Source organism: Amblyomma americanum, chromosome 9, assembly GCF_052857255.1.
Source record: "Amblyomma americanum isolate KBUSLIRL-KWMA chromosome 9, ASM5285725v1, whole genome shotgun sequence".
NCBI lineage: Eukaryota > Metazoa > Arthropoda > Arachnida > Ixodida > Ixodidae > Amblyomma > Amblyomma americanum.
The window spans coordinates 56,294,338-56,366,426 of record NC_135505.1 but is presented as its reverse complement, the minus strand read 5'-3'; the positions used below and the strand labels follow the sequence as shown (position 1 = coordinate 56,366,426).

At 46.8% G+C, this 72,089-nt stretch overlaps 1 protein-coding gene across 2 annotated transcripts; it reads left to right on the top strand.

Annotated features, from left to right (window-relative positions):
- Positions 1-34,958: 34,958 nt before the first annotated feature.
- LOC144105427 (uncharacterized) lies at positions 34,959-63,095 on the top strand. 2 transcript variants are annotated; one of them, XM_077638542.1, is made up of 4 exons: positions 34,959-35,098; positions 52,157-52,437; positions 62,131-62,513; positions 62,594-63,095. In XM_077638542.1, the coding sequence occupies exons 1-3, from the start codon at positions 35,047-35,049 to the stop codon at positions 62,491-62,493; spliced, it is 696 nt and encodes a 231-aa protein (XP_077494668.1). In that variant the 5' UTR covers positions 34,959-35,046; the 3' UTR covers positions 62,494-62,513; positions 62,594-63,095. The 2 variants fall into 2 exon arrangements, with proteins under 2 accessions (XP_077494668.1, XP_077494667.1); XM_077638541.1 differs by lacking the exon at positions 62,594-63,095 and having other exon boundaries at positions 62,131-62,560.
- The last annotated feature ends 8,994 nt before the right edge of the window (positions 63,096-72,089 follow it).

Below are 72,089 nucleotides of genomic sequence, written 5' to 3'. Positions count from 1 at the left end.
ATATGCGAGACAGATACTGCGCCATTTCCTTTCCCCAAAACACCAAAGCGTGCTTGTGGCCTCGAGCGCGTTTGGTTCGCAACCTAGTGGTTGTCTCGAATTCTGCCTAAGCCTCTTATCTTCTTTAATCGAAACGATGACCCCACACTGAATTTCCGTGACAATCCTTCCACACAAACCAAATCCACAGTGATTGCACACGCATGTAAGCTCTACGCTTGTCATGCTGTAGGAATTAAAAAAAAGTTACCAACAAGCTCTACAGACCGCCCTGAATTGTGTAATCAGGACATGCAAACAAACACAAAACGTAACATGGACCGAGGTGCTTAAAGAAATGGCTTGGGAAGGTTGTTACTTACCGTTTTGGCAATGACTCTCTCGACCAGGTGGTACATCAAAACTTCAGCAGAAGAAAGTCAATGGACGCAGGGAACTGGCTAACCAGATGCAGCTGATGACAGACAGTAGCGAGACAGCCAGGTCCTGAGGATCTTAAAGGATGCGGGAGACGAGGGCAAGGTGTATGGGGGGCGATGGCGGTTACATGGAACTGGCTAAGGGAAAATCTTCCTTCATTGGCTCCGCCGAAGATGCAAGGGATCTAAATCTAGCTCAGAACGATCTCCCATGGCTCCGGACCCTGGTTTTAAAGACCTAGAAACCCGGCCCACCTCTTGCATCGCCCAATCAACAGCAAACTAACCCATCATTGATTTACAAACTTCATGGCACGCCCTCCAATTTCGGCAAGGTTCAAACCCTCTCCCTGAAATACACAGCACATCTAAATTGCTATAAGAAAATGTAATTCCGGGAATGAACCTCGAAATGCTTGGGCCAACAGGTTTACGTGCCACGCCCCATTCTTCCACAGTATTACTCAATCTCTCTCCCTTAAAAAGTAAAAAGAAAAACATATGAAAATACATCAAAACATTCCCATGCGGCTCCCAGCTTTACGCCAATTACCGATATTCAACCGATCGCTACCGCTGCGAGTAGTAGACTACTCGTCTTCGGGACGACTGTTGACAGGCGTCCCCGCAAAATCTGGAAAGAGGCGCCAGCCTGTCGTTGCTGCCTCTGAACACGCTTCAGCGTTTCGTTAAGCAGGCCCGCTTCTCGGGACCCGTTGGTATGCCCCATCCTCTGACTTCGACGCCGTCGCGGCTTAGACGCGGCGTCTGCTTGCCGCGTCCGCGCTGACCATGCGCTATGCTACGCTATCACTGCGGTGGTTTCCTTAGACGGGCGAAGGGGGGCGGGCGGTTTCGGGAAAACGTCTTGGCTCCTTTCCTCTGGCTCGGTCTTTGCCTTCGCCGGTCTACGCCCGCTTGCCTCGCCATGCACGCTTCCTGCTGACGGGGATTAACAGGGAAATCGCCGCATCTCGGCGCCGGGCTGTCGACAAACCCTCGGATGGTTCGAACCTCGGCTTTTTAAGCCCTCGTGTTGAAGACATCCGGGTCAGTGGCTGCAAACCATGGATGTAAGAAGCTGGAAGTGTCCCCAGGGAGCGATTAACATTCTTCCCTGTCTGTTGGATGTGCCACGACTCAAGTAGAAGCCTCCTGTGCGGGTTAGCTTCGGTTTCCAGTACATTAGTGCCGTCAACGTCCATTCGGTGGTCGCATGCCTCGCAGTGTTCGGCCGCAGCACTGCGGTCACGGTTCATTTGTCGGACGTCCGCTTTGTGTTGCCTCATTATTTCAGCGAAGTTCTTCGTTTCCCCTATGTACGATTCCGGGAAGACCGAGCAGGACATTTGGTATACAACCTCTTGGGCCCTTTCTTTTGGGTGACGGCCGTTTGGGGGGGGGGGGGGGGGCGACTATGTCGTGCAGCTCGTGCTTCGCACCATAGGGAACAGAAACATAGCGCATCCAAAAAGCAACCATGGACTGCGCTCCACGATTCGAGGAAAAGTAAAAGGAGAAAAAACAAGAAAGGCAGGCAAAGGCACAGCAGGAGACCCCTCCCCACTGTCCTTTTCTTCCTCCCTCTTACCACCCTGCTACCGGCTGCCCGTGTAGCTCTTGAAAAAGAATTTCTCCGTACCTATGCACCTTCTCAAATCATCCTTGGCCCTTTCCGTTACCGCCTCTCCACGTTCTTCATCCGTTTGATGCTGCGTGTTGTGCGTCTTGTTCCCGTAGCCTTTTTGGGAGGAACAGTGCTGAAAATTGTGCCCTAAGGGTAGGGTGGAATTCAAGCAAGTTTTGGTTAAGACGATTCCCAATTCTTGCATATTTGTTTTAAAATCAGCGACAACAGCAATGACACATCGATTTGAGCATGCGGCTCGAGGACGGTGTGTGATTCGTTCCGCAGTGTCGCCGTGTACCCACTGATTTCCAATGGGTAGAAGTTTTCTCGAAGCCTGGCGCTTGGTTTCTTTGAGTTGAAGTGCTCGGAAAATGGTCTTCCACCTAACATTGTGTGGAAGAAAACACTTCAACCCATTGCGCTTGGTGCGAGGTTGCCAGTGCGCCATTAAAACTCATCATCAGCAAAAGAAAACATTTCTAGGCAATGGATACCCAAGATTCTTCACTCGATGTATCATCTAAAACTGAAAAGGATGCAACGAAAACAACTCGATATGCTTATGCTAAGGACACGCTGGTGGCAAAAACGCGTATGCAGTTAGTACGTAAAGGGTGTCTGCGAAACCTTGGCCAGTGTTCTCAGAAAGGAAGGGATGCAAACTACACACAAGCCGGACATCATTATCGGAGGCCTCCTGTGCCACTTCAAAGACAGTCATCCCGCCCTAAAAAAGGCCTAGAGGCGCCAACTCGAATGGCCCTTCCTGGGCGTACGCGCTCAGCGTCCGCGCTCTTAGCGTAAACCGAAACCGGTCTGCGCATGCGCACTGCAGGAGACGTGCTAGATGTCGGCATCAGCGCGCGGGCGCTCGTGTACGCGTTGGAAGGGGGGTCCGGTTTATAACAATGGAAGGATCGCCGGGCTCTCGGTGGCTCTTTTCTTCATGGCTTGAAGCTATTTCAGGTTCCCCGAACTTTTCTTCGCGGTTTAAGTTGTTCTTTCATCGCCCCCCAACCCCTTCTCTCCATGGCTTGAAATTCTCTCCGTCCGCTCGACAGGGGAAGGGAGCCAGCACCAGGAACATGGAGATGCATGGCACATTTAAAAGTCGCTGGATCGTTCCGTGGAAACGGCTCCCTCTTCTGACTCCCGCGGTTTGTGCGCTTAAAAAGCCGCGCTAACTCCCCGGGAGTCACACATCCAAGAAGTAGTAGTTTGCCAACAGCTTCAGAGGCAACAACAACTGACGAGAATACAAAAAGGAAGCTAAAAATGTTGCCGGCCCAGCGATTGCTATCTAATCCCTCAAGCACTGGAACTGCAACCGGTGGAATTAAAAGCAAAGAGAGAGGATAGCGAAAAGTAGATAGGAGAGCGGCAGAAAAAAAAGCGAGGGTAGGTTGGAACTTAGGCAAAAAAAAAATATGTTCGCGCCACTCGTATTAGCATTATGGGTATTGTTGCACATATTCGCAACACGGTAAATTCACTGCATATTCAGGGCCGCGAGCATGTAGCGTCCTGTCGCTAATGAATCGCGCTAGCGGCGCATTGCACAAACGGGTTGGGTGGAGCGCCGAGTCGCCGTACAGGAGAAAACCAGTAATCTTTTAAACATCGTGTTATCCGACAATAACTTCTGTTCATTTCTTAGCAGATTTAAATTATAATCAAGAACATTTAGCTAGAGTTTGACTCTTGATTGCTGCTCTGGGTAACGGCGTAGTTACTGGCTTGCCGAACTGATGGCACACTCTTCAGAATAGTTCCCAGCATGCCACTCTATGAAGTCTTCGTTAGCGGTTCATCCTTCACGTACATCTTTGACAGAATTGCCGAAACTAGCATCGATTACACCAATGGTAAACCCCTTCTCGACGGCGAACGATCGAATCGTGAGAAGCACTTTACCAACCTAGACAAAAATGTGAACTACCACACTACTAATTGTTACATTGGACAAATAACCTATTGGCATAAAACGCAGCATCAGGTTTGCCGCCTCTTATGTGCAACACATGCAACATTCACTTCAACGCATCCTTGCTGCACTTGCACCACATCGACAAAAGATTGGAAGAGCTTTCTGCTATTGAGGCTAATAACATGAGTGTTGAAATGTAGACATTAAGACACGATTTTACAATTTTAAATGCACAGTGAAAGAACCATATACAAGTATCGGTGAGTAAGCTCTAAGTATGAGCGTCCGGGAATTACAAATTTCACTGCTTGAACGAAAGTACCTAGAAGCTTCATTGCTTTGCACTGTTATTGCGTACGCAATTCCACTATCGCCTATGCCGATGTGGTCACTGTACGCGCTTAATGAAAAATGTACCTGTCAAGCAAAAGCCTTCTTATAATTTCCTCTATATACCTCATAGAAGGCACACGCTTTCTTGTAGCATTTTATGTAGCAGCCCATGGCCATAGCCTCCCTCCGATGGGGGCACTTTTGATAAAACTGCGCATTCGTACGGCAGGCTCAACCTCCCAAAGCAACCTACCAAAGCAGGGACACGGTAGCAGGGTACGGCCGGAATCGAGCCGCCTCCGCTACTCGAGCCCGGCCGCGAGCAGGGACGTGTGCCTTTCCAACGCACCGAGAGAGGGCGCCACACGTTTCATGAAAAAGCTGATGATGCATGATCAATCGTGAAATAGCGCAGGAAGACTTTACGCCATTGAAATGTAAAATACCTTATACTTCCTTAAATGTAGGACATTACCCTACGTGAACCTGCTAGAGCTTGTCGATATATTTTAAAATAGGGCTGTAGTGAGCGATAAATTGAAGTCAAGTGGGGTATTTTTCAGGACCTCGCCATAGGCTCCATGCTGTCATAGATCATTGCTCATGGCAAACGCAATATGTAAGCTACATCGATGAAACTCGACTAAATGAAACTTTAAGATGCATTTAACATCTAGGCGAGAGAGCTAATTTCTAACTGTTATGCGCGACGAAATATCAATTTTTATTTTTCGTCGCCATTGAGTTACGCGCCGCCGCGCCGCCGGCTGTCGCGAGATGGCGCGACCGGTTTTTCGAGGCGCATGGTCCAGAATCCTGGGGATGTTCATGCAGATCTGCGGAAAAGGCCTTGTAGGGGGTTCAGGGAGGTTCAGGAATCCTGCTGGTCGGGTGGGAAGGGTCTTTCGTCGCTGACAATCTCGGCAGGTTTTTATTTAATGTGCAACATCGGCGGACAATCGGGGCGAGTAACACTTATCTTGAATGCGGCGTAGGGTGCGAGTAAACCCGAGATGTCCAGCTGTGGGTCTCGTCGTGTGAATCGTGTAGAACTTCTTCGCGGACATAAGCCGGTACAACAAGGAGGTAGGCTATTTTGCACGCTGCGAAGTTTTTCACGAGGAAATCTTTCTGTACAATGAAGAAAGACAGTCCTCGCTTGAATAAAGCGGGGGGTAAAGAAACCTTGCGTTGCAAATATTCGATGAGGCGGTTTAGGTAGGGGTCCGAGCGTTGCTGCTGCGCAAGAACCTGGGGGTGATGGATCCCAGGAAGGCGTCCTCATCGTTGTCCGGCGGTGTTGCACCTACAGGGGCTCGTCCGAATGCGTGCACCAGGACTTGTAAACGACGGTGACGTCAAACTCGTGGATGCGCCGAGTCCATCGAGCGAGTCAGCCAGAGGGGTCCTTCAAACTGGCAAGTCACCACAGCGCATGGTGATCGCTGACCACCCTGAACGGTCGTGCGTACAGTACGGGCGGAATTTCGACGTAGCCCAGATGATGTCAAGGCACTCCTGCTCAGTTGTCGAACAGTTAACATCGGCCTTGGAAAGGAATGGCTTGAGCATGCGATGACTTTCTCCATCCAGCCCGTCGATTTTTTGAACGAGGACGGCGCCTAGGCCCATGCCGCTTGCGTCGATGTGAACTTGAGTATCGGCGTATTCATCAAAATGCGTCTGGATCGGTGGGGACTGTAAACGACGCTGAAGTTCTTTGAAGGCTTCTGCTTGCGGCGCTTCCCATTTAAATGGCACGTATGCCTTCGGTAGTTGGGTCAGGGGCTCGGCGATGCGCGAAACGTTGTTTACAAATCGTCGGTAATATGCGCACAGTGCAGGAATCTGCGCACTGCAGTCTTATCGGCCGGCGGTGGAAACTGTTCAATAGCAGCTGTTTTCTGCGGGTCTGGGCGTACTTCTTTGCTAAAGATGTGGCCTAGAAACAGCAGCTTTTCATAGGCAAAGTGGCACTGCTCTGCTTTCATGGTTAAGCCAAACGAATGGATGGCGTTTAGTTTAGTACTGTTCGAAGTCTTTAGAGGTGTTCTTCAATGTCCGAAGCGAAGACAACGACCTCACCTAAGTATACCAGACAAAGTTGCAACTTCAGGCATCCAGAACTGTATCCATTACTCGCTCAAATGTCGCTGGTGCGGAACAGACACCAAATGGCATCACCTTGAACTCAAAGAGCCCACCAGGAGTGATGAATGCGGTCTTGCGATCTCTTTCGTCGACCTCAATTTGCCAGTAGCCGCTCTTTATGTCCATCGATGAGGAATACTTGGCGTCCTTCTTTGTTATGTTGTTCAAGCGGCGGTAATCAACGCAGAATCGAAGTGCGCCGTCTTTCTCACTAGAACAACCGGTGCCGTCCACGGGCTGTTTGAAAACTGCATGACGTCGTCGCGAAGCATTTCTTCCACTTGGTCCTCGATGGCTTGTCGTTCTCGCGGCGACAAATGGTAGGGGCTTTGGCGGAGAGGTTGGGCGTGCTAGTCGGTTATATTGCGATGCTTGGCAATCGGCGTTTGTTGGAGCTTTGGGGATGACGAAAAACACTCGCTCTAGCTTCGAAGAAGATTCCAGATGTGGTATTGTCTGTTCCGGGGCAGGGTTGTGTGAATGTCGAAAGTGGGCGAGTTCTCTTGGTCAGGCGGTGCTTCTGCGGATGGGTAGGAGAATGCGAAGAAGTCTCGTACGTCGGATTTTTCGTCAAAGAAAGCAATCGTCATTCCGCTCTTAATGTTTCGGTTTTTCGCTGAACTTAGTGAGCACTACTTCGGCCTGGCCATTGCGGGAATGTGCGATTCCTCGAGCGATGCTGATTCCTCGGTCTAGAAAAAACTGCATGTCTCCTCGATGAATGCTTCAGAGTTAATGGCTTTTGTGGCGCCCACGGCCACGATAGCGCTTGAACGGGGTGGGACACTCACTTGTTTTTCCAGGACACTCAGGGCACATGATTTTCCAGAGTTTTCATCGAAGGGATGGCCTCGTCTGTTGAATAAGTGATCAGCTTGGATCGCAGGTCAATGTTCGCCACATATTCGTTAAGGAAATCAATTCCCAAATCCACTCCACGGAAGCATTGCGGTAGCACAAAAGAGGTCGCAGGATAGGTATTTGCTTTGACAGTCACTCGCGCTGGGTATCGTCCTGAAGGCGGAATGACCTGGCCCCCTGCAGTGCGAATTTTTGGGCCATCCCAAGCGGTCGTGACTTTCCTCAGCCGCGGAGCGAATGTTCCATTCATCACCGAGTAATCGGCACCTGTGTCGACTAGAATGGTAACTTTCCGGCCGCCGATAACTACTTCTAAGTAGGACGTCCTGGATCTTGCGTTGCACGCCATGCTGGACATCGGGTCAGTGCGTCCTCGGGTATAGAAATTGTGGGTAGAACGTGTCGTCGAAGTTTTTCTTGGCACCGGCGTCGTTTTGAAGGTGGTTCGTGTCGTGGTCGACGTTGTCATTGTATGCGGCGTCGGCGGGTCCGGGGCGGCGTCTTTGTGCGGCATGGTCGTCGCAGGACCTTCTATGTTTCGCTCGGGATCAACCTCACCTCCAGAGGTTGCTGTCTTTAGTTTCCCCTACGTGGGCTGGGAGACCTTCCTCGTACCGCGGCTGCGTAGCTGCGGCGTGGCGGCGAATAGCGGGAGGCTGACGGCTATGGTGAGCGCGAAAACAGTTCGGTGTGTACTCCTCTCGACGCATGTACACGTGGATTTCCTGCGAACGTTGGCCGAAGTTTGGTCGTAGGCGTCAATGGCAAATCCTGGAAGACCGATACGTCGGTACGGGCAGTGACGAAGAATGTGGCCGGCCTCACCACAACGGAAGAACAACGGCCGGTTGTCGGAAGTCCTCCAGGCGTCGCACTTCCTGGGGCTTGAGCATCACTCATAGACTGGGCGGGCGGGGGCAGGGAGGAGGCGTTTGGGAACCAGTTGTTCATGTCGGAGAGGACGTAGGGGTTGTCGTTGGGGCTGAGGAGTGCGTACTGCAGCGGCTTAGGTCGTGGCCTGGGGTTCTGTGGCAGTCGGGGTGCCAAGTGCCTGTTGCACTTCTTTCCGTACCACATTCATGAGAGTAGCTGCTTGGGGCTGTGGGGATGACGGCAGTCATCGGCGTAGTTCTTCGCGGATAACTTCCCGCAAGTTATCGCTGGTGGTGGCCGTCGCTGGTGGTGGCGTCAGGACAGATTGCACAGATAGAAGGGTAGTTATACTGCCAATCCCGGGCGTCGAGGGTCTTCTCGATCGTGCAGGCTTCTTGCGTGAATTCTTCGATTCTTTTTGGCGGCTGGCGGACGGGGCTGGCAAAGAGTTGTTCTTTTACGCCGCGCGTAAAACTTTCTTTTCCTAGCGACGTCTGGCGACTATATTAGTTCGATAGCAGGATTGCTTAGAGAAGACGAGGACGTTTAATACATAACGCTAGACTAATTTGCAGTCTAACATGCGGCTTGAACGGCTGCGGTGATAGCCTACTACTCTCGTGCAGTGGTCAGCAAAGCTGATCTCTTCGCGCCGCTACGGTATTGAATGCCATGAGCAGCGGTATTTATTTTATTTAAGTATTTATGGTTTGACCAAGGTTGCCCTCACGGTCAAGCTTCACACAAACATTTTGAGCCGGTTGAACCTTGTGTAGTGCTTTCGCAAAAAAAACACGTACAAAAATCCTGTTGAAAGCCTCTGAAATTATAGCTCTGTCTTCGGCAAGCCCCTCTCCGGGTTCAGTTTAGTTAATTATGTCTCAGTCATCACCTGGTGTCTCCAAAACTCGCTGGGAGATTAAAAACGATGAACGATGCAGCCTGCCATTAAAAAAAATAGGTGTAAGTTGAGAGACAGGAAGAGAGCAGAATGAATCAAGGAGCGACCGCGAGTTAAGTTTTAGCTGAATCATACAGAATTAATTGTCATGGACACGACATGCGATGCGAAAGACAAAAAACCGATGATGCTTAAAGATAATTGGGAGGGCTTTAACAGCCAGTGAACAAAGCATTGGGTGACAGAGATGCAGTTGGGCGGATAAGGTTAGAAAGTCTGCCGGCATATATGGTCGCCGCAGCTGCAGCAGGATCGAGTAAATTCAAATTGAATGCAAGAAAAACGAAGAACTAGCAGTTTTCCTGCAGTTGGTGCAGCTGAGTTTACGGTGCTCTGACTGTGATGATAAATGCCTCCATTTAGGCCCGAAACTAGACTCCGGCTACGGTTGCAAGCGAATTCCAGGTCTTGTATCTTCAAGGGACCCCGAAAAGATTTCGATGGGCATATCCGAGCGCAACATACCAATAGAGGTGGTCTTTGTGGATATTTGAGTGAAATTTGAAAGCTGAAATTCGAAAACGCGGACCGTATGATTTAGATTGCATTCTTAAATTCGCTGCTTGCACTAGCTCGCTACCGATTAGGGCGACGCACTACCACTCGACCCCTGCTCAGATGACGCCAGTGGGCAGACGGGGCGAGCTTGAAGGCTGGCTTTTCTGCACACTGACGCCACCGGGGTAGCGGACGCGTGGTGAGGTGTGGCGGCCTAATCGGTAGCGAGCTACTGCGTGCAGCGATTTTCAAAGATGCATTCTAAATCATAACGTCCACGCTGAACTTTCTACTTTGACTCGAATACCTACTAAGACCACCTCTACGGATCTCTTGCACTAGAATATGTCTATCAAAATCATTTCAGGGCCCCTTTTATATTTTCAATGTCATTCCAGGGAAAGCACTCATACTGATCGCATTCCCCTCCATCAAAGAACTGACGATGATACTCCTTACTCACGGCTCATATGAGCGAAGTCATTGTGACGCCTAGTTCTGCGCCATGATCAGAAGGGGCGCCTTTCCCGAGGGCGCCTCAGTATGAAATGGAAAAAAAAAAGATTTTCAAAAATGGGTTGCAAAGCGCTTACGCTGAGACCTGCATTATTTCAATGAAAAAAAAGCAAAGTTCGGGCACCTATAGCAAATTATTAAGCAAACTCTGGAAGAAATGGTTGTAAAATAGTAAAAAAGGCACATCCCTACTGTTTGAAGTGACATTGTCTACGTTAAAACGCGAAGCTACAGAAAGAAATGTAACCAAATGATTACAAATGTGCAGCGTAATAAATCTGCACAAACAATTAAGCACATATTGCAAGAATGCATCAGTATTCACCGAGATATCTATGATGGCACACTCACTCTCCACAAAGCACTAGGCTTAAGAAATAACAATAGTGGTGTGAATGCGCTGACAGACTTCAGTAAGAAACAGTTGGGGCATTTGTGGCTTTAAAGCAGGAAAGTAACGTAAGCACTGATGTTTTGGTTGAGATTCGGCATATCGCGAAGTTCAATTTCATTTTTATTTAAAAGAGGACATTTTCTGGATAGTATGCGTGAGTTCGACATATTGGTTAGAGGTGATGTATAAAGAAAAATCACTGAGCATGGCTGCACCCGCCGCCATCCTGTTTCAAACGGGACGCTCCTAACATCCATCGATATTCTGCCTAAAGTCTCGAGAACTCCGCGCTTTTGAGAACGTGCGTCTGCGATCGCTGGATGCAAATGGACCTCAATGGGGCCTGTACACCCAGCCCTGCCACTTCTTCAAGTGGGTGGAGGGCAAGAACGGTGGGAACATTGCAGCCCTCATCTGCGGCCAACCTGGGCTTCAACATTGTTACCTCATAGATACATATAGCTCATATACTCCATGTGTAATCACCAGCACTGTGGCCTAATGGTTAAGACATCGGCACACGCTGGAAGGTTGGTGTGAGGAGGAACTCCGTTCCTACCCGCCACACCGGAAGACTGTTCAGGTGAACGGCACTGGCTGGCCCGCTCCCTTTGGCGCAGAGACGAATGGCGCGGGCCCCATGAATGCAAGGCACCCCTCACTGCACAACGACCACTTGAATGATTGTGCAGGGTGGCGGACGTCCTTCCCAAGCCACTGTCGGCCACAGGCCCGTCGGGACCAGACGACGAGGACCTTGTGTCGGAAGGACGCTCCCTTAGGGTGCGCCGCAGTCTTTTTGTTGACTATTTTTTTTACCCCTGGTACTTATTCGACCATTTGTTCAAGTTATGAGAGACACCCCAAAAAAAGTAGGTGTTATGGTTTCCAGACTGCTGCTTTTATGCATATTTCACTCTGAAACCACGTAGTAAGCGTTCCCTCTCCATAGAGGGCGGAGGCAAATTACTAGATGCACGTGGGACCATTCGAGATAGTGACGGGGAATAATCGAAGGTAGCTGTATTTGGCCAAACAGCAGGAGTGGCAGCCTGCCTCCTAGCCACAAAAGACACACATCTACCTTTTCACAGTGGTCGCTATTTTTCACATGTTGGTGAAAAGTATCACAACCAGACGGTATGATTGTGAGCCCTTTGGTGTTTAATTACTAAACACCAAAGCAAGAACCTCTGTAGGATGAGAAGGAGCGTCACCTTCACGCCTGAAGACCTGGATAGCTTCATAGGGACCGTGACTCCTTTTATACAGAGCTCAATCGCGGACAGTAAGTTTGTCCTTCGATGAACCCTTTAGGTGCGTATATGTTTTTTTTTTTCAACCATATCGTGATGTCTAGGCAAATTGGCTTTTCAACTGACCGCTGAGATAATGTTACGCGTTCCAAGTTCGGAATTTGAGGAGCTGTTACGCTTGGGCAAAAAATCAGCGTGCCCGTCGTATTATGTCGGAGCTGTAAACTCCGAACTTTAATTGGTGCCAAATGACAAGATTGCCCAGGCGATCCAAAATCATAACGCACCTGTGGACAGAGCAATGGTGTCTTTTTGCGCCACCTGTGGTTTTGTGGTTCGGTTGCACCTGGGAGAACACGCAGTGACGCGGTAACGATACTGATTGGTCTTTGTCCTGGTAACGAGAGAAAATCTATTAATTCCGCAGCTCAGTTGTACTCGAAACAACGCAAACAGGGCCTGCACTCGAAATGATAAAGTTAAAATTATGCTAACTGTAAATTATTATTGAGGTATTCAAAGTAAACAACAAAAATAGGGCTTCTTCACTTTCCGCTCTTGTATGACGTTTTACAGCCAATTTTAATGATTAATAAAAGTGTACTACAGTGGCCAAATAAGTTTTTTGCACTCGAAGTTAGAAAATAAAATGATGGAGGAATACCTGATACAGCAGCCCCCGCCGGAGAAACGACCTCGGAGATATTCCCCTTATCTCCCCTGGGACGTAGCTGGGAGAGATGGGTTGTAAGAAAAAGAACTGGGCTAAGGATTGGGGACAGCATCAGACTTTGCAACACTTCTTAAAAGAGTTCGCCTAATAGAGGCCTAGGCCTCCTAGACATAGACATCATAGGCCTAGGCCTCCTTGACTTAGACCGCTAGGCCTCCATGCGCACTTTCGTGCCCCGAAGCATTCGTAGGGCCGGGATCTCCGACCTTCCGAAACCGAGAGCCTTCAGGGGCAGAGATCTCGAATCCCCTTACCCAAGCCGGGTTCCCCCCTCTACAGACTTTCCTCAACAAATAAAACGTGGTGGTAGTTAATGGGGCGACTTGCGGCTGGAGGCTTCACGCACTGAGGCTTCGCGCAGGGAACGTGGGATTTCCGCGAAGTACCGCTTTTTAATTACTTGCACAGTTAGATAGTAGTTTCATGCCGCGAAATGAAGACAGTCACTTCAGCATTCTGTGGGTGGCAGAGGCGCACTAAATTTGAGAAAAATTAGAGACAGCAATAAAGTAGGTCACGGACCGGGAACCAAGTTAGAACCGACTGCTGTGTAATCGGTGCTCACATTTTGGGCTTTCGTTTCTCTAGAATGACATGGGTCCAATTCAACAATGTTGACCGCTGTATAGCGGACGCCTTTAATATGACAGAACTGCTCTTGGAGGTGCGTAATTGCTTTAGATTGCAAAGCTAGTAATGACTGTTTTACAGCGAATAGACACCTTTTTAGCCGTTCTCAGCGTTCTGCACGAAGGAGTCGGGACATGTATCCTGGAGGATGTGGGGATATGAATCCAATGAACATATATGAACACGACGATATAGAGTACTCCGTATCGGAGTGCTCAGAAATTATTTGGACCAAGTGAGGCTTTCAATATTCAACAACATATTAGTAAATTGAAGTTTTCCCTTTTCATCTCCATCGAATTGCACCGCCGCCACTGAACTCGAACCCGTAAACATGCTCCGCACGCCGAATTCTCGAAGCTACCAAGGCTGGGTAACGAAGCAATTATGAAGATCGTCGCCTAACACTTGTGAAAAGCGGGGAAATTCAATTCGTTGCATTTAATCCGTCTCCAATCGCCGTCGTTGCACATCACACGGCTTTGCTTAGAAGGTAATTGCGATTATTAAAGTACTATAGGATGGTTTAACGGGTAAGCAATTCTTTAAAAAAAATATTTCATAAGTATTCATTAGTATCCTATAAGAAAGGCGTAGGTCTTTTCTGGAGCCACTACGGTGGCTTAGTGGATATGGCGCCCAGCAGCTGACCCGAGAGATTCAGGATGGATCCCGGCTGCGCTGGTCGCATTTTGATGGAGGCGAAATGCTAGAGGCCCGCGTACTCTGCGATTTCAGTGCAGGTTAAAGAACCCCAGGGGGTCGAAATTTTCGGTACACCTCCACTACGGCGCCCCTCTCAGCCTGAGTCGCTTTGGGACGTTACACCCCCATAAATCATTTCTTTATTTATTTATTTATTTACCCACAGCGCCACAGTGGCATTACATATAGCTTTCTTGGCTTATGAATGGCGTGAACGAACGTCGGGGAGTTGTCCGCAAGTGTCCGCAAGAGCTGTCAATTATAAGTTAGTTGTATGTTAATTAAAACAAAATGCAAAAGTCGATTAAGCAACTGTTGATAAGCAACATATATGTAATCATAGTAGTGAGATTTAGTAAATAGATAGCCAAACATTGTGATGCGTAGTGATAATGATGGCTACTGATAATGACAGTGATAGAGATAGATAGTGATATTGATGGTGGTGCTAAAGAAGCTAGCGATATTGATAGTTATGATGACAGTGATGAAAATAGCGTTAGTTTATAGTTAGTGATAGCGATGATGGTGATAGAGATGACGACAGCGGTAATGATAGTTGGCGTAGCGATGATGATGATGACAGTTATTACGATGATGATGATGATATATGTATTGGAAATAATAAAAACAAACAAAAATAAAAATAAAAGTGAAAGAAAAACCGATAAATATAATAAAACAAATTCTTGAATAACTTTCAACAAATTAGTGGGTTACAAATATTTTGCGGGATCGGGTAATGCTACCCAAGTGACTACCTTTGTAAAAAGAGACAATTCAACGCTGCAGCACGAGACGGGGAATGCGCAGATCGATCATGTTTTGGTCGAACTCCTCCCTCGTAATAGCAAAAACAATAACCTTTTCATCCTGAACGTGTATAGCTCACCTAGCAGAGCAAAAGTGACTTTTTCAATACTTTTATGAAAACCAAGGTTATTTCAAAAAGCAGTCCACTCTTGACAGTGAGTGATTTTAATGCGCACCATCCGGCATGGAGTTATAAAGTAACGAGGGTAAAGGAAGAAATCTCTGGGATGAAATTCAACAACATGGGCTCATCCTCATTACGAACCGGATGTAGCCGACTATGAAGAGCAATATCATATCCCAGGATACACCTGATCTAACCGTGGTCGGGAGTGGCATCACTGCAACATTGTGCAACACCGGAGGAAGACCTAGGATATAAGATCATAGGATATAAAAGATATAAGATCATAGGATATAAGAGATCATAGTTGAGAATGACGCACTGTTCATCAGAAGGAGGGGAGTTGAGACTATACATTGGGGTACTGTCAGGTCGAAACAGAACCCAATAAGCGATATTAACGATTGAAGCAAGGGAGTTATTAAATCTGTTCAGGACGCTACCGAAGATATTGATTTGGAAGTTGATCCGAAAGTCGTTGACAGATGTCTCGTGAGTTTGCCGAAGAAAAAGAAACAGAGCAAAATATCAGCCTCAAAATAAGATGCAGGAATTTCAGAAAGCACTTTAAGGCACTAAACAAAGGCATTGAAGAGCATGCATTGGGACTCACCAAGCGAAATTGGGGTAACATTTGTGAACAATTGGATAGGAATATTGGCGGTGCTGGAACGTGAAAATTACTCTCACATCTATTAGATCCAGAGAAAACCGAATCGGAGGCTCGACAGCAACTTTGCAATTTGTTGTATAAATATGAAGGTCGAAAAAGGAACTTATAGCCGAGATTAGGGATCGCTACCTCAGCTGTTCTGGAGTTGAGAGCCTCCCTGAAAACGCGGGCTCGGAAAACCCGGACTTGTACAGTCTCGTCACTGTCAGGGAAGGGAGGACTGAAATCAACCGCCAAAGAACCAAAACAACTGCCGGGCCGGACAAAATCAAAAACAGGATGCGGAGGAATCTTGACGACGGTTCCATTTGAAATCTTACAACCTATATACTGGAATGCTGGGACAAGGGAGAGATGCCGCAAGCGTGGAAAGCTGCGAACATGGTCCTCATTCCGAAACCAGGGAAGACGCCCAACTTTGAGCATCTTAGGTCAATTTCCATCACATCTTAGTTTCGAAAATTGATGGAGCACGTATTCCAAACTAGAGTGAATAGATTCTTGTAAGATCAAAATCTTTATTCTGATACCATTATAGGTAGCTGAAGGAGCAGGCAATCGATAAAAAGACTTGATACTAGGGTCACTCTATCACTGGATGTCTCCAAAGCATTTGATAATGTTAAACACGTAGCCATACTTGAGAACCTTAGCGCTCTAAACGTTTGAGTCAAGACATATAACTACGTAAGGAACTTTGTCTCAAATTGGACTGCCACCATCAGCCTGGTCGAACAATCACTCGAAAACATTACGATGGGGACGCCGACTGGGGCCGTTCACTCTCCGAATATGTTTAATGTAGCGATAATTGGCCTTCCAGGAAAGCTGGACGGAATAAAAGTTCTGCTTCAAATCATATATGCGGCCGATTTGACGCACTAGGTGAACAGCGGTAGCGATGGACAGATTGAAGGCAGACTTCAGAGAGCCATAGATGTAATATAGAAATATGTCGAGGCGATTGGGTTAAACTGCTCGGCAGAAAAATCAGACACCCTTATTCTGTCATCTGAAAAGGAAGCAGCAGCAGCAGGCAGCGGCAGCAGCAAGCGGCAGCAAGCAGCAAGCAGCAGCAGCAGCAAGAACCAGCAGCAGCAAGCAGCGACAGCAAGCAGCAAGCGGCAGCAGCGGCAACAGCAAGCAAGCAGCGGCCGCAAGCATCATGCGGCAGCAGCAGCAGCAGCAGCAACAGCAAGCAGCAGCAAGCAGCGGGAGCAAGCGGCAGCAGCAGCAAGCAGCAGCAAGCAGCGGCAGCAAGCATCATGTGGCAGCAGCAGCAAGCAGCGGGAGCAAGCGGCAGCAGCAGCAAGCAGCGGCAGCAAGCATCATGCGGCAGCAGCAGCAGCAGCAACAGCAAGCAGCAGCAAGCAGCGGGAGCAAGCGGCAGCAGCAGCAAGCAGCAGCAAGCAGCGGCAGCAAGCATCATGCGGCAGCAGCAGCAGCAAGCAGTGGGAGCAAGCGGCAGCAGCAGCAAGCAGCAGCAAGCAGCTGCAGCAAGCATCATGCGGCAGTAGCAGCAGCAGCAACAGCAAGCAGCAGCAAGCAGCGGGAGCAAGCGGCAGCAGCAGCAAGCAGCAGCAAGCAGCGGCAGCAAGCATCATGCGGCAGCAGCAGCAGCAGCAAGCAGCGGGAGCAAGCGGCAGCAGCAGCAAGCAGCAGCAAGCAGCGGCAGCAAGCATCATGCGGCAGCAGCAGCAGCAACAGCAAGCAGCAGCAAGCAGCGGGAGCAAGCGGCAGCAGCAGCAAGCAGCAGCAAGCAGCGGCAGCAAGCATCATGCGGCAGCAGCAGCAGCAGCAACAGCAAGCAGCAGCAAGCAGCGGGAGCAAGCGGCAGCAGCAGCAAGCAGCAGCAAGCAGCGGCAGCAAGCATCATGCGGCAGCAGCCGCAGCGGGAGCAAGCGGCAGCAGCAGCAAGCAGCAGCAAGCAGCGGGAGCAAGCGGCAGCAGCAGCAAGCAGCAGCAAGCAGCGGCAGCAAGCATCATGCGGCAGCAGCAGCAGCAGCAACAGCAAGCAGCAGCAAGCAGCGGGAGCAAGCGGCAGCAGCAGCAAGCAGCAGCAAGAAGCGGCAGCAAGCATCATGCGGCAGCAGCAGCAGCAAGCAGCGGGAGCAAGCAGCGGCAGCAAGCATCATGCGGCAGCAGCAGCAGCAGCAACAGCAAGCAGCAGCAAGCAGCGGGAGCAAGCGGCAGCAGCAGCAAGCAGCAGCAAGAAGCGGCAGCAAGCATCATGCGGCAGCAGCAGCAGCAGCAACAGCAAGCAGCAGCAAGCAGCGGGAGCAAGCGGCAGCAGCAGCAAGCAGCAGCAAGCAGCGGCAGCAAGCATCATGCGGCAGCAGCAGCAGCAGCAACAGCAAGCAGCAGCAAGCAGCGGGAGCAAGCGGCAGCAGCAGCAAGCAGCAGCAAGCAGCAGCAAGCAGCGGCAGCAAGCATCATGCGGCAGCAGCAGCAGCAGCAGCAACAGCAAGCAGCAGCAAGCAGCGGCAGCAGCAGCAAGCAGAGCAAGCAGCAAGCATCATGCGGCAGCAGCAGCAGCAGCAACAGCAAGCAGCAGCAAGCAGCGGGAGCAAGCGGCAGCAGCAGCAAGCAGAAGCAAGCAGCGGCAGCAAGCATCATGCGGCAGCAGCAGCAACAGCAAGCAGCAGCAAGCGGCAGCAGCAGCAAGCAGCAGCAAGCAGCGGCAGCAAGCATCATGCGGCAGCAGCAGCAGCAGCAGCAGCAGCAAGCAGCAGCAAGCAGCGGCAGCAGCAGCAAGCAGAGCAAGCAGCGGCAGCAAGCATCATGCGGCAGCAGCAGCAGCAGCAGCAGCAACAGCAAGCAGCAGCAAGCAGCGGGAGCAAGCGGCAGCAGCAGCAAGCAGAAGCAAGCAGCGGCAGCAAGCATCATGCGGCAGCAGCAGCAACAGCAAGCAGCAGCAAGCAGCGGCAGCAAGCGGCAGCAGCAGCAAGCAGCAGCAAGCAGCGGCAGCAAGCATCATGCGGCAGCAGCAGCAGCAGCAGCAACAGCAAGCAGCAGCAAGCAGCGGCAGCAGCAGCAAGCAGCAGCAAGCAGCGGCAGCAAGCATCATGCGGCAGCAGCAGCAGCAGCAACAGCAAGCAGCAGCAAGCAGCGGGATCAAGCGGCAGCAGCAGCAAGCAGAAGCAAGCAGCGGCAGCAAGCATCATGCGGCAGCAGCAGCAACAGCAAGCAGCAGCAAGCAGCGGCAGCAAGCGGCAGCAGCAGCAAGCAGCAGCAAGCAGTGGCAGCAAGCATCATGCGGCAGCAGCAGCAGCAAGCAGCGGGAGCAAGCGGCAGCAGCAGCAAGCAGCAGCAAGCAGCGGCAGCAAGCATCATGCGGCAGCAGCAGCAGCGGCAACAGCAAGCAGCAGCAAGCAGCGGGAGCAAGCGGCAGCAGCAGCAAGCAGCAGCAAGCAGCGGCAGCAAGCATCATGCGGCAGCAGCAGCAGCAGCAGCAACAGCAAGCAGCAGCAAGCAGCGGGAGCAAGCGGCAGCAGCAGCAAGCAGCAGCAAGCAGCGGCAGCAGCAGCAGCAAGCAGCGGGAGCACGCGGCAGCAGCCACAAGCAGCAGCAAGCAGCGGCAGCAAGCACCAAGCGGCAGCGAGCGGCAGCAGCAGCAAGCAGCGGCAGCAGCTAAAGTCACTGGAACGGGAAAATTACCGCATTCGTTTTCTCTCGCCGCCGCGCCGGCGGGCCAGCGCGAGCGGACCATTTATGGCGGGGAATGAACACGTCACCGCCGAGAACGAACCGGTAGCGCGCGCGCGCCCCCGATTCGTTCTCGGCGGTGACGTGGTCATTCCCCGCAATAAATGGTCCGCTCGCTTCTTTCTCGCGGCCGCCGGCACACAGATCGTCCGGAGCATTACGTAACACTTGCTCTTATGGGCCGAGATAAGCGTGCACAGGATTTCCAGTCACGTAGTGAGGTTTGTGCACTTCATGCCTGCGTAGAGACTGATTGCGGCCGTCGCTTCAGCGGCGCTGGACCAAATATGGCGGCTCTGGTGATGGTTGCGGTACTTTTCTCGTCCCAGTGTCTTTAGCAGCATCAAGCAGCAAGCGCCAGCAAGCGGCAGCGAGCGGCAGCAAGCAGCAGCAGGCATCTGCCAAGCAGTTTCTTCGCGGCCCAGTCGGGAGAGGGAGGAGCGACGGCCGTAAAAAAGCCTAGACGGCGACCACTCCACTTCGTGGGACAGTGGCCAGCGCTTTTAATGCGGCACAAGCAGCGAACATTCAATTGGCCTTGCGCTTCCACAGCTTTCGCGGGTTCTTGCACGCATGCGTCCCGTCATATAAACGATCGGCCACGCGCACCTCGCTTGGTCATCCAGCCGCTTTGAAGCGGCAACCGAGGCGACGGGGTCATTAATAGCTGCGTTCTAAAGCAAACGGTGTAAACATTTCACGGCATCATTTGCGATGTGCACGATCTTTTAACATTAGCTTGTAACGGCCGGCCACTCGAAAAAACGAAGGGGCAGTCGATGCACACATTACAGCAATGCGGTATCAAACTCGCTGCCCCTAAATTTTTCCATAAATTCTCCTTATTGTAAAGCGTCGTTGGTCTAAACAGGTAGCCCGATAAAATGATCGCTCGGCGACGTGAGCTGTGTGAAGAGCGCAAAGAATTACAAGGTTAAATTATGTTGTTAGCACCATAATGTTGAGCAAAAAAATATATATGGCTGACGACAATCGGTCCAAACTGAAAGCTATAATTAACACCCGAATCAGAGGAGATATTATTCGAATTATACAGAGTTCGAATTAACAGAAGAGTGTTCATGATGGTGATGTTCAAGGGACAGAACGCGTCATTTCGAATAAACCGAAAGGCCGAATCGAACGAGTTAGAATAAAAAAGAACTTCCGCTATGTTGTATTCCTGCCCATATTTACCATTCGTAGCAGCCTTACTCTGCCCGCTCGTAACTTTGTCGACTAATCTGTGATAAACAATGGATTATTCGAAATTGGAACCTTTGCTGAGGGATCAGAGCTCAAACATTTGGAGCAAGCCACAGTTTCCTAAAGGACCGTTGTAAGGGCTATTTTCAAACAGAAAATGAAAAAGTTTTCATCATCCTGTAGAGCAGATAAATAACAGGAATAGCTGTTCACTACCAGTCTTCCCTCTGTCTCTTTTTCGCTAAAGTGTGCTCACTCCGTGACCGACGTGGGGAATATTGCCATTAGAATTCAGCCTATAAAAGTGACTTCGTTGGTTTGCTTCTTGGTTTTAATGCGGTTTAAAGTCTCAAAGGGACTCAGGCTAGGAGGGACAGCGTAGTTAAGGGCTCCGGACAATTTCGGCCCCTTGGAGTTGCTTAACCGGAACTGGTATCCCAGAGTACACTGTCGATCCTTTTGTCTCCGCTGAAATGCAGCCACCGTGGCTGGGATGGAACCCGCGTATTTCGGGTCAGCACTGGAGCACCAAAACCACTGAGCGACCGCGGCGGCGCAGATTTCGTTCTTATAAACTACAATGTATTCACCGATTCCGTATTCCCCGTATACCCCGACTAATCGTCGCTACATCAAGCTTGAAAACAAAATTGCCTCCTTCCTTGTATTATTCATAGAAAGTTCTTATTTATGCTCCCATTGCCTTCCCAGTAGAGATAACTGAAAAATCTCGATGCAAACTGCAGTCAACAATTCGCCCTAACTGAACAATTTTCACCTTCGGCAGAGATACCCGGGTTTTTAAGCACATTGGCGCATGACCGCAGTACGTGAATTAAGTTACAACGTTATGGTATTTCACCGCTGCATTAAATTACAATGCACATCCTTGACAGGCAGCTTACCCCATTACATGCGAATACACTCTACCAATATTGCACGCTTAAGAAGCGCGCGTTGCCCCTTTTTTTCGACGCTTAATCTGTGTAGGTTCGATGTGTCTCTGCGTTTAAACATAACGCTTTCCAAACACTTTGATAAAACTGAGGCACTTTCTGCCCTCACTCGATGCCTTTTTGTCTACACACTGCAACCAGCCAGAGCAATAACCGCGTCAGTTGCACCGAATTACAGAACAGAAGAATTTTGCCGACGCAATAACAGTCATTTCATAGCGTCGTGTGCAGCTTTCTCGTGAAAATTGTGAATATTAGAATATTTTAATGTGATGTTATGGAAATTTTTAAAGTAATCATTTACTCTTCCGATTCCTGGAAAAATCACTCTTTCTAAGTTTTTTCATCGCTTGCATCGAGTAGCTAAGATTGCCATAGTGACCACTGTGGAGCGTTTTTGACGATAGCAAAGACATTAATACCAAAAACAAAATGCGTCTGCTTAGGGGGAGATGTGTTGATATATTGAATGTTATAGTGAATTCTTAGAATAAATGAAAAAATTGACAGTCATAAGCAATTTTCCTTGGAAAATAATTTTTTCCAGAAATGTTTGGTGTCAACAACGAGGTTTTTTCTCAGTTCGTGCTTCTCAGGACCCCTTCTTTCGTTTCGTGCCATCTCCTTTGCTGGCGTCTTCGTTATGTATCTTCACCACCCGAGCACACTTGAAGAAAGCTGCTTCTCAGTTTTGTCATGTACGCGACATCGGCACACGTAAACGCAGAAACAGTGGACCTAAAATGCAGGTCTTCATAGGCAAATTTCCCAGTAATGGAGCGACACCAAAAAGCTGAGTAGGTTACGTGGGCAGGTAAACACGTAGGCAGACAGAAAGGCACGCAGGAAGGAAGACGGGAAGGCAGGCAGGCAGGCAGGCAGGCAGGCAGGCAGGATTTGTTTGCATTACTTAACTACTCTCTTGATATTCTCCATCAATGCTCTAGTTGGCTGTTTCTACATTTTGAAAATTAAGCATGTCCTGGCTATTCCAAAAAGGTAGTCCTTCGCGGATTTCTGCAGCGGAATCGTGCACTGGGTGTTCCATGGACTCATACTGGATAAGGATAAGCTCTATCGTTTCTCTATCTTGCATGCACCAACAGCAAACGTCATCAGTGGTTTGTGAGTTTAGCCGACAACATTTCGTCCTCAAGCACTCAGCCCTAGGCACGAAATCTAATACACTCCTTTTGGAATTGTCAAAAAAGTTTTCCCTTTCAATCTTAGATCTAGCCGTCCTGTAGAACTCCAACTTCTGCTTACCCAGCATTTCCTCTTTCCAGTGAGCATGTTCAAAGGATTTTACTTTCTCTCTGAAGGTTGTGGTACCCCCGCTTTCATCCCTTTGGCACTTGCATTTATTACCAAGCCGTCTAGTCCTTCACCTCCAAAATTTTCGCCACCCATCGTTTCTCATTATTGTGCCTCAACCGTTTTTCATATTCCACCTTATTTTCTGCCTCACGCGCTTCGAATTTTGACCATCCCACATTGAGCTGCTTCATTAGGAGTGCTTCCCATGCCCCCAGGGCAAGTATACTGACTGTGCTCTGCTTTAGTTCAAGTACTGAATTTGTGGCATATCAGCACACCACAGTGTTTGCACACGTAATGCCCGATAATAATCCACCTTTTCAGATTGGTCGAATAATTTCATATTTCTTATTTTATCAAAGCACGCAATTTTTCAAGAAAGATCAGTTTTTTTATTTTTTTTATAATTTCTTTGGTATCGCATGTAGTACGTGCCATCAGTTATTCAGATTCCAAGACAGTTGTGCGCCTTAACTTTAGGTAAGTTTTGTAGCGTGATCGTACCAGTGTGCACATTTTTTACCTTAAGTCCTGGTTTTTCAGCACCCACAAACAATCATAGAGCCTCTGCCTCTTTTCCGAAAATGTCTAGCAAGTCTTGAAGGCCTCTTGCGCCATGTGCTAGAAGAACGATGTCATGGGCATATATCAATCCCACTATGCAACTTCTCTACAGTTCACCCCTTCGCCGCTGCGGCGCAGTAAACCCTAATTTGCTCTTTTTATTCTCCATTCAATCTCCCTGATTTGCACCAAAAGTACGAGTGGTGATAAAGGACATCCTTGCCTAAGTTTCTTCATCACCGAAACTCTTTCTACACCCTCCATTTTTACCAGTTTGGAGCTACATTGTTTTCTTGTAAATTTATTTCGATATATATTTTTTCACTGTCCATACCCCCTTTTTCCCAAATTTGAAACACCAGGGCGTGGTTTACATTGTCATAAGCCAGAAACAACACAGCGGCAGGTAATATTGACGCTGCTGGCTATACACATCGGTTTTGCCAACGTTTACTGTTTTTATTTGCGGTGTACCTTCACTTAAACCATGCAAGCAATTTCCATGGCGGCAATTGTTTTTTCCGCGATTGTCGCCAGTATCAAATAATGCTTATCTGCGAGAAATCAAAAGCGCGTGAACTGGTGCCGAAGCAGTCGTGAAAATTTTGATAGAACCGCTGCGGCGCAATGCATATTTGCAAATAGAAAAAAAGTCCTATTGAAAAACTAGAAAGAGGACGACGCCTTTCGCACACCAGACTTTAGGCACTTATCGTAATTATTTCTTTTTTACAACAGGCAGTCGACTGATTTTGGTACCGGCCTTTGAAAGCCACGCGCTTGGTGGACTGGGGGAAAGTTGAGACAAAGAAGCTCTTACACTTTGTGGCGACGACCAATGACACGTGCATGGGCCCACATAAAAAGCTCTCAACGCGTATTGTGCGTAAACTGGTATATAGAAACAACGCAGAGAAAATGTGCTTTCTTCTGAATCAAAATATTCATCTCTGTGTGAAAACCGCTTTTTTTTTCGATATTTGCCTGAAATTGTTTTTCACAGCTTTGTATTGTCACTGCGTGACCCACCCTCTAGCGTGAACGCAAGAAACAGTATATCGATCTTCGTACAAGGCAAAAATACCGATTACAGCAATTTGCAAACAATGCGCTAGATGTCAGAGTGCTTTCCACTCAACAGGGCGTTTCTATTGGATCTTTTGAAATGGGTCAGCATGACACCGCTGGTGGCACATCGATTTAACCAAACAATCTCTACTCTACCTGAAGGAGCCTTGTTAGGAAGCACACTTTCCTGAGTTAATTTTTATTCTGTAAAGAAGCCGTAAATGCTGAACAGGACTGAATCAGCCATCTTTGCCACAAGCTGTTTTAAATAAGCTATGTAGAAGGTTGATTTCCGACAGAAATTGTAAATCACTTGACGGCATATTGCACATAGAGGCGAGTGCTGAGAAAAACTACCGACCCTCAAGGAAGGCGACTGCCGGTGATCATGCTGGTTGTCATCGTGTAACTGCCTTGTTATGCATGGTAGCTTTACAGATTACAATATCTGATCAGTTCAATTTACAGCCCATAACCTCATCACGCTACGGAAGTCATTGGCCACATTTTTTTTATGGCCGCTGGACCTGCGAGACGACAGTGAAGCCTCGTACTATCTATAGTGCTCCTTCATTAACATTTTTTGAATGGTGCCTTAACAATATTTGATGGGATAAGCATTATGCGTGACAATGGTACCCAAAATATAGAGCATATTTCACTTTCTAACAAGCCCGAATGCTACTGCAAGGATAAGAAAAGGACCAGAATTCTCCCTATCTTACCGTTTGGAAATCTCATAGCTGTATTCAACCATTTCTGATCGGCGATACTGAAAAAATGCACTCACAATTTTGTTCTAATTCTTGATCATTTATTAGGAACACTCTACGTTTCCTCGAATTCCGCGTGTTGTCATTTCTCTTGCGCTCACAAAACCGACACTTGGTGTCTATGAGCCCTTGTAAGAACGTAACAGGCTTGAATGTATTAGGAAGCTTAAAAAATTGTTCTCCATGCGAAAGCATTATTTTCTTTGATGTGTCTTTTGAAGTTCGACACTGGGTGGCATCTGTTAAAAAAAGAAAGGAAATGTGATCAGCACCCTGCTTTCACATATAACGCGAGATGAAGTGACATTGATGACGTGCAAATGACATTGTAATTTTTCGGACCATTTCTGGTTGAGGGAGCTTCCGTGCCCAGTAATTTGTTGGAATTTGCCGCAGCCTGGTTTGCCCTGACTCTACCAGCTGGTGAGGAAAAACACGGCCATTAGCACCGACAGACATGCTCATAAAGAGTCTCGGAGAAAACTCCTCACGATGCTTGAAATAAACTATTCGCTGCAGGCTGTTTGTCTACTTGATCAACTTGATACTGTTAGAAGACAGTGTAAAAGGAACGAGTTTGATGATCCACTACGTGTCAGAATCCGCCATCAGGAATTTCAGTTCTGAGCTACATTAAAACCAAATTGTCCTTAATGACGCACGGGAAACGTTCCCTCAAAGATTTCCGCCGCTCTATTCCAGAAGGTGCAGTCAGGCACACAGGAAAAGTGGGTCTTCTCACAAGAGGCAGCCATCGCTACGCAACACAGTTATCCACAACGCATGCGTTGACATTCCGCACTTAAAGAAAGAGAAACCAAACTGAAATTCTTGGGAAATGGACGTTGTTTGCAGAGTCATTTCACTGTACAACGTCACTGCAGTTCAGAGCTTCTATTCTAAGAGCGTTAGCCAGATTTATGTTTTACGGCCAAAACGAGGTACATGAGAACGTAGGCGCTGCCAATGCAAACTCATTAAAAGATATCACCATTCCCGGTTTAATCGCGTATTGGTACGAGACCTTCTAATCGAACAGCAACCACGATATATTTATCTACGTGTTTATTTTATGCGCTGACTGTCTTGTGCTCTCGAATGGCATCAAGAAGGACGCAGACTCTTTGTAGGGCATCCATTTGCCTTTTGGTCTACGCCCTAGGCAACTGTACCATACGTTGTCTGAAGAAATCTTTGACTCTTTTACCACTGCCCATGCTTGACATCTTGAACGAAGCCAAACTGGGGTTCCTTCTTGTGGCCGCTGCGCTCATTTTCTGTTTTTTTTTGTTCTTCGTGCTAGCTGACATAAAACAGACAAGAGCTAGGACAAGGTCACCGCATATGCCCTCTGATATGTTCATGTTCCTCGTAGCCTCTTTCTTTGCCTCATCATCGTCCATGCCTAGCGTAAGGTGGGCTTTTGCATCTGGCGTTGTTTGTGGCTTTTGGCTTGTGGGTATCTTTCCATTTTCCATCTATTTCCGAAGCGAATTCACTTCCTGGCTAGCCCTTCGCGCTTTCCCGGAAGCCCTTGTCACGCTCGAAAAGCGGGAGGTTTCCCTTGACCAAAAGTGTGTGGCTCCCTGCGTTGTAGAAGGTACGTTTCAGGATAGTACTCAGAAGCGCATTGTCCATGACAACGTCATTAACAGCACGTTAGGTTTTCATTTCAAGAGCACATTTCAAGAGAACATTTCAAGAGAACTAAAACATATCCGGCGGGGCTGCTCTGCGCTCAGCAAAGCGGCCGCATCTGTTATGCGTTCTCTTTGCCATCATTGTTTCTAACGAAGGAGAATCGAGGACGCGTACAATCTCTAGATCCGCTTAGCAGCATTTTTGTTCCGATAACTGTGCGTAAGGATTATCCACATTTGAAAGCGTCAAACGAGTTCATCAGTAGAGATATAGAAGACGGTCTTTAGCGTCCACCTAGAGATTTCGACACTAACGAGAATTCACCACAACTACACAAACAGAACATTATTTATTTGCAGCCGCTTCAAATAGCGGATATAGCCTCTTTCTTTGGCATGTTAATGGCGTTTTTGGGGCTGCCAGTGCTGTTCTTGCTATAGAGACTCTAACAACTGCCTTCAAACAGATAAACAACTTAGTTCACAAAATATCTTTGTAATCAATAGCTAACCTTCAGTTCGGGCATCGTACTCATATAGCACAGTGCTCAAGAGGTGGGGCTGGTGTCATTTGTTTGCATTTTTCTCTGCTTATTGAGATAGCCTTCAGGAAAAGTTTTCAGAAAAGATTATTTTACGTTGTTTCAGCTATATTTTTAAAGCTTATGCATTTTGTATTTTTTCTTGAAACCAGTCGAACAAAACTGCCACCAAAGATAACGCGCAGAGGCAAAACAGTCCTAGTGAGAGTAACTCGGAGATTTGTTTCTTTTTCTTAAACAAGTGCTTACGCGGTGGGGAATCAGTATTTTCACGCGGTATTATACCTGAAACTTGCACATAATCATGAAAAAATTATGTAAATTAAGTATCTTAATGAAAATTCTTGAAATTAGTTCACAGCGCAGTGACCTATTCAAAGCAAATTACAGCGGTAACATCCACATACAAGGAGAGATTGAAATGTCTTAGAGACAGTTGTTGAGCTGTTATTGTTGCTGAATTCAAAAGTCGGAAGAACGGAACTCACCAAAATATAAACCGAAAAATCTAGAGTGGTGTGCGTTACGGTGAAGCAGCATCCTCTAAAAGAAGACAATCGTTAGCTTAATGCGGCGCAGGCAAGCACGGAAACAAGAAAAGAAAATAGGGTTTCACTAAGCGGTCACGGTTGACGCATTTTGGTCTGAAAGGGAGACATTGCGAGAGCCATCGGCCTTGTTGAGGAGACAACATAAGCTGATAATGGTATTTCTCGTCTACAAGGAAACACTTATTGTACATATCGGGAAGTTGGGATTTTGCCTTGGAGTTATCGCCCTCTCCACAAAACATGGCCGCGGGGTGTCAGCGAGGGGTGCCTGCAAGACGATATTAAAGATTTGTCTCGCGGCAGGCAATATTGAAACGAGGACATCTCTACGCGAGACACAGGAAGCTTCAAGCTCTGTAGCAAGAAGTTCACAAGAACGGAAGCTAGTCGACTCCGTGCCATTCCATAAGAGAAGAAACCAGGCAAGACGCGTAATCATATAAAATTGATACTATAAGGACAACAAGTGTTTTAGCGCACTTTGCGCCTTCATTATTGACTTGAAAAACTGACTATGTTTAAGGCGTCAAAGACACCATGAAAGACACCACGTTGAAGCCCATCCTATGCTTACGCCAGCCAGCCACATTTTCCCTCCGCAACAAAACATTCGTTCATAGTTGATTTTTTGTTCATTTATTTTTTCTTCTAAATTTCTTTGCTTTTTTGCATTGCCGGTTTTGGCGTTTAAATAGCTAACGGTCGTTTCTGCACCTTTTGCTGGTTATTTAGGTGATTAAACTTCAGTCATAAATCAGCGCATTGTCTCTCTCACCGTCATCATTTGCCCTGTCTTTGGCGCTGTATTTCGTCTCAAGATAAGAGCTTGACTCTGTTCCCAACTAAACCGATGCGCGCATGTGAGACTGGGCTTTCCGTCATGTAAAATGTTGTACAAGTCTGCTGCTTCAATGACCCATAGTGTAATTATTGCTTACACAATACAGCGCCACAGGTACTATCACTCTGACCTTCACGTATTTGGTTATGAAACACCGCAAATCAAACCCGGTGGGGGCCCCTTGCCTTGTTTTTGCGAAGGTGGACTGTCTATGGAAGCGGCAGCGCAGGCGAGTAAACGTAGAGAAGTCTTCGAAGGAACGCAGTCAATAAAAAGCGGACGGAGTCCACCGAACGGACGAAAGACTGCACCATGCATGCCCTGCACTAAACAGATGTAAACAGAATATACATCTGCACTCGGTTATTATTAACAGAATGAACCTTACTCTCGAGGATGTGAGGAAAGAAAGGGACCTGAGGACGAAAAAATCCCATGTGACTTCTCCAAATTCCCCACGTTACATTCACGTTGCAGAAAAATTATGCGCTGAAACTCCTCAGTGTTGAGATAATATCGACGAAAGATCGTCTGATGAGAGTACTTGCCGCGTCCTGTGAACGCTGGGTAATATATATCATCCCGACCGTCGAGAAACATTTAAAGCAGCACCAAATCGCCTTGCTTCCGCGCGGAAGTCACGAATGTTTGTATCCATTAAGAAGATAACTGTAATGCTTGGCAACTTAAGATGCTGGCGGCAGCTGGGTTTCCAAGCTGTGTGACTTCACTTTCGTGAAAGAGAGAGGAGAAACAAACTGGCGGTCGTATCATATGTGATACGAGTAATACAGAAACTGAACAGCCTGGACACAAGACAGGAACTGGGCATTGCTTTTGCAACAGTGTTGTAGCTCGGTCGATTGTGTGCCACGATTCAGAAGTTAATTATGAACGTATACTGCCCCAATCCGGTTCCTAAGCTCTTATATACACTGAAATCAACTTTCGCGATTGCCACATGACCCGCCACGGTGGCTCAGTGGTTAGCGCGCTCGGCTACTGATCCGGAGTTCCCAGGTTCGAACCCGACCGCGGCGGCTGCGTTTCGATGAAGGCGGAACGCTAAGGCACCCGTGTGCTGTGTGATGTCAGCTTACGTTAAAGATCCCCGGGTGGTCGAAAATATTGCGGAGCCCTCCACTACGGCACCTCTTTCTTCCTTTCTTCTTTCACTCCCTCCTGTAACCCTTACCTTACCGCGCTGTTCAGGTGTCCGCCGATAAGTGAAACAGATGCTGCGCCATTTCCTTTTCCCCCAAACCACTTTAATTTGGACATGCCTGTACTGTAGTATTCCTGCTGTTTCTTGTGGTTTGTTGTCGGTTTTCTTGTGGTAAAGTGCATATCCGGTAGATATTATGCTTAATAAATATAGCGTTGCGTGAACACAGAGATAGGCTGTGTAATTCTGGATATTATTACGTGTCGCACCATTGTTGTGATCACAACTGTGGGGCTTGGTATAACATTATTTTCTTTTGGCGCTGTGACCAATGTTCCAGACAGTAATTGAGTCATATTTTATCTAAAGTCGCACGTGCATAATCCCTCCCTCCACTCGCTTTCTCAGACCGCAAATGAAAGTTGAGAACTCGGGTTTTGTATGAATGTGCTCCCGTCCTAATGCGTCACATACCTACCTACCAGCTTTTTCAGGGAAGACTAAGTAATTCTCAAAAATAGGTTTTGTGAGGTAAAAGTACCGCTTTTTAAGAATAGTATTACTATAGTGTCGGCGGACACCAGATCACTGGTGAATCGTTTTAAGTAGTAAGCTGGTTAACTGGTTTATAAAAATAATTTTTAACTGTTAGAGTTACCCGCCTAGCTGCAATCAGAGAGATTTGTAGCCGGTCGTTAGAAATAGCTATGCCAATTGGTAGTATTTAGAAAACGCGATTACCTTTGGCGCTCGAGAGGGTAACTTTTGGCAATGCGGTCCTGTGCATGAGACCAGATGTTCCAGGAAGGTTAGAAATCAATCAACGCGGAGTAGGGAGGCTAGGTTTGGAAACACATGGCAGTACACCAAATCGGGGGGTACAGGGTGATATGGGATGGGCGTCGTTCGAGAGCAGACAAGCTAACAGTAAAATGAAATTTGAGGAGCGATTGAGAAAAATGGGGGAAAAGCAGTGGGCTAGGAAAGTTTTCAGATACCTGTTCATAAGGAATGTTATCACGAAATGGAGAAAGCGAACTATAAAATTGGCAAGCAAATATCTGCCAAAATTATAGAGAACAAGACCGTTTTTATTATTCCGCCAGGGCCAACAAAACGGCGCGCAAAAGCCCAGTGTGTTACGCCATACCATTGTGCTTAAGCTAGTGCTAATGAGTAATTTCTGCCTTATTTCAGCGTATTAGAACGCAGCCGCAAATAGCACGCCAGATGTACCCTAAGGAATATACCAGTACGCAAACCTGCGACGCGGACGAAGTTAGAGGACGGCACGAGGAGATTATAATTGCGTGACCGAAAGGATAATTTTCAATGACTTTCGTTTCAGCATTAATGATTTCCTTAGCTTAAAACCAACAAGCCCAGCAACAGGAATTGCTCTTCCATACACTGACTTTCCTCTTTTAAACCTTAAAATAGGTACATTTCGCCCTGCACAACAACAAATTCAGATGCCAGTGCTATGCATGCGCCCAAGGCCGATAAATGCCTCGTTTCCCTTAATTTACTTCAATGTAACACGAAGACCCATATGCCCTTGTGTACCGTGGCCACAACAGAAGCGCTTTAGTTAACCCGTGTATGGCACATGAACAAAACGCACGTGCAGCGTAGCGCACGCGATCAAACTTTAAGCATAGGACTGCGCGTCGCGAAAGTGTTTTGCGAAACAGTGCTTAATGTACATAAGTGAGTCGCGCTAACCCCAACCAAGGCCCCCTTTTTTATAGTAGAAAAGTTCTCCCTGCCAATTTTCTAATGTTTAAGTTTGTGCTATTTCACAACGCAATGAGTGAAGTTTCATCGTTGAAGGTAAAGCACGGCCGATGATGGAATAGTTACAATCCTGTCGGGTGTACATCCAAAAATGAGGTATGTTCTCAAGAGAGAAGCGGATCATAAGGCAATGTAATAGCAAGAAAGTAAGGAGAGGCTGTCTGTCACTGAATTTTTCACGAATAGCTTAAAGTCTCACTGCAAAGAAAAGCATCTAAGCGATCTGTCCTACTCGAACTCTTCTATGTGGCTGAAGCTTGCATGCTAACGAGGAGAATCAACGAGATATAAGGAATACCAGCGAACGGCTGGAATTAATTTATCGGAAGATGATTTAGAGAAAGATATTACCCGAAAGACCGTGCCTGCGCGAGTTCAGGACATTGCAGGGGAATATAAAATATGAATATGAATACGAATGGGAATTAATCTTATCAGTAATTGTACATGGCACTTCATCGAGTCCGTGTGAATTTAACGGGACGGTGAGGAAAAAGAGCAGTTGATCAACATCAACAAACAACCGCGTTCTTCTCAACAGTAAACAATCTTAAGCGAAAAGGGAGCTTTTGTACGCTATAAACGACCAAAATGGAGCCGCCGCGGTGCCTCAGTAGTTATGGTGCTCGGCTGCTGACCCGAAAGACGCCGGTTCGATCCCGGCCGTGGCAGTCGAATTTCGATGGAAGCGAAATTGTAGAGGCCCATGTCCTGTGCGATTTCAGCGCACGTTATAGAAACCCAGGTGGTCGAAATATCCGGAACCGTTCACTACTGAGTCACTCATAGCCGGACTCGCTTTGAGACGTTAAACTCCTATAAACCATAATTCATAAAAGACCAAAACAAAACCCGCAGGTTGCCATCAACAACCAATTTTGATGTTAAAATTCATGTGTTGCGCGTATCTTAATGTATACGCTTCAAAGTCATTCACTTCAAGACAATAACTGCCCGGCTTTTTCGGCAACTTTATCACCGGTTTCTTTCGACCAGCGGGGTAATTTTCGAACTCAACTTACTTGATAATAACTGTGGAATATTACTGGCGGACAAATGTTAATCTCCTAACAAACAACCACATTATCCATTTTTACCGAGAGTAATAATTGGCTGCTTGGATAATTGGACGGAACAATAATTGGAATGCCTGCCCCTTTAAGCTTTTGTATCTTGAAAGTAGATATTGGGTACCAAGAGTAGGAAACCATAGTATCAGGCAACAGAGGATTAGGTTTAGTATAACACTGGCTATTGATATTGTGTGAATTTATCACTGACGCAACACTTGCATATTTCGAGATTGTACATAAAGCCTTGGTGAAAAAACAGCGCACAAGCAGACACAGACAGAAAGAAGGGGACAAGCGCTGAACTAGCAACTGAGGTTTTATTGAGAAGCATGGCGAAATATATACAGCACAGCATACAGCATTCAAAAAACATATAAACAGCACATAAAGCCACAAAGATACATAAAGCCCTTCCTCCAGCGAGAGACTTGGTTAACTAATATCACGGCTATGATCTCAATATACTTAATGCACGAATTTACGTCACAGATTTAATGTTTGCACCCATTTTTTATGTTCGGTTGATTTACTTGTTTTTCGTTTATACCTCCTTATCATATTTCAATACCTGATCTCACGCTAAATCGAGTATGCACGATAGAAAACTGCATATAGTAAAGAGCGATATGATATTTATCTCTTTTGTTTTGACCACAAGATAGCTTTATCAATTTGCTGGTGTGGTACGGCCCCTTATTCTCCAATAGAAATCGCAGTACAGGACAGAGAACTCCAGCGCCTAGCAATCCTGATGTACATTTTCAGCCCTGTTACGAGTGTGGTGTACGTTATATCACTATAATTTATCTGTATTAAGCCTAAAGTGATTGTGCTCACATCGCTTAAGACTCTGCACACTCACCAGCACCGACCTCTTGCACACACAGAAATTCCGGATGTTGAACTCCAGACGCTCAACGCACCGCCCCTTCGGCATGTGCGACCGATAATCACTCCTGTCGGAGGCCAGTAAGGGAACACTCGAGGGGTCTCGTCACTGAGCACCCGTGTCTTGCATGGCCAGATGCCACGTGGAGAAAGCACTTCTTGCACTAGACGTCCTATCTGTGACAACGATGAAAAAGCAGCTGCTGTCTTACGATTACTAATATGCGGCTAGCTGAAAGTAACGTATTTGCTGTTCGCGGGAGAAACATTTGGCTTTGACTCGAGGAACACCATGACATCACTGTCACTTACATCTCCTACTCACTAATAGAAGGAATACAATTAATTAGTATTGGGAAAAAATACAAGTACCCCATCCGCCGCGGCCGGTAAGATGTCTTTTGTTATTTCTGCACTTCAGCACAAAATATTTGCCGTTATTTTTTGTGCAGGAGAAAACCTTCTAAAAGACAGGAGAAGGTATGCTTGTCGCTCCCATTTATTACTAACTATTGACTAATTGTTCGTAATGTGTTCATGTTGTATTATAACTAAATTTATCTTGACAGCAAGTGAGCAGTATCTGCAAGACCTGCTTTTGTTGATAGGATGATATCCTGCCGTCAAGGGAAAGCGACGACTTCCAGTTTAGTACGGCACACAAGCATCTTTCACCGCGGGTGCTTGTTTTGTGTATAACGAGGGTTAAACTTTCTGGATAAATATCTTTTATGCGCCGAAATTTCTTTGAGTAACAGAATATTAGCACTGAAGTGTTTATCCAAGAAACAAACCATAAAGTCATTCTCAACGATATGTATGTGAAAAAATTACCATTTCCAATGTTCGCAATATGCCAGTGTTAATGCGCCATAACACAAGAATCGTACCCATATTTATTAGCCCTAATTTGTTATAGTTAATTCAGCTCGCGTTTGACTAACGCGAAACATCCACAGTGCAATCGCGATGATCAAGACAGCTTTTTCTGCTTCTCCCTCCAGCCCGCAGCAATGGCTACAGTGCGTGAGTACACCAGGAAAATATTTTTTTTTTCTAGTTCGCAGACTGAGAGAATCTCTCGTGCTCATATGGTCTTTTATACTCAGCCCCTAACTGTACGTATGCGTCGCCTCGACTTGAACGTGAAATAAACGTAACCTCCGGCAGCAAGAGTAGCCGCACATGTTTCTAATTTTGTCATCGTTCCTCTCACTGCTGAAGCGTCGTTTTCTTTTTGTTTTGTGGTGGCTCGTTCCTTATCGCTTACGCCTCGTGTTGCTCGAACCGGGCCGCGCCCAGAGCGCGCCTGTGTCGGCTGATACAGCGGCGTGAGAGAGTGATATCGAGGACGATGCCTGAAATCGGAGAGGCCCGACGGGGCAGCCAAGGGGGCGCGCGGTCGGCGGTGGCACAGGGCCAGGCTGTGCGCGCATCGGGACGCCGCAGCGTGAGTCGGCGACATGCAGTCGGCAGCGGTAGGCCCGTGGATTGTACTTCTCCTATCCACAATCGGTAAGCGTCAAGGTTTGGTTTTGTTTATAGAGGTTTAACGTCCCAAAGCGACTCAGGCTATCAGGGACGCCGTAGTGAAGCGCTACGGAAATTTCGACCAACTGGGGTTCTCGCACAGTACACGGGCCTCTATCATTTCGCCTCCATCGAAGTTCGACCACCGCGACCGGGATCGAACCCGCGTCTTTCGGGTCAGCAGCCGAGCGCCATAACCATTAAGCCACCGCGGAGGATTAAGCGTCAAGGCATCCTCTTGCTCATTTACAACACGTCTGACCTGCAGTCTGCTAGGATTTCGTCTCTTGTTTTTATTCGCTCCCAAAGAACTTTATACGAATAAGCACGATTACGTGCATAAACCTTGAACGCAATCAATTTGTTAGGCATTCTTGCGGCTATATTTTCTTATTTACAATGTACAGAGCACGCAGTGGCTCAGTGGTTATGGCGCTCGGCTGCTGACCCGAAAGACACGGGTTCGATCCCGGTCGCTGTGGTCGAATTTCGATGGAGGCGAAATTCTAGAGGCCCGTGTGCTGTGCGATGTCAGCGCACATTAAAGAATCCCAGGTAGTCGAAATTTCCGGAGCCCCTCATTACGTCGTCCCTCATAGCCCAAGTCGCTTCGGGACGTTAAACCCCCATAAACCATTTAAAAAGTATTACGTTCAAGCTGTAGGGTTTTTCCCGGATCAGGTTTTTCTTTAAGAGGGGTAGGCTGTGGTATCCTGATGCTTCTATTCTTTGAGGGGTTATGTAAATTGCCTTAAATGACCAGAAGAAATTTTGCTCTTATATCTGAAACCAATACGTTATATATTGTTCACTGATCAGGTTTCTTCGGCTAAAAAGCAAAAGTGGCCGCCTGTTGGCAGTAGTCTTCATATCCACATTTAAAAGGCAACGCTTGAAGATTACTACATAAGCGCTCTCATGTCAGCGAATCCCGAGTTTATCACGGTGAGCGGCAGCATTAATGGGAACTTGTCAGTGTGCTGACGAAGTCATTCGCAATTTTTTGCGCGTTCTCTTTTTATTCTTTGATGTATAGTTCTTCACCTTTTCCTGACGTTAAAAAATCCAGTCTTTGTTTGGTTAAACGACTCGGTACTCCCCTTTGTGTTTCTTTTTAATGAATGCATGCTTAACGTGTCCTGTTTTAAAAGCATCTACAAAAGCCCGACGTGAATGATGTGGCGCGTACGGTGAGCTCAGAAGAAGGGTAGCTGGGTTTATATGAACTCCACCAGAGACCATCGCATTGCTTTGTTTGCCGCATAATAATACAGGCCACCTTATGAAACTCAGCACACCGACTCATATGCTCTAAATTCCGCCCCCTTTCATGAGGCGGACCATCAGGATCATGCGCTTGCCGTAATATTATGCGTTCCTCCTCCTTGAATCAGGACCCCTACCGAAATCAGGGCCTCTTCCGGTGTGTTAAGGCATTACATTCTTCACAGCACATTGCACAAGTTTATTCTAAGACAGTGAAGCTTTGTACTTTTGTTTGCCCATGCTGAAGGCCCCCAGCACGCGGCTTTATGATTTTGTTTGTGACGCGAGATGGGACCAGTTTCATCTGGAATGATCGCAACCACGTGCAACCGTTTCTAGATTGTTCGAGATTTGTGTGGTATTTTTGGAGCTTCATCTGGAAGGTTCTTAGCCAGCTTTAACAATGAGTGGGCCCGAGAGCAGCGGTGATTGTGTACTTCAACGACCGCCGAGTACATTTGTCGCTATCGCCGCCGCCGAACTGTCCTGTTATTTGTGAACGCAACACAGAGCAATAAAGAGCTCATTTAAAAAGAACTTCAGTCTGCTCGTCCATTGTCCACGGCTGGTCACCATCACGTGGCAATACGAGGGGTCGGAAAAAAGATTAACGATTCACTGTCAATTTTTGTGTATGCGCAGTAAAACTGGGAACTGAGAAGACACTGAATGTGGAAGTTCAGCACAGTGTAACAATTCCCCAGTCCTTTTCATCGCGCTCTCTGAGCGTTCGTGTTTCATCGATTACTTGCAGCATAGCACTTAACGAGTAGCAGTTCCAGCGATGGTAGTAGTTGTAGAATGGGTTTTTAGCAGTAATTGCACTTGCAGCAGTTTTGCGTTATTATGAAGATCTTTTAATACACAAGGGCCGGGTTGATCATAAAGAACCATAGCACAAGTTATTTTTGATCTACACAAGATGGTGCCAAAGATCAATTTTTGAGCACTTCTGCGCAGAGAAAAGGTTTTCCTTAAACAAAAGTGATTTTGAAAAGAGTAGTTAACGTAGACTCCTGGGTGGGGCTTATAGTTTGCGGAAAGAAAGCTGGGGCCTATTGGTGGCGGGAGTGTTGAGTTGAAAGAAACTCTGTGCCATAAGACCCGCGTCCTGATTCAGCGACTGCTCGTCGTATGCTCACAGCAAAACTATTGGAAGAGAAGTGGTTGCAAACTTAGTGAAAACAGCCCTGTTCAAACCTCCTTGAATGTTTCTTTGCATTGCAGCAAGCTACGCACAGAAAAATTTCCCGCGACTTTAAAGGAAGATTTTCTCTTGTAAACCTACTTTTCAAAGGTAGGGTATACATTAGAAAAAAATGGTTGCAGTTTAGCCCAGCTAAGCATGGTTAAACGAAATCGCCCCGACGACGCAGTCGGCTCCGGCTAACTCCCTCCGTCTTTAGGGAGAACTCCAATGCGAATGCCGCGAGAGCAGCGCCGCCTCCTTTTTGTAACAAACGGCGAGTCACGTGGAGAGTCACGCGACCACAGCTGCCAAGTCGGACGGAACAGCGGCGGCGCGCGGAAGCAGCTGCGGCGAGTGACGTGGTATGTGACGTGGCTGCCACACCTCCACCGCTCCTCTACTTAGAGGTCAAATTGCGGCGCCGATGATCTTCGGTTGACTCGGCCAGTAAATCTTTCGGTTTAAAAACAACTACTACGCTGACTTCCAACCCCGACTTACAGGACAAAACATGGCTTTCGACATATATGAAAGATTATCGGCAAGATAAAAAAACGATTTGTTATTCCTAGTAGAACATGTACTCTGAATCATTGGTTTCAATATTTGTGTTGTGCCTTTCCTGAAACACTGAGGTGTTTGGAATGCGAACAAATTGAGGTTTAGATAACCATGATACTTTTCCAACTTCTATATTGAATATCATCTCACCTTCTTTGAGGACAACTGTCGTTGTTCTCAGCTGAAATTTCTTTGCCAACACCATGGTCGTCATACGAAGATTAAATAGATGGGTGAAGCTTGGCGCCGTTAATGCAGCGATGAGTTACGCAAGTTCAATATTTGTCACCTAGCCTCCTCCTAAACTATGATGTCCACAAGGTTGGCTATGACCATAGTTTTTCTGCACCAAGCGAGGACGGAAAACAGAGTGCATAATGCGGTACAAAAACGAAGGTGGTTAGAGTTCAGCGCCGTAGACTTTCTGACACATCACCAGCAGACTTTGCCTTGGCACTCAATTTCCTGTGCGTCTCGTGCGTTCAGTTTGGTTTCGTGCGGGAAAACACTCCGTAGTTCCTCGGGATGAAAACCATGTCAGAGTGCGTTGTTTTTCGTTTCAAATATTGATATTTTCACGAGGTGATTACAACGACGTGAAAAACAGACGAGCAGTTAGAAAACAACTCTTTTTTTACCTAATTTGCGCCCGCAAAGAACTTAATTGGCGAGGATAGCAACAAACGAGCTCGGTTGTCGTCGGAGAACATGATCACCACCACTTTAAACTGCGCTTAATTTAAAGTTGGCTACGAATTTCCAGATAAAGCGCTGAAAGCAGCGATAACCATCTCGAACAATGTAGTAGCGGTTGGGTGTGGCTGCGATCATTCAAGCCAAAACTATATCTCATCTCGAGTGACAAACATAATGGTAAAAGCGCGTGGCGACGACTCTCAGTGTGAACAGACAAACAGTACAAAGTTTCACGTCAATATCACATCGTCTTATCCGTGGCTACAAACTCGCCATGAGCCCTACCTACAATACTCTGTTGAATAAAAGTCAGTTATGAAGTCTATTTATTTAACAACCCACAATTAGCGCTACTTTCCAAATAACTGATGTCCTGTGCTGCTGACAGCGTGGTCCTGAAAGATGTTCATTCCATTTCGGCCACTCTATCTGTGAGAGTTGTGCAATTGCATAAGAAACTCGATGCGTTTCCCTATTCTAGACTGCAGGGACAGCGTGCCGTTGCTGCGAAAATAAAAATTAAGCGTGTGTTGTATGGCCCTTTCTATATGCTATAAAATACACAAAAGCAACCCGTTATCTGTTGGCACCGACACAGATTGAACATAGACACATAAAGAGTGTGGGGGCAGTAATTCTGGGCACACACCGGAGATTTCATCGGCTTAACATGAAAACTTTTTCGGAGCCGCGCTCCCAAAGGACAAAAGAGGAGAGTGGTTTGGTGCCCAACTTTCGCTGGTCGCAAGGCAAAAAATTACCCGGAGTCACAATTCCAGCCAAGAGAGCTTTACATGACAGGCAACGTTATTTACTACTTGCAATCAATGAGATATTCAGGAATCCTATAATGAAAAACCTATGTTTTTAAGCTCTAACGTTAACGCTAATTCAATTAGTTTTGCGTGCAAGCTGTTAAATGTGGTCACATTTCTTTTCAAGCGGTGTAAATTCGACAAACCAAAGATGACACATTGGTTCTAACGACATAGACAGCGCGGAAGTTTCGTTCCTGACAGAACGGCAATGTTTGGGCGAAGCAAAAACCTTGCATGCTAATATTTGCCGACACGCAAGCCCTAGAGGGCCTGCACTTGTTGCCTGACACGGCCAGAAGAAATAGCAAATTGTCCGCCCCACGCCGTGTTCTCGGCTTTTATTTCGCCACGACCTTAAAACGGAACGCCATGATTCGCGCGCTTGGCCTCTGTGCCGTCAGAGTACGAACTACAACGAACCATTCGGCTCTTTTAAGTCAGGCACAAGAACTGAGGAATTGCGCATCTACGGGTGGGCACCAGGTTTTGATAATATGTCGACACCGCTCTTTCCTCAAGAACGTATATTGGGACTTTTGAGTGTCGCAGCTCACGTAATCCCAATTAAACGTGGAAAAATACCTAAGGAAACATCTAAAAACAACTACCGCGGAAAATAACCTATAAAATGTAGACAACCGACCAAGCAAGCCGCACCAGCTAATTTCTGTAAGATAATAGTAAGCGTTTAAAGGGAATGATCCTAGTAGTAATCAGTTACTTGCTGATAATTGTATCGCTTTCTTTATTGAGGCTGTAACTGAGCACTGAAATCAGATGCATTTAAGATCAAGGAATTTCCAGTAAGCAATGGGGGTGGCTCAATAGTTATGGTGGTTAGCTGCCGACTCAAAAGAAGCGAGTTTGGTCACGGCTACGGTGGTCGCATCAGGGAGAGGTGAAATGCTACAGGCCCCCCGTACCATGAATGTCATTGTAGAATAAAAAAAAACAGTTATTCAAAATTATCCGGAGCTCTCCACTAGGACGTCCCTCAGAGTGTGAGTCGCTTCGATACGTTAAACCCCATGAAATCAAACCGCTCAATTATTAGTGTAATCGGTGACTTTTCTGCAACTTGTAGAAAACAGTCACCGAACGACATACTTTCACCCAGCACAAAGACACGTTAGAGAAATTATACTTGCCACACAAACCAACTTGCAGCAAGCTAAGGAGGAGGAGGACGAAAGGCAGGGAGGACAGCAAGCTAAAACAATGTAGAGACGACACCAGGAAGCTGGATCGGCTCTGGCGAGGATGCTAGCTTCTGTTTCGGCGTGCTGTCCTTGAGTGTTTTGCTGTCGTGTTTTGATCAGAGCACCGAAGCGCTGGTTCTACAACACTGACCGATTACTATTTCGAAATACCCCTTTTTGCAAGCGCATCGTTTATATTGCTATTTAACACCAAAATGCTTCACACATAAGAACGAGCCAAGGGGAGGCGAAGGGTGGCGAGGGCCTTCCCAAAATCTTCAGGGCACTTCCTTCAGTCCATGAGTTGATTATTTGCCAGCAAATGGTTCAAACCTCTTTGTTCTTTCAGTTAAATGTGGCTGGCGAAAAAATTCCTGATGTTTCAGTCGATCTTGATGAGGATCAATGCTGTGAAGGGCAATGCCGGCCAAAAACTTTACCCCTTCCTCTTAAGCGACGAATATCCTGTCGCAGTTCTATGTTATCACTTTTACTTTCTACATCGCCGATTTTTCCTCAAACTGCGTCGTGAGCAGCTTGTTGAGCACCAACAGATTCGCTGCTCGCCTCCATAGTGCGGCATTTGCATAGTACAACTCTGTCTTGTTGGGAAAGTGATACCCTTTTCCACTATACACGGAGCCTTGTGCACCGCAGCGGTAAATTCTGCTTCGTGCCGTTTGGCGGCCAGCTTGCATCCTCATTGTATTGTCAATACCACTGCATGACCGTCATAGTCAACCTGCGGAAAATTCTAAACGACACTTATTCCGCCTTATGTCTCACTGTCAACGTCACGCAACTCTGAGAGCCCTGATGGAATGCTATCTATGTCCTATGCAGTGAACATTCAAATTATCAAGACATATGACCATGCATTCAACTTCCGGCATTGACGAGGCACCAAGGTTTACGCCTACAGCCCTGTCTTCAAAACGCCTGTCGAAAATATAGCCTTGTACTGTCCTGTCGCTTTTTTTGCATTCAACGACTTAATGCTGGTTTGGTTTGGTCTTGGGGGATTTAACATAAAAAAAGCGACGGAGGCTATGAGGGACGCCGTAGTGAAGGGCGCCGGAAATTTCGACGACCTGGGGTTTTTTAACGTGCACTGACATCGCACAGTACACGGGCCTCTAGAATTCCGCCTCCAACGACTTCATGCTGATCACAGCGCAAGAGACGTCACTGTGCATTGTATGAGCGTCGTTGAATAAAACGTGTTTCAGCGCTTCTGATTCGGTACGATGTACCGTCACCAATAACCTTCGGAAGGCAGACGCTGAAGGCCAAGTCGAATGGTTCTGTAAACAGAAACTCACTTCAAGTATCAGCGAGCTTATCATTTTCGTCCTCGAGACTTCTTACTGTGTTCTGTACAAATGTTTCCGCCTCAGATAAGAAAGCACCTGCCTCATTTCTTCTGGTTCAGTGCGGAGCGTACAGAGGCGCTGCTGCAACTATTTCAGGCACCATTGATGCTTTTCTGGACACACTTCATTTTTGCGGAGAGGTATTGCAACGGAACAGACGATCGAGACGCCGTTCACCGGCAGTGCTTCGAGAAAGGCTCTCAGGACGCGTGTACAAAACCTTAACCTCATTGTCTTTTAGTGCTACTTGGGGCCGCCTGGTGGCGTTATTCCCCCTTCCGAATAAAAAAAAAAGCTTAAAACTATCAAGGCGCTACTACCTAGTAGAAAGGGTAACGCAACAAAAAACGAAGGGACAAAATGACAGAAGGCAAACGGGTTCCGTACGACAAAAAAAAAAGATGGGGAAGCGCTTTAAGTTAGTGTTGAAGAAGGGCTTCATACGGAGTACGTGCAGCACTTCAGGCATGGATCGACGACGGCACGTACTTTGCACGAACCCGCCGGGCAGAACTTCATAAGTCACTTCTGTGATGTGACGCAACACTCTGTAGGGGCCAAAGTAGCGGCATAAGAATTTCTCTTACAAGCCTGCGCGAGAGACAGGGGTCCATACCGTCACTTGGTCATCGGGTCGGTAGTAGACATGTCGGTGTAGTTGGTTGTAGCGGCGTGCATCTGCTCCCTGCTGCCGCCTGATGTGCATGCGTGCAAGTTGCGGGCTTCCTCAGCGTTCTGGAAAAATTCCTCGGCGTGCGGCATGAACGACCAGTCGTCGGTAGAGCACGGAAACATGATATCCAGCATTGCGTGCCCATGACGCCCATAAACGAGCCGAAATGGCGTAAAGTGCATCGTTTCCTGCACGGGCACATTGTGTGCGAAAGTTTCGTACGGAAGGATCTCGTCTCAAGTCCTATGCTAAACGTTTACTTACATTGAAAGCATGTCCGCTATGGTTTTGTTGAATCGCTCGGTGAGCCCATTTGACAGCTGGTAGTAAGCAGTAGTCTTCCGATGACTCGTGTGACAAAGCTTAAATACCTCGTGCATGAGCTCCACTCTGAAAGCCGCTCCTCGGTCGGTGATGAACGTAGGACAGGCTTCGTTTAGTAAAACAATGCGGTACATGAAGAAATGCGCGATTTCAGACGATGTGCCACGCAACATCGCCTTGGTTTTCGCATAGCGTATCAGACAGTCAGTCACGACAATTGTCCACTTATCGCCGGTCGACGATACAGAGAGTGGGCCCATAAGATCCATGCCGACTTGGTGTGCGAGGTGGTGCGATTGGTTGGAGCAAACAGGCGAGCTTTAGGGGTGGTGACTTGCGGTGTTTGCATACACGGCAACCTCGGAAATAGCGGCGGGTAGTGGCAGCAAGTTTTCGCGAATAATAGGCCTGGCTCACTCGAGCGAGGGTGATTGTATATCCCAAAGGACCAGAGGTATGCTAGGAAAAGTCTGTAGTAGGCGCAACGGTAAAAGACGCAGAGACCAAGGAAACGTTTGAGTGTTTTCTGTGCAGTAGGAACCGGAAATTCGGCTACAGAGGCAGTTTTGCTGTGATCTGGGTCGACACCGTTGGCGCTCACGACGTGGTCGACAAACTCTAATCGTTCGTAGCCAAAGTTGCATTTTTCAGGCTTGAGCGTTAAAATGCCAAACGCAGAGCATCTAATACAGTCCACAGTCGTTCAAGATTGCCGTCAAAGGTTTCCGATAACACGACCACGTCATTGAGATAAACTAAACAGATTTGCCATTTGAGGTCAGGAAGGACACTACCCATGATTTCCTGAAACGTCGCTGGACCTGAACAGAGACCGAAGGGCAACACCTAAAATTCATATAGACCATCGGGAGTAATGAACGAAGTTTTTCCCCGTCCCAATCATCAACCTCAGCGTGCCAGTACCCGCTCTTAAAATCAATCGGGGATGGATGGATGGAATGAACTTTAATGGCCAACGAATAAAGTGATCTACCTACCTCCCGACACGCAGGTCAGGGGGAGGGTGCCAACGCATCAGATGCAGGCTGGGATGTCTTGAGTTCGACAAAAGCATTTGTTGGGCGAGTTGGTGTTTACGATGATCCATAACTACAGCGCAAACGACAGGACAGAGAGCCAGCTGGAGGACCAGGAACTGAAGCTCAGGGTCCCAGCTGCGCTGCAGGGTCTCCCAGGTGTCACTACTGTCTATATTTTATGTCCCCCCGGGAGTGTACGGACATTCCCATATTATGTGGTCGAGGGTCCGTCTTGCGCCAGAGATTACATTTATAGCTCCTGGCCTCGGTGAACACGTCGTTCGCCATAACCGGGTGCGGATACGTATAAGTTTGGAGTCGCCTCCACGCGAAGGCTTGTATGTTGTCTAATTTCAGGTCCGGTGGAGGTACCAGTCTACGTTCCAATCTATAATGCTGCTTGATCTCCCCATATTTCACCATGCGCTCTCCGCTCCCTCGATCATCGGGGGGGGGGGGGGGGGGGGGGGAGGCCTGTAGAGGTTCGGCGGTAGAGATCTCTAGCCAGCTCGTGGGCGGCCTTGTTGCCTGGGACGGCTTCGTGCGCCGAAGTCCAATTTATTTGAATTTTCCTATACAACTTTCTCTGGCCTAGGATTCTGGCCGCTAAGGGTGAGATCCTTCGGTTGCTAAAAATTTGTATGGCAGTTTTGCTGTCACTGATGACAAACTTCGCTGCCGTTCCAACGCAAGCTAACGAAATCGCGTTTCCTCGCCAACTTCTATGCTCCGCCCCGCGCAAAGTGGAAGCTGTCATGGGACTTTCCCGGCCGCGGATGAACGTTGGCATCGTAACCCCGCCACAACCTTCCAACGTGTCTACATAGGACACTTCATGTTTCGAAATTTTGCCGAAACTAGTTTCTAATGCCTCGGCTCGTCTTTGCCTCCCCTGTTCGTTATATTCCGGGTGCATGTTTTTTGGCAGGGGGGGGGGGGAGAATAATCACATTTTGTCTGGCTTTTCTATCTACCTACACCTTTTTCCGCGGGACCCCTATCCGGTTTTATTCCTACTTTAGTCAGAATCGCTCTTCCTGTCCTCGTGGTGCTAAGTCTCTCCATTTGAGAGGATCGCACTGCCTCTGGCAGTTATTCCCGTGTGTTGTGTACCCCCAGAGCCATCAGTCTCTCTGGGGATGTGCACATGGGCAAACCCAGCACTCTTTTTAGGCATTTTCTCATTAGAGACTCAACCTTTTCTTTTTCCACCGCTTTCAAGTCTAGATACGGCGTAGCGGAGCTCACCCGGCTGAAGATGTACGCTGAATATGTGGCCAGCAGGGACGCTCCTTACACGCCACTTTAATTTTGATCTCCGACGGTAGCTTGCACATTAAGGGCTTCGGATTATACATAAACAATTATGATTTCTGCAGCGAGCACGCTAGGCCTCTCTCGGCCGCGTACTTGACTATGATGTCGATGTCGGCCTCGAGCAGGCTTCCGACGGCCGAATAACGTTCCCGGTTGACCCAAAGGGTGATATCATCCGCATATATACCAAATTTTTATCCCTCGAGCTTTGACTATTGCTTGGGGACCTCTCTCATAGCCACGATGAAGAATAAGGGAGACAGCACTGATTCCCGGGGCGTACCCTTACACCTTAGCTCAATTGCGGGGAATTCCAGCGTTTGAAACTTCATGCAGGCAGTTCTGCCCGTCAGGAAGTCCCTAATGTACCGATATGTCCTCGTACCTACATTAACCTTGTTCAGCCCTTCCAGGGCTGCCTCATGCTTCACGTTGCCGAAAGCTTTCGTGAGCTCCAGCCCCAAGAAATGGCTCTCGCATCATTAGACGTAGTCTATTATGTCATGTTTGATTTGAAGCACGACGTCCTGCGTACACACGTGAGGTTGGAACCCGACCATCTCATGTGGCCACAGATCACCCTGCACCATGACGCCCATGAGTCTGGTCTAGGCGACATGCACCATCAATTTCCCAACACATGAAGTTAAGGAAATTGGTCGCAAATTTGCCAATTGAGGAGGCTTCCCTGGCTTCTGTAGTAAAATAATGATTGCCGTCTTCCATTGTTGTGGGAGGACATATTTAGCACGGTGAAGTCTATCGAGCGAGTCATCTATACGGAGCAGAGGGTATGTGTCCTTTTTATTTATGGTGTTCAACATTCCGTAATCTACACAAAAGCGGGTGTTCCATCCTTTTTCTTATGCAGGACAACAGGCGACAACCACGGACTCTGAGATGGTGGAATAACGCTGGCATTAAGCATTTCCTTTACTTGTGTTTGGATGGCATCGAGTTTTTTAGGTGAAAGTTTTTTAGGGGGTTTTTTAGGCATTGTCGCACGTGATGATTCCGTGTTTCTTAATGGCCCTCTGTTGATCATTCGAAGAAGACGCGAAGCAGGCTGTGTATTGACGTAGTAAGGCTTGGAGAGCGTGGTGTTGAAACTGTGATAGCCCTGCGCTGATGTCAATGCGATTGAGAGACATGTTCTGAGCTCCCAAGGCTTCGCGCGTAAAGCGTTCAGAAACATCGGCTAATTCGTCGCCGAACGCGATCGCTGTGGAGCGGCAGAGGTGCAAAGGTTCGTTTGTGAAATTTGCAACCAGTAGTTTGGACCTACTATTACGTAGGTGGGCGGGGCTTCTGGTCGAGCAAATGTCATGCGTCAGCAACAGTGAAAGATTGCCCTCGGCGACTGCTGTCCCGGGAAGAAGCCCTTCGCAGTCGACACTGAAAAAAAAGACACTGACCGGTGGCGGGTTCTAAACAGTCTCGGAAGAAACTCGAAGGGCGGAGCGATCTGGGCAAGTGTCAAGAGTGTCATCGGCGTTGTCTATGGCAAAAGTAACTCTGCGCTGTCAGAGATCAATAAGTTCCCCATTCGCACGGAGGAAATCAACACCGAGATTCAGGTCACGAGAACAATTACGGAGAACCAGGCAGCTAATAACGAACGTAGAGTTGCGGATCTGACACAACCGGAGTGATGATGTGGCCACCAGCCATGGGGCTAGGCCATGGTGTTGTAACCATTTTTTTTTAAAAGCTGCCAATTTGTTGCTTAAACTTGAAAAATCGGCTCCGGCGTCCAGCAAAGTGCTAGTGCTGTGGCCGTCGATGCCGTGAAATTCCTCTCAACCGACGACCACGCCGGGAGAGGGGAGGGGGGGTATTTTAACGCGTCAAGTTCTAGTGACCCCGCTCGCGCAGGTCGCTGCCTTTAGCTTTCCCGGCGACGGGTCAGTGATTGCCCTGCGCCGTTCGTGAGAAGTACTGGGTGGCCGGTGATGAAGATGGTCGGCGAAGTGACGGCGATCTTGACTGCCGTCGTTCTCAGGATGGCGGACGCTGCAGGGCCACGTACTCTTCAATCTCGCGGAGTCGTTGACCAAATGGGGGTCTGGGCGCGTTGGCGGGGAAACCCTGCAGGCCGAGTTCACGATATAGGCCCTTGCAGAATAGATGACCGGGGCTCTCCACAGTGGAAGCACGAACGCCGTTGATCTGGGCCACGCCAGACGTTCGCCTTCCGCAGAGGTGGTCGATGATGAAGCAAGTACCGCGCCGGTTGCACAAAAGGTAGCGGGACGTGATGGTCGGGAACAAAAGAAGCCGAAGCTGCGGCAGGGTGTCGCAGAGCGTCAGTGTATGTCGGGCGATGGAAGTCATTCTAGGCCGGTTGAGGTTTGTCACCCAGGAAACGAGGTCTGATCACATGCTGCGCCTTCTCGCTGATGACGCTAGCAAGAGAGCCGAGCATCAATTGCGACGCACCGCAAAACTTCTGGAGCTCTTCCCGTATAATGGAGAGGATCAGGTCCTGATGAAGGTCTGTGTTGTTTCCGAATGCCGGGAAGGACTCTGCCTGAAGCAGCAAGTACTGGCCTATTGTATAGAGTAGAACGCTGCTGAAGGAGTGGCTCTATTGTAACCACCGCCGTCAACAACGCCGCGACAGTACCGGAGGGCACCGAGGCCAGCGAGAAGCTGTTCTTCAACTCTGCGCATTAAGTGGTATAGCTTTCTGGTTTCCGACATAAGTGGTTCAGCTCGCCGGAAAACCTGCGTCATGTCTTCGACATACATGATGGCCACTATTATTATAGAAGGGACGCTGCGGTGGAGCGATTGCCGGCAGATAAAGCAAGGCTAACCCCACCTGTAGCATTCAACATCTCAATTGAACTCAACCTAACTACATGATGGGCGTCTCGTTGGGCATCTTATCCAGGACTACATAGCCCGCTCAGCTCGTTCTCGACGATCCGCATTGGTGTATATCTCGAGCAGTCGACGGCGGAACTCACTCCATGATGTCAAAATGTCTTTAAGGTTCTAGTACCACGTACGAGCGTCTTCTTCCAAGCTGAAGAAGACGTTCCGCAGCTTAACGGCGTCATCCACTGAGAGAACGAGGCGACGCGTTCAATCTCAACGAGCCAGTATTCTACGCCATCAAGCCGAGTGCCTTGGAACGACTTCGGTACCTGTGGGTTCTTTAGGGCGTAATAATTAGTACCTTGCATGGTTTGACGAGTGGCATGCGCCGAGATATTGCTAGGGGGTACTCCTAGGTTTCGGCGACGGAAACGATGAGCTCGTCAGTGGAGCCAGCACATGCCAGAGGTCCGCAGTGCGAGAATGGGTGTGTGACATAGGAGAGGAAAGTACCCAACACACTCCACCAAAAATATATCGCGGAACCAAAGACCGAGATATCGTTCACCTTTAGCGTTTCCAGAAAAGCTGTCAGGGCGCGTTTGCAAAAACATAACCTCCATGTCTTTTGGTGCTAGCTGTGGCCAACTGGTGGCAGTGTCGTGGCATCACGATGAAGGAAAGAAGCCTCGAAAAAAAAAGCTGCCTCAAATTGACTCTTTTTTTATTCTCTCAACCACAGTGTCGTATCAATTTTGTAACCTCTTCATAAGGTTGAGGCCGCTGACCACCCCTTTAGATCAAGCTACTCGGAAGCATTGGATGCTGTGGGGGTCAATCGATTCGATTACACTGGTTTCCAACGATTGGAAAATCAGTGGGGCAGCATCCAGGCCCTTTTAATCAAGCCAGTAGGAAACCTTCTGAGCGGAAGCCTCCTACAGGTGTGTTTGAGGGCCCTCCTACGGTGTCCCTAGCATGTAGTACTGTGATGTACGCACGAAATTGTCTGCGGATTTTTGAACGCGGTGCATCGACAGTGGTGCACTGGACAGTGGAGCGCTGCGCGTGCCAGCCGAGCGTTTCACGTGTGCGCGTGCGAATGGTGCGTGCGAGGCGACAGCAACGAAGAGCGTGGCGAGCACGAGTACCGCAGAGTGGCGTGTCAGAAAACCTAGGTGTGAAGGGAGACAGCGCAGTGGAGGAAGTGTCATTCAAGCGTGGAGGTGGCAGCCGTCGGACTTTGGGCCCGTGCTGCCGTGGACCTCCATTGGATCACCGAGGCACGCCTCCTGCGTTCCTTGCAAGTGTGGAGGTGGCAGTAGATGGACTGACGGTCCGTGCTGCCGAAAGGCACTCTTGGATAGCCTGCTTTAAGCCTCCGGCGTTTCGTGACGCCGCCAACGGGACCTGGCTACGATTCTCCTGTTGCTGCCAAGTTCTTCGGGCTCTTGACGGGAGACCACAGGCGTCTCCCTGTGTTCCTCTCCGTTCCTGCTGCCAGCTGGCTCCCTTGCGCCGCTTTCTTCGTTCCACGCAAGAGCAGCAACGCGTCGCACTACAACGAACCGCGTCCGCCCTGCCTGCAAGGCATCTCCGCCTCACCTGGGACGCTCAGTACCTGGTGAACGCTTTCCTCTATTCTGTAGTGTTGTACGCATGTTGAGTGTGTATTTTCTTGTTTTCGTTTCGTATCGGCTCTTTTCCTTTAATTTATAAATACGGCTTCGTTTTTTGGTCGGTTGTCTTTGTTGTTTTGTTCGAACCTGCACGCGATAGCGTTCCCCTTAGGGAAGTCGGGGAGACCCTGCCAATTCGCCACAAAGACCCGCTATTCAAGAATGCCCGGACAGAGCAAAGACTGCATTTTTCTTGAGTGTGCAAAGTGACTAGAGGAGCTTTCAGGCTCTTGCAATCCAGTCAAAAAGAAGTGTCGTGGACTGGAGGCGTTCACAGGTCTGTTTTAGGGCCCGGACAGGGATATGCCTAGTACGGATGACCCAATATTCAGAACATCTGAACAAAGCTAGGATTAAGCATTTTATCTACGTGTGCATAAAGGGTAGGGGAGCTTGCAAGCACTTGTGATGCTTTCAATACGAAGCCTCATGAGACAAGGAATATGGTCTCTTAGGGCCTGCCGCGGGGTGCCTCCCCCTAAAGCCCGCTGGGTCGTGAAACTTGTGTGGAATTGAAAGCCTTTAAATTTCTAAGTTTTTTCACCATTATTAGCAAGGATGTGAGTAAAGGATGGACGCATACATCAAAACACGGCGTCCTGCTTGCGTTTCTTGTTTACCTTAGTTGGGGCGCCTGGCCTAAGGACAGCGTTCACCACCACCGCGCTGTGTGCCATGAGAAATTCTGAGGGCGACAGCAATCTCAGTAGGCTAAGCTCGGTGTGCTCAACGACGTACGTGCATGCAGTGGCTTGCAGCAGGGCAAACATTGGCCAAACGTGACACTCAGGGGGCTAACAAAGTCGTGAGGCTAACCACAAGAGCTGCTGCGCATTTTGGTGTGAAGAATGACGCGTAAAAGTAATGGAATGGGTAAGTGCTCATCACAATATGGCAGTGATCGGGGCTTTCGGTGGTGCAGACTGATCATGCGCCCTGGAGTTGAATGGGGGGACTAACCCTCACGCGCGACTGTTCGGGTACAAACTTCCCTGCGGCAGGACTTCATCGCCTGCAGCTCTGGCGGATGTCGTCAATCTCCGCATCCCGCTGAAGGCAAAGCCGTTCCCCCGTCGCAAGAGCTGGTGCTTACGGAATTGAGAATTCATTTAAAGCTTTGAGGCGAGACAAGGGAATATAGACTGCATACTGGAGGATGGTCATGGACTTCGAGTAATTCAGTGTGTATTTACTCTTTCAAGAAATGCTGCCCTGAAATGAACCTGTCCGTCCACGAGGGTTTGAGCTCCTTCATAAAATTTGGAGCTAAGTACAAACGCAGCGAGCATCTGGCCTGGAGATGCGAGAAAAATGGCTCGGTGTGGCTTCAAAAAGAGTGCACTGAGTTGGTTATCTGCCGTTGCATATTTATAAAAGGCGTCATTCTCATTTTGAGGTGACAGCTGTTCAGCGCCCTTTCTTGTTTTTGCGTCGGTGTAGTAAAACTTGTAGGAGTATAGCGGTCAGAGCAACCGGGAGGTGGTTGCGATTGGAGTTGCTGGAAGTGAGGAGGTTATCGAGGAAGGAGGAGGACATGACGAAAGCAGACGAAAACCTAGCAGATGGTAGTTACGGCTGGAACTATCCCGAGAGTGATTACCGTAGAAGGAGGACGGTACGGAGACAGTAAGGAATGCTCAACCGGAGGTGGTAGGCAAGTTATAAAATTTGGCTCAAAAGTCGAATGCTCCTTGTACACCCAAGAGCCCGTTCAGAGACCGCGACAATCTTTTGGTGTTGTGTGGCACAGCTCTGGGAAAGGGTTGTATGACCGGCGGTTATCGACCCTACTTCACATCAGATGAACGGCTCTATCGAAAAGACAATCACACTGGACACTCCATAATGCGACGGAATCTAAATAAATAACTCCACATGGGGACTGCTAAAGGAACTGTGAGCTTTAAATGCGGCTTTGTGCATGTTCTCCGGTTTAATTTTGTTGCTTTGAATATTTATTGGGTTTATGAAGACAGCTAAATTTATTGCAAGCACGTTAAACATAGATGTAATACCGCAAAAAACCCTCCAAACGAGTCTAAGAACGGCTTTAAATATGCTCAAAACACTGGCTTAACTTCGCAGCTCCATCAGTGTCCAGCCGCTGGCTGCGTACCACATCGCGGAACGACCATTGCACCGACCAGGAAATCCACGAGGCACTCGCTGTGCTGCGAGCGGCCGTGGATAGGGTGAGCGCCACACTAAGCGAGATCGTCCCGGTGCCAAACGTGTCCGCAAATGGGTACATACTGTACAACGGCACCCTTTCACCGCTGCGCCTGACCGACGTCAACGTGACCACTGAACATGCCGCCTGCGAGGAGAACGTGCGGCACTTCCCCTTCGTCATCGCAGTGAGCACGGTAAGGCGCTAGAACTGGGGCCGTATGCCATTACGTATCCGTTTTCCGTTGTCCATTACTCGTTCATTTGGCCATGTGTCATTGGTCACTCAGATATACCCGAGGCTTTCAAACGTCTGTTGAAAGCGACCTGGCCTTTGCATGGTTGGCGACCGGATCTCACTATTCGCTGTCATTGGCTGCAATCTGCTGCCGTCTCAAGCAAATGGTGAGGTGCATCGCAGCGCTCTGTCAACAACAGGCGACCGGAAGGGACCACTGGCTGCCATTGGCTGCATAACCCAGTCAATGGCAGCCACTGGAAACGTCCGGTCGCCAACCAACAAATAGCCTGGTCGCTTCCCAAAGGAGCTACCAATGAGAGAGGACCAACTTGACGTAAAATGGACAATGTAAAGAGGACAGTTAATAGAAATTGTCCCCTGGTGTCCAGTTCACAACGGCATTTGACTTGTTCATGCCATGTTTTTTAGTCATTATCGGCCTGCCTTCCTGTAATTCCTCTATATTGCCGGAATATTATCCAACTGCTATATTATTAATCGCGTAATGATATTTTTCTTCCCCATAGAAAAACGGACAACCTTGGCTTATTGCGCTTTTGAACTGTTTACACTGCCCTGGCAATTGGCATATATTTCTCTGTAATAACGTATTGCGTATCATCGAGCTCACTGACTGCATAGTGTCAAAAAAGTGCGAATTTTTACCCTAGCTTTTCTCAACGCATTGCTTGCTTAAAAGTGCACGTAAAAAGGGAACCTGTGGAGGGAAATGAGCAGGCATATGCTTAACAGTTGCATGGTCGAATGGCGCGAAAGATCAAGAAAAATGTCGTTACACCTTAAGCGCGTTTTCAAAATACTTACAGAAAGTTGCTGCGAGTAATAATAGGAAGAATAAACTTAATTCTTGCTCTGAAAATGCTTCGTGGTGAGAGCAATGAGACATGCTCAAGACTTTCAGTTCAAGGCCCGCACGGAGACAGCCGCCGCACCGGCTCGATGTCTAACGATCCTGCCTTGGACGACCAGCTCGTCTGTGAAAAATAAATCTTCTATTTAGGTTCTGGCTTCAATAAGCAGTAGCATCTGGTTCCTGCGTTACAATCGCTTAATCTCTGCACACCATGTATAAATCATCGATTTTGTGAAACCTCTGCAAGCTATCGACATCTTTAGTGATTTGTTAACTCGTTCAGATTTCCCCGTGGGTGACTGTCGTGGCAGTCGTAATTATCTTCGTTCGTGGTATTCTGTACATCGCCTAGCGGCGGCTATTACTGTTCTGATTACAAAAATTAATTTGCAGTTTCAGGATCATTTTCAACGAAATTAAAGAAAAACTGTTTATAATGCCGCGGTTTTACTACATATTATCGATCTTTTTACCACGGCTGCACAGCATGATCAACTTGAATTTTGACTACGTGTTTTGCACACAAAGATTGAATTTAGGCATGACACATTTAAATGGGGTAGAAATAATTCTTTATTATATGTATATAGGCTCCTTTTCATACTTTTTCTTCACAGTAAAGTAACAGCAAATTTCATTCAAAGACGACTGGCATGTTATTGTAACAAACTTTTCTGTAATCTTCAAGAAAACTAAGCCTAACTCGATCATAGCAAAGGGATTTTTACTGGGGCTAGTTCACGCACCCTGATTTACTTTAGCGATCAGGGCGTTATATATCGATCGCATATAACAATTCGACCATTGCTGATTGGGGCAGGTTTACCAGAATAAATCACTAACGTTTAATTCGAACATGTTTGATGGAAAACAATAGTTAAATACATTAGCGCTATGTATCTTCTGCTTACATATCTTCAGATTATTGGAATACGTTTTCATTGAGAGTCATCTAAGATTTCCAGCTCCTTGCGGTGTTGCACTTATGGTTTTAGTTCTGTACTGCTCAGCGTATAGAGTATCAAAATTTCCTTGTTGAACCACGATAACTGTATTTAACCGTTGTGCTTTCAGATATACATCTCCACATGACAGCGTTTTTAAATTCAAACCTTCGCGCATTTCGGTTTCAAAAAATAAATAATCGCAATTCTCTTCCATGCATTCCTCTAGGAGGTCTGCTCTATTCGGACGCCTTGGGTATAGAAGAATTTCACCCGTGTGACAATTTCTAACATCTGCAGGATTCAAATTGTTTGAGACACAGTTAAAAAGTAGTTTGTTCGGGCCCTGCTCTACCGTTATGTGACAACATTAATCATGTTTAAAAGGGAAAGATTGGGATCAGATAAGCGCACAGAGAGATGGAATAAAGGATGGGGTGGATATTTCTTTTATGAATTTTGAGCAATTTTTTAAGCAGAGTCCGAGACGAAAACTGAGGTTTCGGCTGGAATTTAAAATTTAAATTGGCAAAGAACGCCAGGCCGAAAACGAAAGTTGCACTGGGTTGTGTGGAAACTTTACGCTGGTGTTGTCATTGGCAGTGTTTCCGCGGCAAAAGAGTTTTTTTGTTATTCGTGACAGATAGCACATCTGCTGTTCTATTGATATATTTTTAAAACCATCTTAGTGCTCTCAACCATAGTTTTACAGAAACCTATGCATGTTTGTTAATATCACACTCATTACAGGCTCTGCATGCGGCGAAAGCGACGCGGTAGTCCTCTTCTTCATAGAATAGCACAGAGATATTGTACTAACCGCTCATCGCGTCCCCGACGTCAGGCTTTGCAGACGCCGTCTACCTTGACAAACCTTCACTAATATATAGAAAATTAGTTTAAATTGTTGTTCTGTGTTTCTAAACACCATGGCCGTGTATTAATTTGTTGTGTCAAGGAGCTTTCGAATGTCGAAAAGCTAGACTCAGTAAAAGTCAGTAGAGTCCGTTACGTTACGTTGTGAGAGCCATGTTATATCAGTCCCACTTCAAGCGCCATCTGTTGTTCGCCTGCTATTATATGGTGTTAACCCTAAACTTTGCCTCATTGTGAGAATTGTCACATGTAACATATTTTCCCGTGATACATTTCCCGTTTCTTGCTTACTTTCCCTGAAAGGTCTAGGTTCTCCCGCGCCCCGTTTCTTTTAACTGGCAGGAACCTCTTGTGGCACCTGACACAAGCCAGGGATGTTTACATATGCTTTTCAGTACGTTCACTAGTCAACTTACTTTTTCTATGTCCATCATCACTCATCTCCTTTTGCTTTTCCTACAGCCGAAGACAAAAAGCGGAATACTAGTTAAAGTACATAACCTAATATCGTGTCGAGCAGGAGGGTCAATTCAGGAATGCAAGCTGACGGATTTCCCGTACTATTTTTCTGTGTGTTTCAGTGACCCGAGTGCCTCTCGATTCCGATGTAAATTGCGTACATATTCCTAGCACCTTAATATTATGAGCACATAGAGTAAGAAACGCATCTAGTGAAAGAAAATACGCAGAACATCAACTGCTTCTTTATTAAAGAATCAACGTAATATTCACGCGCCGGCGCTACTACTCGTGTCGCCAGAATAACTGTTGAAGGATATAGAAATAATAAAACTCAGGGCACCAAAAAGCTCACAGGGAAACCTGCGTAGATAATGTTTGGCAATGCGATGCCATTAGTACCTGTTGATGCGGTTACATCGAATTTTAATGCGAAAACCTTTCTTGGCTCCTGAGTGATGGGGGAGGAAATTGTTGAGGGTAGTTGTCCGCTAACGTATCCGCGCCAACTTTCAGTCATATGTTGTATGGTAAGTCAAATAAAATATAAAAATTGATTAAGCAGCAGTTGATGGTAGTGAGAGTGCATAATCGTAGTGATAGCGTTATGATAGGTACTGACAGTGATAGTGGTAATGATAGCTACTGGTAGTGATAGTGCTAGAGATAAATACTGATAGTTGGTGACAGTTATAATGAGGCTAGTGATGATGAAGATGATAGCGATGGAGCAAATGATTCAATAAAAGCAAAAAATTTAAATATGTAAAGTATAAATGAATAAAAATAATATGAAAGCGAGAAATAAAAACAGGAAATCTATAAAAATAAAGAATAAAACACAAACATAATTTTTTTTAATTTCAATTTAAAATAATAAAGAACTAAAAATTAAAAAGGGAGGAAAAAGAGAGGAAAGGGAAAGGCTTTCGCATTTCAGCTTTTAAATAAACTGAAGTGCAATCCTGTAATTTTTTGTTCCATTCTTTCATGGTTGTGTTTGCTGACCCCTTACACGTCGGGCTGCACAAGACTAGGCAGCTGACGGTTAGGTGTTTTCGCAAAAGTGTCTAGAGGCAGTGACCCGAACGCAATGAAGATACATCGAAACCTACAGCTGCCGCTTTCGGTCTGGTGACGTCAGTTCTGGTCCGAGGAAATATTTATTTGTTTACTTGATACTGTAATTCCATAAGGGATTATAACAGGGAGGGTATTAGTGTAGAATGAGATGCAAATATAGAAATGACGATTAAATCAAAGTACATATCGAAACATTATACAATCTTCTACGTCAGCAAACAAGTATATAAGTTAAAATATATATTGAGGAGCATGGGAGAAGAAACTAGCCGAAAAAATATTTATACGGAAAGAGAAAAACAAGAGAGCAGGAACAAATTCGCAGTGACAAAAACGCAATAATTGCTGAGATATAAGGACTTCATTTTCAACAAGTGTGAGTGTGATAAAAGCATTAAATGTTGGACTACTAGCAATGAACATGTTTAAGGTGTTCCGTTCGCGTTTAGCACGAGGAAAGTACAAAAATTTGAAAGAGTCAGTACGGAATGAGAGCTCGTTTTGTGTGTGTGTGGTCATTACGTGTTTGTCACGTTTCTGATCTTGATATGTATTTTGAAGTGTCTTCTTTTAATTGAATGTGTAAGAATTGATACATGGTTTGAAGGCGCGCTAATCTTACTCTGTTTTGAAGGGTTAAAAGTCCTGCGTGCCTGAGTAGTTCTGTTGGTGAGGCTGTTAACCTGTCTTTATTAAATATGCATCTGACCGCCTTCCTCTGCATTCCTTCTAATTGTCTAATCAGCTTGTTTGTGAAAAGGAAGAAAAAATTTAGCATATTCTAAAACTGGCATGAAGAATGTTTTATATGGAAGTAACATTGTTTCAGATGGTGCTAGATTGAGGCGTCTGTTAATAAAAAAATAATTGTTTTAAGGCGGTTAATATCGCATTTTTAACATGAAAATGTCATTTAAGGTCAGAGGTCAGTGTTATGCGCAAATATTTGTATTCGCTGGGCGATGCTAGAGGGATCTTTTTTAATGCGTACTGGAAAATTTACCGGTGTTTCTTTCTGGTTCCGGATAAAGTAACTGACTTTTTAGCATTTAGCCGTCTGGCATTCCTCGCACCACTTGGTCACTGAAGCTAAAGGAAAATTTAAAGTTATATGGTCACTGAAAGAGCTAATTTCCTGGTAAAGTACAGTCGCGAGCAAAAAAGATTATCACACATGACGGAACAGAGGAGCGCCGGAATGACAACGCGTGGCGCTGCCGGTGACGAAGAGGCTGATAGCGAGAGTGCCGGGCCCTTCCCATTCTACACTATTAGGGGAGATCAGCGGGCTGTCCCAGCCCAACAACATTTATTTTTCTGTCTCGCCCTCTCTCCTTTTTTTGAGCGCAGCCTTGCTGCCGCAGGCAACGGGTGAAGAATAGGATAGTTGTTCTTTTTTGCTTGTTTGGCAGCTATTTTTTTTTCGAGCAGCCTCAGCCGCGCTGCTCTTGGCAACTGCTTGAACAGCTCTGCATGCAAGAGCTGTCCTGGCCTCCGAAGGGAGCAGATTTGAATATAACTGAAAATATATGGGGGTTAATGAAAAAGCGACTAGCTAAAAGGCAGCTGCACGAGTCATCGTCAGATATCCTTTTGGGCGGCGGTTCAAGAGGAACGGAACCGGCTCCAGGCTCTTCCTGACCTTGCAAGCAGCCTGACTGACTCCTTCCCTGAGCGCCTTCAAAGCGTTGTGAGGGTCTGTGGGGCCTATGCACGCCAATAGTGCAACGACGTGTTTGCTCTCGCATCACCACAGCGAGCTGGCTATCCTCCTTACTTCTTTTCCTGAATTGATGGGATAGTGCTCCTGTTAATATTTTTACTACACTTTCCCAACAAAAGACTTGTGTGCATTAGTTGCTTCGGGAAAATAAAAATCCGCTTGACAAACCATCACGGACATAAAAGACAGTAATAAAAAGAAGCCATCCTTGCTCATGATAACCAACCCAAAATAAATGCCGCATGCACAGTCACGCCGGGCCGGCACTTCCACGCTCTGGCGATGACATGCTTGATAAAGCTTACTTCCTGCCGTCCTCCCCTATGCTGCAATTATGAAAACGGCCCGATAGCCAGGTCTGCAAACCGCAGCGCCGCGTGGTGAGATACACAAATTCTGATCGTCAGTGATTTGTGTTAATATTTTTTACTCGCGACTGTACAGATTCGTCGGTAAAAAGTTCAATATTGTGAGAAATACTCGCTTGTAAGTTGTTTATAAAAATTAAACATAATACTGGGGCTAGAATACTTCCTTGTACACAGGATGCTACGTTTGCGGTTGCGGACATCTCGCTGTTAATTTCAAGAAATTGAGTATGGTCAGTGAGGTAATCGACATTGCAGTCTATAATGGGGCCAGCTACTAAGGTTGCTTCAAGTTTCGTAATAAGTTTTGTGTTTGATACGCGGTCGAAAGCTTTCGAAAAGTCCAAGAAATTGAGTTCTATTTGCTTCTGCTGATCTATAGCGATGTCATGTGGTAGTTAAGTTAGTTTCGTGACTATAGAAAATCCTTTACGAAAGCAATGCTGAAAAGGTGTTATTATTTAGTTTTCTTCCAAATAGGCTGATATGCCTTTTATTATAATGTGCTCCAGTAGCTTGCATACTGTGCTGGTTAGGGATATAGATCTTAAGTTTGAGGGATCTTATTTGCTTCCTGTTTTGTGTATTGGTGTTACTTTAACTGTTTTCCATTCCTCAGGAACGGTGTAAGTTGACAAGGACTTGTTATAGAGTATTACTAAAACTTTTGCTGCCCACTCAGTCTATCTAGGCAAGAAAATGTTGGTGATGTTGTCAGGCCCTGACCCCTTCTTTATGTCCAAGATTAGTCCGGCTTCTGCTAAAATAAGGGATCCTAAACGCCTGTTCAAAAGCTAATAGGAGGCGTGTTTTCCTTGTCTGTAGGGACAATACGACGAAAATAGTTATTAAGCATGGTTGAAAGATGTGACCAGTGACGAATTTTTCTCCCGATGAATCCTCTAATGCTACCGCGTTGAAAACGTAAGCTGAAAAGTCTTAAGGATTGATCGTTTTTGTATTTTCCATTTTATTTCCTTACACAGGGCGACTTTGCACAAATACCAAATTGGCTGATCGCTCGTGCAACATTCAAAATCATCGACGCAGGTTAAGTCACTAATTAAGGTAGACGGTAGGCGTGTTCAGATGAATACTGGAAAACGCATGATAGTTCAACAGCTGGTTGGGCAGCAAAGCCGAGAGAAGTGACAACATCGCGCCTTATGTTGTATAGCGAGATTGAGAAAAAGTATTTAATGAAAGAAAAACAGAATTTAACCGCCTTTTAGAAATCGCTGGCATAGTTCTCTGTGTGGGGAAGGGAATTTGGGAGATAAAGATGGAAAGAGATCGGCGCAGAAAAAATAAATGAAAAGAAATAAACCTGGTACGTTTAGCGCTGCACCGTGCCTTCGGTAGCCCCGCGACCCTCCGCACGCCGCCGGGAAACAAAAACGAGCCTGGCCCGATTAGAATGCTCAGCCTTCTGATCCACAATCAGACCGGCTGCCCATTTGAGCACGGACCCAGATACACACCAGATTTTGAAAGCGAGCAAAATGAATACATTTTCTTCAGAATCTTCGCCGTCGTTCGGTTCTAGAGGACGCCGCATGGCTTTCCTGCATCCCACGCCTTGTCCAATACCCTTGTGTGAGCGATGGGGTCCGAGCTTAACAGCATAGGCTCGCACTGCTCGAAACTGAATTTTCTTGGCAAAGCCAGATGATGTGATATAAATTGGATTTCATCTAATCTTCTGCAAGTGTCTGTGGAGTGTCGAGCATATATTACTCATAAGCATAAGATTTTGGAGCTTTCTACAGGGCACTTTCCAGGATTTCAAGAGAGCATTGCGTGTTCTCATACATTTAGTTGTTTGCAGTCTGTGGTGTTGTAATAGTTCCCTGTAAGTGATCAGATGGTCGTCCTTATCAAAATTTTTCTCACCAAGCGCTAGGTACGTGAAAGCTTGAGCTCGGCAGCGTGTGAGCTATCATTACCAGGTGCAGCAGGAGACGAAACGATCGTAGTCACTTGTGTCGCGTGAAGGTGTCTTAAAATTTGGTATGAAAGCAGCAAAGCTGAAATGAACCCTTGGCGCAGTTTCAAGCAGCAAACATATTTGGAACCCCCAAAAAATAACCGGAGATTACGCAGAAGCCAGGGCGAAAAAATCACGCCTGCTCGTTTTCTCTGCACTGTGAGTACCAAGGAAACTTCCTCTTAGAATTTCGAGCCGCTGATCTTCAGCAATTGCAGTTATGTGTCGCCTATCCTTATATTCGGCAGCATCAACAAAGTCCACACCGGATAGTCGGTGTTTAAAGCGATATCTTTTTCTGGTACCATATTGAGCAAATGTAACAGCCCCCCTTCCAAGTTCCGAACCGTGCCATTCTGCGCGGGGGCGCCAGCTGACAAAGCACTTTTGGTTTGGCTGCGGGCAGAGTGGGCCTGACTCGACACAAAAATTGTTTTGTCATTTGGCTCAGACACAAAGGGTGGCCCAGGTCGTAACTTAAGAGGAGGTTCTCTTCTTTTGTCCATGATGGTATACATACTCCGTTACAGGCAATCACTTACAGATAGTAGTATCGCCTTTTCGTAGCTGTTGACACTTAACACTTATCATATCCAAGCTCGAGACACAAGTGTCCCCGCTCGGAAGCAGCAACTGTGTACGTCTCTGCTTATGGATTTAAGTAGTTTCATGGAACCAGATGGGTACAGTCGCCTGTATAAAAGATTAGCGCAATGGCGTCAACGGGGCGCTGAAAATCGCACCGTGTGACTGTCGCACGCGCCCTGCATTGCTAACACACCTGGCACTTTCGTTATCGGCGTGCTTATTATCTACCGCTCCTGTGGTACGTCACTAGTGCTAATCTTGTTTAGGCGTGAATACCGGAATTTTTACAGTGGGTGTACACCTGGACGTTAAGGAAGAGATGAAGGAAGGGCGGAAATGGACAGAGATTTCAAAAGCTCAACTTTCACGCAGAACATATAGTTCTTGCCACGTGTGTAGATTTGTTCTCTTCTGGTGTTTGTGATATTGTTGCATGTTTAGCTGTATCGCAATTTTGGTAGCGGTTTGTCTCCTGCGAACACATTTAACCCATTGTAATAATGTTCAAAGTTAACAGCGTGTAGATAGTGCAGGCCTTTCGGTTTACTGTGTTCGTGTTTTTGTTGTATTTGTACTGAACTTGTAACACCAACTTTCTCATGGTGTCGACAAGATTGATGGTATCTACAACAAATAAATAGCCTTACCTGAATTTCACGATTAACGCTACAAGCGTAATTATTGTAAATTTTCTGCCTTCAGTTGTCTGAATGCGCCTTCCTTGCTTTTTTCGTCCTATCATATTAGAACGCCCAGATGAAAGGCATCTACGAGTACCACTACGCTGGCAACAATGTGACGACGCCCGAGGAGAGCGGTCGGGTGGCAGTCACCTTCACCGGGGTATCGTTCAACGGCAAGCTCACCCAGCATCTGAGCGGAAGCCGAGGTGAAGGTTCTTCGAGGCCAGAAGTGACACGTGTGGAAGTCACCCTTAGAGAGTACCCCTGGTTTTCGGGCATAGCTACGGGCCCCTTAAACCCGCAGAGAAGCGGGGTGCCCTACTTCGACATGATGCAGGCGGCCGATCGCAGCTTCGTTCCGGTCTTTGCCAAGTTGCCTGAGACGCACGTGCTGCCAGCGCTCAAGGCTGCTCTAGGCGCAGAGTAGCCGGCGACATCTGAAATATGGTGATTGCGCGCTGCAAATTAAAATGTCCTAGCACCATTTGCCTGTTCTGCATTGAACTGGTCTTCTTCTTTATTTTTAGGCATATCCTTGCAGAAGAACCTGAGCCTCTCCTATAATGGAGTTAATAAGGTGACTTTGTCCGAAGAGACAATTTTTTGTCATGGCGAAGAGGAAAACAAAGCAATTAAAAAAACGCGTAGAATTCCTGCACTGCAGTGCCTTGCACTGTTTCCTGAAATCCAACAAATGAAGAAAAACCTTTACACTAGGAAACCGGACAAACAATACAAAAGATGGGGTCTATCTCAACGAGACCTGAAAATGCTTGGGTAAATTAATAATTGAACCAGAATGAGAGAATACAACAGGTATAGCAATTATTAATATGGTGCTACTCTCTGAAATGTTGCACTGCGACTAGTGTGGCAGCATAGTCAACTTGTACGGAACATATGCATCCCTGCGTGCGACAATTTTGGAAACGTGAAAAAGAGATTATAAGCATCTGGTGCACCACCTTTAATGTATCTTTTCGAAAGATTTCACCCAATCCAACAGACTAGCTTGAGTGCATGGCATTCGAAGCGACCCTTCTTTGAGGCCTTCTTGCTAACGTGTGCAGCGTGTTGCCAATTTAATAAAGTTGTTCTAGCAATAGGCACTAAGCCTTCAGATAATATTTGGTCATGTCCCTTTATTTGGAATTTGACATATTGTCACGTCCTGGGGACGGCTATCCTGCGAGCAGGAAGATAGCGAAAAGGGCGTTACGGGTGTTAAGGCTAGACATACATAAATCAGGCATAGGAACACAATGACTCTATAGGATTAAAATGCAGCAGCAACTTCCTTAAGCTTGATGAAACATATTTCATCTAGGGGAGAAGGAGCCCGAACGGAGATGGCAAGACGTCTTTTAAAATCGGTGCTTCACAATAGACACTCTATCAGGCCCTGTTAAAACAACTGACCAGATGACAATGGGCGGAGTTGGACACAATAAATAGGAACTCAATGCGCACCATCACAGTCTTACCAAAACTGACCCCCATCTCAATTCTACAGGAATTAGCACAGCTGAATACACTGACAGAACTAATTTATCAGCGAGAGGCAACAAGAAATCTGAAGCTTAAGTATGTGATGCCCCATAGAATCCTTGTACAATGCGATGACAGTGCAAACACCTACAATGTCTGACCCCCCCTCCATGGGAATTCATGACTATTATGACAAACAAGACGACTAAACTTCATCGTAAAGAGAAGCCGAGAACTCGAACTCCGCTTGGTGTATGCACAAGAATATGTATTCCATTACGGACGCGTCCATGACAGAAAGAGGCGGTTGAACAGCCGCCACTAGCCCGGCACACAGAGAGCTAAACATTTATCATGAATACGTAGCGGACCATCTAGATCCGCTTGTGATGGTACTTTATGCAATCCGCGATGCAATTCAGGTCAGAAGTAAAATAAAGTTTCTAATAGAAGCCCATAGCGGATACACGAGAACTATGCGGGGGATTCCTAATTAATCAGGATATAGCTGGCAACGTGGACGATTCCTATAGTATTAACGAGAATGTGGCAGCTCTGGTAATTAGGCTCAATAGGAGGTACATGCTGAAAGAGGTGCAGGCCTACACGCCTACATCACGCCATGATGACCAGGTCGTTGAAAGCTTCCATGAAGACGTGGAATCGGCCAAATCACAATACACGGCACTGATGGGTGATTTCAACGCGAAGGTGGCCAAAAAGACGTCTGGCGACCACGCGGCAGGCGACTAGGGGATAGGTTCTACAAATAGCAGGGGAGAGTTATTACTCTAATTCGCAGAAATAAGTAATTTACTGATCATGAATACCTTCTCCTACAAACGAGAGAGCAGTAAGTGGACCTGGAAGAGCCCCAATGGTGAGAATAAAAATTAAATCAACTTCATACTATGCGCACGACCTGGCTTCGTTTAGGATGTGGCCGTCCTCGGAAAGCTGCGCTGTAGCCACCACAGAATGGTAAGGCTCGAATTAGGTTAGAAGAGGGAATAGAAGAAGCTAGTGAAGAGGAAGTCCGTTACGCAGTTAGCGGTAAGAAGTACAGGAATTCATGATATCGCTGCAGAATAGATATTCTGCTTTAACTGAGGAAGACGATCTTGATGTTCATACAACTAACGATACTCTGACAGCCATCATTACAGCAAGGACGGTGGTTGAAGCTACCGGGCTTCGGCGTTCATATATAACTCATCTTAGAACAATTTTAGGCATTATACATCATTTTAAGCCATTCCATCAGATTTTTAGGCACCCTCTTCCGACTCTATAATCATGCACATACTCACTACTCTTGGGCCCTATACACCTGGTTTTCATGCTGTTCTCTGTACACATTTTAGCCCGAGTCAACCGAGAACCTCGTGCTTGGCGCTCTTTGGCCTTAGTTGCCCTTGCGCCATAAAAACCTAGCATCATCATCATCAGCCATCATTAAGGAGTGCGCAGTAGAAGTAGGTGGTAGGACGATTCCATAGGATACCAGCAACCTATCTCAGACGAGGAAAGATCTCATTAAGAAACGCCAAAGCATCAGCGCATCTAACTCTACTGACAGAACAGAACTGGCAGAGCTATCGAAGTTAACAAATAAGCTCAATGCAGCCGACACAAGGAAGTTTAATACGGAGATTCGGGCATGCTCTAAAGAACGGAGGTAGTTTAAAAGCCGTGAAGAGGAAACTAGGCATAGGTAAAAACCAGATGTGTGCGTTAAGAGGCAAGCAGGGCAGTGTCATTAGCAATATGAATAAGATCTTTAAAGTCGCCAAGGAGTTCTACGCAAACCTTTACAGAAGCCGATGTAATAAGAATGTGAATGAGAGACAGCAGCGCAAAGCAGTGGTCACCCCGCCAGTAACGAAAGAGGAAGTAAAGAAATCCTCAGGAGGAATAGAAAGAGGGAAAACAGCTGGCGAGGATCAGATAAAAGCAGATCTTTTGAAGAACGGAGGAGAGATCGTGCTAGAAAAACCTAGCCTCCCTGTACACGCAATACCTTATAACCTCGACCCTACCAGAAGCTTGGAAGAATGCAAACATTAACTTAATAAGAAAGAAAGGGGAAGGCAAGGACTTGAAAAATTACAGACCGATCAAATTACTATCCGTTGCCTCCAAGGTATTTACTAAGGTAATCGGTAATAAATTCGGAGCAACCTTAGACTAATAAACCAAATGAGCAGGCAGGCTTTCGTAAACGATATTCCACAATAGATCATATTCACACTATCAATCAGGTAATACAGAAATGCGCAGAATATAACCAACCTCTATATATAGCCCTCTTTGATTATGATAGAGCATTCGACTCAGTGAGAACATCAGCAGTCATACAGGCGTTGTGTAATCAGTGTGTAGAAGAGCCTAATGTCAAAATACTGGAAGATATATATAGCAACTGCGCAGCCATCATAGGCCTCTATAGACTAAACAATAAAATTCCAATAAGGAAGGGCGCCAGGAAAGGAGACAAGATATCGCCAGTGCTTTTCCCCGCCTGTTCACAGGAGGTATTCTGAGGCCTGAGTTGGAAACAGTTGGGAATAAAAGAAAACGGAGGATACCTAAATAATCTGCGATTCGCTGATGACATTGCTTTTCATACTCACTCAGGAGGTGAACTGCAAATCATAATCATTGAAACGTGGAGAAGAACGCTGAATGACAATTTATCATTATCCCTCAAGGGGAAAGTGTACAGCAGCTGTATCTTACAGGTACTCTCCTACGGGGCACAAACGTGGAAGGGAGCAAAAAGGGTTCCGTTTAAGTTAAGGACAACGTAGGGCCAATGAAAGAAAAATGATGGGTGTAACGTTAAGAGACCGGAAACGGTCAGAGTGGGTGTGGGAATAAACGCGTGTTAATGACACCTTATTCGAAATCAAGAGGAATAAATGGCCTGGGGCAGGCTATGTAATGCGAAGGTAGGACCACCGCTTGTCCTTAAGGGTTGCGGAGTTTATTCCAAGAGAAAGTAAGCGTAGCAGGACGTGGCAAGTGGTTAGGTGGGTGGATGCGATTAAAAAGTTTCCAAGCAAAGGGTGGATGCAGCTGGCAAAGGACAGGGGTAATTGGAGGAACATGGGAGAGGCCTTTGCCCTACACTGGTTGTAGTCGGGCTGATGATGATGATGATGACTACTATGATATATGCAGACTCCTTAGAAACCATAAAATCACCGAAAAGAGTGACGAAGACCCTGCATGCGACGCCGGAGATCCATGCACTCATTAGGAAAACAAAGATACACTTCCAGATACGCTGGACACAAGACGATGCTGAGGACGCTGAGCAGAGAAAAGTAGGCAATCTTACACACCAAGTTCCAAACACTAATGCATCCCCCACCAGGCTTCCTTTTTACTTCCTCCCCGTTCTCCCCATCTTAGCATCCCAAAGTCGTTAAGGAAAAATACACGTGACCCCATTCCCCCGTGCATCTACCACCTCCATCATAACCTAACGAGATTGAGATCCATTCATAGGATCAGGGCTGGGGTGGCCTTACCCCGTCGGTCACGTGTCGATGGGGCTCTGAAGAAGATGCAGCACTCACCACTTCCCAGAGGCGTTCCAGACAAGGCTGCAGAGGTGGATCTTCGGCACTTGCTGTGGTCTTGTGCAGAGACAAGGGCTTCAAGGACACAACTTTTAATGGAAGTGAGACTAAAGGCGACCATAAAGGAGGATTTCTCCAAGTGGCTGACTGACAGCAATAAGAGCAGGAGCCTTCTCTGGTTCCAGCATGAAAACAGCTTACATAATTTGCTTTAATTAGTATACAGCGAACCGAAATTATGCCTTTATGGGAAATGTCCGAAACAAAAAAAATAATTATTTCGGTCCGGCAGCTGATACCGCCGACGCTGTGCTTCGGACACATATGATGGCTTTCCGCAGGAAAAATCTTGCAACTCAACTGTTGCGTTTCTTTCGGTCATAACAGCTACGGGAATACCCCTCGAAATTAGGTGAAGGTCCAGTTTTTTCGATTCCTTTGAAACTCGAACAGTGAGCGAAATGCGACCGCGCTGGCCCAGAGTAGTACGGCTGGCAGTGTAAACAGGCCAGGTTTTAGGAATATGGCTGGTTTACTCTTCTCACAGAGAGTGTTATACCTATCTTAGAATCTTGTGATCTGCTTCAGACTACACCTGTGCTAATGGCCGCCAGTGCATAGAACGCGCATAATCAGTAAAAGCAGTGGTTTATTTTTTTAAACGAAATACAAAAAAGAATACCAGATCCAATCCTGACGCATTTAACATCTTCAGCCTCCCTCAGGCAGCATGCACGTGCTCTCATTCCCCCGTGTACATAACCCCTTCTCTCAACCTATCACGAGTGGAAGCCGTCTCTGAGGCTGCTGGGGGTCGGATTGGCCCTTAGAACTGAAGTTAGCCGCCAGTGGCGAAGAGCGAAGATCCCAGCGCCGGACAAATGCCCTCACTGCGAAGCACCTGCTTCCGACATCACTGTGCACGGCCTACTGTGGACATCCACAGGAAGTTCGTCAGTACGCACTCGTATTCTTCGAACGGCAGGCTTGTATTTCACTCATGACTCTTATTTTCACTTCTGGTTAACGGAAAATATTTGTGCTTTTTTTTGCTTGTTGTTTATGCGACTTTTTACACATAACAAGACTGCATGATTTCCTGTAACGCTTTAAATATTACTTACTGATGGCACCTTTTAGGCCGTGCGGCAAATTTAGGGCTACAAAAAGGAAAAAAAAGTTGTCGGCCGAGGCACCAGCTGTGCCTTTAAGCCTCATTAACGCTCTGATTACCGTGGCTACTGTACAGATTTGTGCAGATGTATTCGGCTACTTCAACTATCTTATCCGTAATGCTAATGACATTGCCCTCCTTGTCACTTAAAGCGTACTTCTGGTTTTTACCGTGCCAAGTTTCCTCTTCACGGCTTTAAGACTACCTCCGTTCTTTAGAGCATGCTCGATTCTCTCCGTATTAAACTTTCCTTTGTCGGCTGCCTTGAGCTTATCTATTAACTTCGACAGCTCTGCCAGTTCTATTCTGTCGGTAGGATTAAACTCCCTCGTGCTTTGGCGTTTCTTAATCAGATCTTTTGTCGCCTGAGGTAGCTTGCTGGTATCCTGTCGAACCGTCCTACCGCCTATTTCTACTGCGCACTCCGTAATGATAGCTGTCAGACATTTCATTCAATGTATGAACATCAGATCGTATTCCTCAGTTACAGCCGAATATCTGTTCTGCAGCGATATCTGGAATTTCTGCACTTTCCTTTTTACACATAGCTCGTTAATGGACTTCCTCTTCACTAGCTTCTTTTATTCCCTCTTCAAGTTTAAGCTAATTCGAGGCCTTACCATTCTGTGGTCGCTACAGCGCACCTTTCCGAGGACGGCCACATCCTGAAGTAGGCTCGTTTGAGCGCATAGTATGTAGCCCCGATGCCACTTTCTACCGCCTCCCATACTATTCCTACTATCCGCAGTGAAGTGACAAAAATAATTCAACCAATCCTTCCCCCCCCCCCCCCCCCCTAGACCAGCTCTCCCAGGACTGCAATATCATAGATGGTGCATTCTTGATTGCGCCTACTGTTCGCCCACGTGTTCTTTTTGGCCAGGTCAGGGTAGTGGAAGAATACGAGAATTATCAGTTACGGCACACAATGCCCACTCCAACAGAAACCACGATGCATCTTACTCACGAAAGTTTTATGCAGTATTGTTCTAAACGTGCTCTGTCCCGACACCGCAACAGTAAAACCTGTTGTGCTAGTGCCTTGACTGTGTGCGTTATCTTGCTCACCAGCTGCGAAACGTTCGGACCTGTTCTCGTCGTTTGTAGGGTTTCCACACGGCTTAGAGGAGCGCACAATGAAGCACTCCGTTAAAATGTGGTGCGAGTAACCTACTGAAAAAATGAAGAGCCATAAGCAGCTTGTAAAGGAAGCGCAATAAATTCAGGTTGAGCTAAGCTACGTTTTAATGACGCAGAAATTACTTTCACTGATAGTGAAGCTTTGATAAACGAGACAAAGCAAAACAGAACGAAAAAATGCAAGCATTTACATGGCTGCCAGTTCTCGCAAACAAAGAGCGATGATGTCAATGTAGTTGCAAGGCTGCAGTGGCGAATTTCTGAGCTATGCCACGCTGTCACTCAATTCGAGTCCGTGATCACGAAATTTTTTTCAACGTGCCTGTCATCAGTTTTCGTTAAATAGCGGGAAAAAAACTGTTCCCTTCTCAAATAACATGTCCTCAGCAATTATTATATTTAAGCTGCCAGACAAACAAGAGCAAAACAATCGATATTTATTCAGAACGAAAGTTATATGCAGTTGCCTTCAGTGTTTCATTCAGGCGATACATATCATTGTAATTTTCTCAGTGTAAAAAGATATCACCTTTGTTGCGGAAGTAGATGCGCAAGTAATTTTTTCCGGCGCCCGAAAACTCGGCCAGGACTGTGATTAGGTCGACATAAAGGCGTAAAAATTGGAGAGCACTAAAGTATGCTGCACTGGAGAAAAGCGAAAGCATTTGCGTTTGAACGTCAGGAACTTTTCTTTGCAAGTCATTTTTGTCGGGTTACACTCATCATGTGACCTTTGGACGACGTTGGCAACTTTTTTGCATGTCACTTTGTCGCCTGACACTCACCACGTGAGCCTTGGATGATGTCAGCAACTTTTTTTGCAATTCATTGTTGTCTAACATTAATACACATATCCAACACACTTTTCCGCCGCACACATCACAACGCGTTCACTTCGTACCCCTCTAAAACGCTTGAGCCGACAACCCGTTGTGGCAACCACTCCTAGTGTGTGCTCTTATTGCCCTTTTTCTGGTGCATTGTTGCTTACGTGCGTCGTATTATGATGTAGTAGTGATGTTCCCTGTGTCGCATCTTTTCTCGTGCTTGGTTGTTTAAGTGTGTCGCATTATGCATTGGCTTGATTTGCGTTTCTTTTCTTCGTGGTTTCTACATAGTTCATGCCAAGCCTTTCTCTAAAACATGCAACCTAAGGGGTTTGCTTCCAAACCGTGTAGCGGGACCATTAAGCACATTTGACAGTCGTAAGCTTAGGAAGGTAGAAGACAAGTTCCTCTCGCGTTCACGAGATTAGGGTTCCTGAGTGTGCAAGACGAGCCGCGCTTCAGGGCTCAGAAGCAAACTCCTTGGTCTGTAAACTTTTGGCAAAGACTCTACATATAACATTGCTTCAATGTAATAAATACCGTATTTAAACAGAAATCGTTCGTGGCCAATGCTCTGCGTTCCCGCTTGGCACACGGAGGGCTTGGGTTCGAACCACGATGCAAGGGAATTTCTTTCTTCGAATGGTCATTTAACGTGCGGACACGCTCTGTCGACACGCTCTGATGACAGGTCCTACAAACGCCACTCATGAGACAAGAAACACTACGCTTTCGCATTAAAAAGCGTGTAATGCTCCCCATTGCAAAGTTTAGCGTAAATCGCTAAAAACATTGATGTATATGCTGCACAAGTGTTGTTTACCGCGTCCCATTGCCTTGTGCTATGGGGAGCTTGCGCTGAAGTTTGCGGTGCCGATCGCAGCGCCATAACACACTGCCTAGCGAGAAGAGCAAGCAGTTTTGGGTAGTACTATTAGTACTTTTCCGCGACACCTTCAGGCGCTTATTGGAGTGAGCGTCCGCGCTCGGTCGAAGGCGCAAGTGCTGCGCGTCAGCTGTCTGGGCTACGTCGAGAGAAGCTAGGCAATGAATGCTGTCAGCCAAATGCGGGTATGTAATCGTGCAGAATGCGTTTTGGCGTTTACAGCGGCCCAAGCGGCTGACAAAAGCAGTTTTGAGTCACCGAATAGAACAATTGCAGTGCCACCTTGGCAGCGCAGGTTCCCCATTCTAATGCCAAACGTTCTGCAAGTCAGTAATATTCCATCGCAAAACAGCGCTTACAAAAAAGGCGAAAAATGAAGCCCGGAACAACACGAAACTGGAGCGCCAGCAAGTGACGCGAAATCGAAAAACACTTCCCATCGGTGAGCAAGCGCGCCTCCTTTCTGCACGTGTCTGCAACCAAACAGCCAAACTAAACATGATAAGGTTGTGTGCTTGAGAAAAAGAAAACACTGTGAATGTGAACTGGCGATAGGCATGCTAGAATCTCTTATCGTTGCCTTTCACCGCTCATCCATACTTTCTTTCTATCATCAATATGTTTATTCCCGCGTGCGATACAAGAATATACATAGATATCATACATATTCGTATTACAGGAGGAGTTCCCGAAGCAAATGCAGCCCGAGGGACCTTCTATGTGAAAATGCATAATTATGTGTAAACGTAGAGGGCAGTTAAATAAAAGAGGAGCATTTAGGAGTGATAAACCAAAAACTTGCGATACAATGGTTACGAGAAGATAGTGAACATTGAAATTCAAAATACAAAAGTAACGCAATTCCAAGGAAAATACACTAGTCGGTGAAAGAAAACAAAGCAGAAAACACTTAATTTTTCA

Bases quoted from the DNA above. Each gene is read 5' to 3' on its own strand.
- LOC144105427 (XM_077638542.1), top strand. From the start codon at position 35,047: ATGCAGTCGGCAGCGGTAGGCCCGTGGATTGTACTTCTCCTATCCACA. The intron at 35,099-52,156 runs GTAAGCGTCAAG...TTAACTTCGCAG, and splicing joins ACTTCTCCTATCCACAATCG to CTCCATCAGTGTCCAGCCGC. The intron at 52,438-62,130 runs GTAAGGCGCTAG...CTATCATATTAG, and splicing joins TCGTCATCGCAGTGAGCACG to AACGCCCAGATGAAAGGCAT.